The sequence below is a fragment of the Pelobates fuscus genome, chromosome 5 (assembly GCF_036172605.1).
Source record: "Pelobates fuscus isolate aPelFus1 chromosome 5, aPelFus1.pri, whole genome shotgun sequence".
Classification (NCBI taxonomy): domain Eukaryota; kingdom Metazoa; phylum Chordata; class Amphibia; order Anura; family Pelobatidae; genus Pelobates; species Pelobates fuscus.
In genome coordinates, this window is record NC_086321.1 from 145,915,897 (window position 1) to 145,987,985 (window position 72,089).

At 45.3% G+C, this 72,089-nt stretch overlaps 1 pseudogene; it reads right to left on the minus strand.

Annotated features, from left to right (window-relative positions):
* Positions 1-40,292: 40,292 nt before the first annotated feature.
* LOC134613212 (5S ribosomal RNA) lies at positions 40,293-40,411 on the minus strand (annotated as a pseudogene).
* Positions 40,412-72,089: the final 31,678 nt, after the last annotated feature.

Below are 72,089 nucleotides of genomic sequence, written 5' to 3' on the forward strand. Positions count from 1 at the left end.
GGATCCCATGCACTTTGGGACCCATTCTTTCCAGATAGGGGCGGCGACAGAGGTGTCCCGCCTGGGTTTAAGTGAGGATCTGGTGAAATGTATAGGCAGGTGGGAGTCAGTACGGTTTAAGTCCTACTTACGGCCTGAATATTTGGTTTAATGGATATGGATTTATGGGCTTGTGTTTCGTGCTATGCCTTGTGTAATAAACGTTTAACTCGCAAGTTGGGCTAAACTTGGAATTAATAATATTAATAACTAAAAATAATAACTTAAAATAATAAATTAAAAAACGAGTGTAAAGTCAGAGTCCACACTCCTTGCTTTTGGCAAATCAATAATATTTATTAAGAGAGGCTAATTAAACAAATAAACAATACATATACATTTGAAATAGGCTAGTATATGTTGCTACTAAAACTAGTCATTGACTGAATGGAAAGTAGGCTAAATTAACATAGTAAAACAGACATAGACACGTGATACAGTTACCACTCCATTGATCGTCAGCTGAGAGTAAGAGAGAGAGGGTATGTATAGTGGGGAGAGGGGAGAGAGAGAGAGAAGGTGAAGAGAGGTAATTCAAAGAGAGAGGTAATGCAAAGAGACAGAAAATGTGCTATTCACAGGGCTTTAAACAGGATAGTCCCTCCTTATGCTGGACACACCTCCTTTAGTCAATCTCTTAGTATGTAACAGAACCAGAGTGCCTCCTGTGGGAAGGGGGATTGCATTGGAATGGAATGGAGGAGGAGTTTATCAACAACCCAACTGGTTTTGCCTGGTGAAAGGCCATGTGCTTCACAGAGGACTCCATTATTGCCTAAGGGTAGAATGGGGGCTTGAATCCCTGTATTTGTCAGGGTATTTATATCGGCAGACATTTTGTGCTATGATAGAAATTAAAATGTATATTGTCAGTCTACTCTGAACAGACCAGACTCCATTTTGCTATTTTCAAACTAACAAAAGACACAAAATTTCTATCCTTTCTCTAAAACTGAGCCAGGGCTAAGAATGTCTTGTATATACAAACCAAATAGATAAGACATGAAGACGGGGGATGGACAGACTGTCTAAAATGCTAATGGAATAGAATAAATTCTAAACCCAGACATAGGTGACAGAGAAGATTAAATAATTAATTTTACTTTCTATATGTACAAAGTCCCATTGTGAGTGGAAGTTGAAACTTAGTTCACAAACTGTCATATTAGGAATTACTACAGAATTTGGAGACAGATAGTCTGGACAAAATTAAGAAAGACCCTTTGAAGTGAAAGGATACTTGACATATAGCAACTATAAAGATAACGAAAATGACGTCAAAATAGCCACCAGGAAAAGTTAACTCTTTCCTGGATGGGTATGTTTAGTGGGACAAGACTGCCATCTAGAGTCCAAATACTAAAATGGTTATCTAGAAAGGAACCACACCCACAGTGTTGCTATTGGTTCATAAACCAGTGACGAACAAAGAAACTTTCCCTTTAAAGATTCAAGGATTCAGGAGATTCAGAGAGATTCAAGCATTCAGAGATGCAGGCATTGAGAGATCGATCAAGGCAGAGCCAGGAGGGGTAATGCAGAGAAAGAGACCCATGACAAACAAGTTCCTGAAGCTACCTGAGAATATATGATGAGAAAATATCTACTTAACTGGTAAATATACTGACTTCAATTAATTAATTAAAATTAATTAAAATTAATAGCATGATATATGACTGGATAAAATCACGATCAGATTTCCATATTCAGAAATATTAGTTAATTAAGAAATATATATTTATAACCATTTCATACTGCAGATGAAGTTGGGATAAGTGTTTATTTCTGTGACATATCACATGTTAGCATATCGTGACATTTATCCAGCTGTATTGATTTGCTCTAAAATAAGATAAAATATCTGTTAGACAAATTAATTAAAATATCAGCTTATATAACATAGTAAGATTTATTTTTATTGGATGGATCTAGGAAGTGATTAATGACTGATTAAATGTTATTTTATTAAAAATTACATAGGAATAGATCTTAAATCCCTAGAAGAGGTCTAGCCAGCATTGAAAGGGTTATTTCTAACTGCCAGCTAAGTTTTTATGGCCTTACACTGCATTCTCTTCTCTCTGTGAAACTTTCACATTTCTTCTCTGTGAAGAGAATCGTAAATCAGTCTTGACAGCTATGTAGTAGATTCTATACTGTATTAACCAGGAAACGTATTGCCACTTTGTATTGCATATCATGTTATACTGAATTTCCATTGATTATTGTTACACATGTTACTCATTATTATTATTTAAATTGTTAAAAATAAAAATCTATCTATTTTATAACAATTTGTGACTAATTGATATGGTATACATTTCACTTATAACGATAAATGTTCTTTGGGATCTGAGAATTAAAATAGTGGGTAATTCTCAATCTGTCTAATATTATTATCCCATAAATATCCCCACATATTAGAACACAATAACACTTCATTGGCATACAGTTTGGCTGTTAATCACATCCCCCCACTTATTACACCTTGTCACTAATTACATTTTCGTTTCAGGTTGGGTGGCTTGGTTGGTGGGCCACTCTTACATCTACTGGGCACAGAAGAGAGCCGCGGTTCGGAGACAAGGAGTGCAGCTGGGCTTTCCTCTGGAATTTGTGAAGCTGGAGTGGTTTGATTTTCGGGCTTTTGGTTGGCAAGGCATTAGTGGGGAAATTTTCCGGAAGGTGGCAAAGGGTATTGTTCCGGACATACTGGTAATCCAAGCTGGTGGGAATGATATGGGCATGGTCCCAAAAAAGGAATTGGTCAGGTGGATGAAGAGGGATGTGGACCGGCTACGGGAGCTGGCTCCAGGTGTGGTGGTGGTGTGGTCCCTGATGGTTCCTCGTTTCACTGGAGACATGCAAGAGACCTGGCCATTTATCAAATGATTGCTGTATTTATCAGACGTATGGGTGGTGTAACAGTGAGACACAGTGAATTGGAAGGTAGGCTTCCTTGGTACTTCAGGATGGATGGGGTACATTTTTCGGATGTAGGGTGTGATCTATTTAATTTGGGCCTTCAAGAGAGCTTTCAGCAGGCCTTATTCCGGTGTGGTGGGGGTCGCTCAGGAGCTGTAGGTGTAAAGTCCTGAGCTGTGGCGGGGAATGGCCAGGTTAAATCGGTGGGTAGATGGAGGGAAAAGTGGGCATCCTGAGGTTTAGTGTGGATTAGGCAGTGTTACACGTGGTTGGTAGGTTCAAACCAGTCGGTGGCTCCGAACCTCGGGGTGTAGCGGTGTCTGGGTACACCCTACACTGGAACTTGGGGGTAACGGTGTCTTGGTACACCCCTACAATCGATATGGTGGGTAGCGGAACGGTGTCTCGGTACACCCTTACAATTTATCTGGTGAAAATATGGTCATATTGGACGGACAATACGGACAGTATTGTTATTATTGTGGGGTCATTGCTAGGGGTATGTTATGTATATGGGGGGAAGTTGACTTTAATAAGATTTGTTGGCAATGACCCCATTTGTTATTCCTTAATTATTTAATTAATAATTAATAAAGCTGTGGACTAATATTTCCAACAGTTTAACCTGTGTCCGTGTCTTAATGGGGGTTTGGGTAAGGTTAGCGCATATGCCGGCAAATCCGACTGTGCGCCTGTCATGTAATTACATAGTAGTGAAGCAAAGTAGTGAATCTGAAGTCACAGTCATGAACAAGAATTTTCAACTTCTGTAACAAGAATGTGCGGTGTGCTGTATACAAAACACAGACAACCTGAAGAAGAAAATCAATAGAAGAAAGAAAAAAGAGGAAAGGGAGTTCCCATGGGGCTAAGAAGCATTCCTGCCGTGTGAACCGTAGGGTACAGTATTTCTCCTCTTCCAGTGCATTTGTTAAATGGTGACAAATCAATGCTTAATAAGAAACTTTTTCATTTTCTCTGGAGAAGATCAGCAGCCCGCCCAAGTCTAATAAAACTCCAACAATAACGTTTTCAGGAGGCCTCAATTTGCTTAAAGTTAAAGAGTATAATTTAGCTGCCCAGGCAAGACATGCACTGGATTGGATAGCAGGAACTGATCGTTATTTAATAATAAAATAGAAGCTAATTTAGCATACCCTTTTCCTTAATCAGTCCACAGTCCACATTCTCCCTTACATCCTCAAATTGTAACCAATCCATTATTCATGGCACCATTCAAAGCTTGGAAGCTTCAGTAAGAAATTAGGGGCACATCCAACTCAAACTTTATTTTTATTTTTAACACAGAAGCCCAATGAAACTGATGGAGCGGAATAGTAATTTAATCAGTTTAAATGTTTATCTTTTGAGGCGTGGCTAGCTGAGCTGCAGAGCGGTCGAGGTTTTACTGAGCTCCCGCTCCAGAAGACTAAATATTACACATTTTGCCTCCAAAAATGCAAATTAAAAGGTTGTTGATACCTGAGAGACCCCCACAAGCAAAGAGATGGGGCGCAGACACCGAAAACTGGGCCAAACTGAGAGCAACAGTCACGCTGATATCAGACTGTCCTTCACCAGGCCGCAGCCACAGGCCCGATTAAATATGGCGCCCGCGGAAACGCACAGCTCCAGCGACTCGGAGCGCTCACTGGAGGACGAGACGTCCCAAACACTCCAACCCAGCAGCGGGATCTACCAAAGGTCTGACTCAGACTCCGACAAATCCCCCTCCACTAAGGGAGATATCAAAAACCTCCTGCGGGACCTGAGAGAGGTGTGGAAGGCCGACCTCGCTGGAGTACAGGCGGAGGTCGGAGGCCTGAACCGCCGTATGGGAGAAGTGGAGTCCAGGGAAGCGGAGAGGGGTAAGATACTGGACGATACCAGCTCCCGCCTAACCGCACTCACCCAACAAGTGCAGCGCCTCTCCCGCACGGTTACCTCCCTAGAGACACGGCACCGCCGAAAAAACATCAGGATCCGTGGGGCCCCAGAGACAATAGGCCAAGATGCCCTGATGAGTTACACCCACGAGGTCCTGAGAGAACTCGGAGTGCAGACGGATGGGGACCGACCACCGATAATGACAGCCTTCAGGGTCCGGAAGGCCCCCACAGCATCTGCGGACGCTCCTCGGGACATCATAGCCATCACAAGAGACACCAACGTGAAGGCCTCTATAATGGCGAGATCCAGGCAACGACCAAGCTTACTAATAGCCAACACGAAAATCACAGTGTACGATGACCTGCCCTTTGCAGTTTTACTTGAGCGACGTAGGTTCGCACCCACCACCCGGATCCTCCGAGGAAAAGGTATAAAATACCGATGGGGACTGTCGGGGACACTGGTGGTGCCACACGGGGATACTGTACATGTGCTATCGGCTTCCGAGGATCACACAGAATTCCTGAGAGCCCTTGATCAGCCAGCACCGCTCCCAACGGAACAACAAATGGCGGCAGCCCAGGCGACCGTGAACCCCACGGAGAAAACGAAACAAGGGCCCAGACCACCCAGGGACGTGCAACCGCTAGGCCGGAAAAACCCTCCATGGGACTCTTAATCCCAGAGGCCACCCAGCCATGATGGCAGGGCAGAATGGACAGTTCTCACCCATGATAGCACATTTGGGACTGACTTGAGGGACCTCCATTGGGCGGACCCTTACCCGCACTAACTCCATAAAGGGCCGTCACGTAAACCCCAATGTGAACATTGATGCACGTTATTCCAGAATGCTGTTTTTTTTTTTTTGGTTTTTTTTTTTTATTCTTTGTTTGTTTTACTTCACTTGAATGGCCAACACATACTAACACACTGCTTATGTTATTTCCACATGCTTAGATCTGCGCCATCGATTGGTTTAGCCTAACCCCAAGAGGGCTGCTTACACGCTTTGCTAGGGTGTTCATGTCCGCCCCACTAGAGGGGCTTACAAGAGCTAGCAGGGTATAAGCGCTAACCCCGCAAAAGATGTACGGGTGTTCCACCACAGTAGACATGTAAACTACATGAGACTCTACCAGGCCCCACTTGCGAGTATTTCTCAACCCCACAAGAGTCGCTAACCCCGGCGCTCAGTCTAGTCTAATCCCATAGGGGCGACCAGCGGGCCATAACTCCAAAGGAGCCTCTGGTATGGCACAACATGCAGCCCGTCCTAGACCCGCTCACGCGGCTGTTCAGCTGAGCCAACTCATTACCCCTGCTGTCAGCGCAATAACCACGGAATACAGTGCAAGCTCACTAACCCACCCAAACTCGCCACGCCAAGTCATAAATCTTAAGCCCCCACCTTGTGCCCATTTGAGCCACCGCCACCCCACACGAATGTCATCAGAATGACCCCATATGAACCGTCAGACTACCACAGCATATGGTAAACTTTAAGCCTAAGATAGCGTAAGGAGGGGGCTAGAACTATTCGTACACTCCTCTGCTAGGACGCTCTCCCAAGAAAGGCTTGAGCACCTTGTACATTAACGACATTCCTTGTATATCAATGTTTTGTTTAACCTTTAGTTATCTACGTTGAATGCATGCTAGCAAACTGTCTTCGATGTTTGTTTTGCGGGTGACAGCCCCTCTATAAAACTCCAAAATTATGGCCCTTCTCAGCTTTCCCATAGTAGAAGTCTCTTACACATGAGGGACATTAGATGAGGACACCAAGAAGCAGCGGTAGATCAGGAGTTCTTTTGCAGAATAGTAAGGTATGGGGAGCTTACAAGCGACTTACAACTTTAGTCTGAAATGACTGTAAAAATTAGAGATTTACTTTTCTTATAGCTGAACTGCCAATACCTACTAGCATGAAGTTTGACACTGGTGACCCCATGGGAGGCCCACATTGCAAGCACTTGCCAGACTCAAAGGAGTTAACATCAGGAGGTATGTGATGCTTCATGCTTCCTCTATATTTTATTTATTTATTTATAAAATATTTTACCAGGAAAGATACATTGAGATTTCTCTCGTTTTCAAGTATGTCCTGGGTCCACAAATCATTGCATTGTTACAGTTAGTGTACAATAAAATACAAAATTAAAATTAATATACTATATATATATATATGTTAATGGAGAATACAGACCTATAACATAGTGTACACAATTATAGGTACGCGTCATTTAGAATAGTAGGTTCTTCAATGAACACCCGAGTGCATTTCACAAATTAATTGATTGATTAATTAATTAATTACGTAGTTGACTTAAAGGGCAGCTAGTTGGACACTTAGACAGAATGCTAGACCACAGGTCACACATTCCACATTCCATAGACTTGAGTTAGAACAACAAAAACCCTTTCAATACTGAAAATGTATCAAAACGTAGTTAGCCATGTAGAATGAGGGGTCCTCACTGGCCTAATAGACCTTTTAACGGTACCTCCCCAAACTTAAATCTTGCCATAACGAGAAAGGAAAAACTAGTTCTTCGAATCATAATTTGTACACTCTACTTGTATGCGATGTTAGTCTTGTTAAAAATTTTGATAGAATACTTTAAGATGAACATTGTATTTGTTATACCAGATCATCCTATGTTTCATGACCGGCTGGCTGTAGCTATCGTGGCGCAGCTGGCCAGATTGTAATTTCATGTAAAAGCAAAAATAAAGAATAAAAAAAAAAAAAATATTTTTTTATCTTTTTATGTCCCATCTTCTTACGATAACCTGTGTGCAGTTTTCAAATCGCGGAACGTCACTTCCGGTTATTTGTGTGACATCACTTCCTCTCGCGTCTAGGTGGAACGCAATGAAACGCAACGTATGGAACGCGACGTTCAATGTAATTAACAGTCCCGCCGGAACACAGCATTAGTTCAATAGTTTCAGTATTGTATATGTTCCTCCACAAGGTTTTACTTGTATCTCAACATAGAAAACCGAACAATTTGTTTAAAAAAACATATATGCAGGTTAATGGATTAAAAATCTATGGTTTATATAAACCAATAGAGATAATTACATGCATAATATATAAGGATAAAAACTGACAAAAAATACATTGGCCAAAGAAGTAAAAATAAATACATAATTAAAGAGACTGATATAAAATAAAACCTATGTATATCACAGTAATTAAAACATATTAAAAACAGTAAGTAAAATTGAATCAGTAAATAAGATTGAATCACAATATAAAAGTCCATAGAAGAAAATGTGTAGTTGGCAAAAGGGAGAGGAATGTATGAACCCAAAAACGAATTTTAAGCAAATATAAAATGTATAAAAATATATCATATTATACATAAAAAATCTATTAACCAAAAAATATAAAGGAAAACTCTAAAAATATCTCTCTATTTAGTAAGTTTCTACAAAAAATAGATACATTCCAAATCATGATTTAATCCATTAAATAAAGTTCATTTTTAAATTATACAGCTGAAGTCCCATCTTCTGCTATTTTATCGGTGGAATCAGGGCCGGATTAACATAGGGGCTGATGGAGCTCCAGCTCCAGGCCCAGGCCCATGGAATAGGCCCATTGGTTTAAAAAAAAAAAAAAAATGTTTTTACTTTTTTTTTTTTTTTTTTACACACTACTCTTAGGGTTGCCAGGTATTTATCATGTATTTCTTAGGGTTGCCAGGTATTTCTCAGAAGTATTTCTCAGGTATTTGAGGCTGCCTAGCCGGTGCCGGTATTGCAGTAATACCGGCAATACAAATGTCTGTCTCAGTATAAACATAGATTATTCTGCAATACCAGCGCCGGCCAGTAGGGGTCGCTGTTTGTGTGGAGAGAGGCAGCAATAAGAAGTTACGGCATCTCCCTCCCTGCCTCTCTCTCTACTCACTGATCTGCGGGGGAGCAGCTCTGCACAGAGAGTCCAGACAGCAGCTCCGAGACATGGGGACGCTGAGACATTGGGACACTGGGGAACATGGGGACCCTGAGCATGGATGTCCGCAGGAATTTTTCAGTGGGGGGGGTAAGGGGGGGAGCATAATTGTAATGACATCCATGCTTGGCCCCTTTTTGACAGTGTCATGAAAGGGAAGGAGCATAGTCATTTTCACATAAAGCAAGGATGAATAGCGTTTTCACAACTATGGTGTCAGGAATATATGTTTGTATTCCTGACACTATAGTGTTCCTTTCATCAAATTACAGGAACATTCTGGTCACCATAACAACTTTATCTAAATGAAAATGCTGTGATGCAAGGAGGCCCCTGGGTGCTCTTTCTTTGAAGGGGTGAAACCGCTCTCAAATGGTTTACCCCCAAAGGCTTCCTTCAGCTCCAGATCTCCAGGTCGCTCAGTGGTATTCGACTTCTGAAACAGAGTGTCAGGAAGTGCAGATTGACGTTGGGCATGGGTGCCGCTGATTGGCTAGAGTGGTCAGCTGACACTCTAAGCCAATCGCTAGTTCCCGATTCATAAAAATGTTTTACGTTTTTATGAATGGGGAGCTACTGATTGGCTTAGAGTGCTAGCTGACCCATCTAGCCAATCAGCGGCACCCCTACCCAGCGGCCCTCTGTGTTTCCTGACATTCAGTAAATAAAAGTGAACACATTAACACTGATATTGTTTGTTTTTACCTGGGGAGATGAGAAGGTCCAAAGTTTCCCTGCCAGGCCCAGGTACCAATGCCTTATGATGTGGTGTCCAGAATGAAGTGCTCCAATCTCATTTTCTTCTCCTTCATTTGACACAGTCTTCTTTGTCTTCTTTGGCTCCTTCTGCTCCTTTACCTTTCTGCTACTTTCTGCTTATTTTGCGCCCTTCTGCTCCTTTCTCTTTCTGATCCCTTTCTGCTCCTTGATGGCTCTTCCTGCTCCTTGATGGCCCTTCCTGCTTCTTGCAGACCCTTCCTGCTTCTTACTGCCTTCCTGCTTCTTTCTGTCCCTTCCAGCTTCTTGCAGCCCCTTGCTGATCCTTTCTGTTCCTTCTGATTCTTCCTGCCCCTTGCAGACCCTTCCTGCTCCTTGCAGACCCTTCCTGCTCCTTGCAGACTCTTCCTGCTTTTTTGCAGACCCTTCCTACTCCTTTCTGCCCCTTCTTTCTCCTTGCAGACCCTTACTACTCCTTGCTGCCCCCTCCTGCCCCTTGCAGACCCTTTCTACTCCTTGCTGACCCCGCCTGCTCCTTGCTGCCTCTTCGTACTCCATGCTGCCCCTTCCTACTCCATGCTGCCCCTTCCTGCTCCTTGCAGACCCTTCCTGCTCCTTGCAGACCCTTCCTGCTCCCTCTTCCTACTCCTTGCTGCCTCTTCCTACTCCTTGATGCCCCTTCCTACTCCTTGATGCCCCTTCCTGCTCCTTGGTGCCTCTTCCTACTCCTTGCTGACCCCTCTTGCTCCTTGCAGACCCTCCCAACTCCTTGGTGACCCCTCCTGCTCCTTGCAGACCATCCATACCCCTTCCTGCTGCCCCTTCCTCTTCCTTGCTGACCCCTCCTGCCTCTTGCAGACCCTTTCTACTCCTTGCTGACCCCTCCTGCTCCTTGCTGACCCCTCCTGCTCCTTGCTGCTCCTTCTACTTTACCCTCCTGCTCCTTGAAAACCTTTCGACCCCTTCCTGCTTCTTGCTGCCCCTTTCTATTCCTTGCTGACCCCTCCTGCCCCTTGCAGAACCTTTCTGCTCCTCTACTTTACCTTCCTCTATGCGGTCTCCCCCACCCCCCATCCCTCACTTACCTGCTCTGTAGGCTGCCTCTGTGCTGCTCCCCTGCGGTTTCAGTCATGAGAGAGAGGCAGGGATAAGCTGTAGCTTCCTGTCTTTCTCCATTCACAGCGCCACCTACTGGCCAGCGCTGGTATTGCACTGTATTCTCACACTAAAACGAAAAATAGGAGCACAAGCTGAAAAATCCGGGGGGGGGGAGGAAGGGCCAAATACCCCCCTTTACCCCCCCATTCGGACGCCCATGACCCTGAGACACTAGTGGCTCAGTGGCCCCATGTCTCCCAGTGTCCCCATGTCTCTAAGTGTCCCCTAGTGTCCTAGTGACATCAGGACACTGGGAGACATGAGGACACAGACTCTAAGGGACACTGGGAGACATGGGGATACAAACACTAGGGGACACTGGGCGACATGGGGACACTGAGAGGCATGGAGACACAGGGAGACATGGGGACACTGGGTGACTTTGAGACATAGGAGACATGGCAGTGTCCCCATGTCTCCCAGCCAGTGTCCCTAGTATCTCAGAATCCCCATGTGTCCCTGGTGTCTCTCAGTGTCTGTAGTGTGCCAGTGTCCCTAGTGTCTCAGTGTTCCCTAGACTCCCAAAGTCCCCTAGTCTCCCAATGTCTCTGTGTCCCCATGTCTCCTAGTGTCTCAGTGTCCCCTAGTATAAAAGAAAAAATCTCAGGCACTCACTGTGATAGATTTAGGCAGGTTTATTGGACACCGCAACGTTTCGACCTGTACCCAGGTCTTTATCAAGTCTCCAATGTCCCCTATGTATCAGTGTCCCCTATGTATCAGTGTCTCAGTGCCCCATGTCTCTCAGTGCCCCATGTCTCTCTGTGCCCGTAGTGTCTCTGTGCCCGTAGTGTCTCTGTGCCCGTAGTGTCAATGTGCCTGTAGTGTCTCTGTGCCCGTAGTGTCCCTGTCCCCTAGTATAAAAGAAAAAAATCTCAGGCACTCACTGTGATAGCTTTAAGCAGGTGTATTGGACACCGCAACATTTTGACCTGTACACAGGTTTTTATCAAGTCTCCAGTGTCCCCTATATATCACAGTGTCTCAGTGCCCCATGTCTCCCTGTGTCCCCTCGTGTCTGTCACCCAGTGTCCCCAAGAGTCTCAGATTTCCCAGGTCTCCCAGTGTTCCCTAGTATCTGTGTCCCCATGTCTCCCAGTGTCCCAATGTCTCTCAATGTCCCCTAGTGACATGGGGACACTGGGAGACATGAGGACACAAACACTAAGGGACTGGGAGACATAGGGACACAGACATTCCCCCTTTTTGTGTATGTTCGCCCTTTCGGCCGTTATGTTATGTGTCAGTAGCCCACCCTTTTACCGCATCCATAGACTTCCTTCCTGGACACTGCTGTTAGGGGTTTACTTGAAAGATGAAAGCATGAGATTAGCAAAGGGTATGTGTTTTCTCATAGTTGCATCCTATGAGTTTCCCTACAGCATCATCTCCATCAAATACATGACGCTTAGGAGGTAGGACTGTTTTAGTGTTTTTGGTCAATAAGATTTTGTAATTAGGCCCATCATAATTATCAGCACCAGGCCCACTGGACTCTTAATCCGGCCCTGGGTGGAATCGAAAGCCAGTATTGGCACCCTTGAACCTACTATACCAAGCCTGGTACGGCTCTGAGCCATGTGAGTGGTAGTCCTATATATATTTTACACAAAGTGTTTTAAACAGTTCACACTATGTTGTTTTTTATATTTATATTTTAGGTGTATTTTACTACTACATCTACATATGGTTGTATAACTTACTATTATTCATCACATTGGGTTTTGTGTATACGCTGATATTTCACAGTTTTTTGGTATCCTATGTTTGAAGTGTTGGGGAGCACTATTATAACAGTCACACAACCCACTGATTTTTGGTCATGTACCGTATATACCCGAGTATAAGTCGAATTTTTCAGCACATTTTTTGTGCTGAAAAACCCCCACTCGACTTATACTCGAGTCAATTGTCTGTATTATGGCAACTTACATTGCCATAATACAGACAAGGACCGCCGGGCTCATTACAAGCCCGGCGGTCCTGTTGGGGTCTGGCAGGAAGCTGTTACTTACCTTTACAGCAACTCCTGTCAGCTCCCTTCTCTCTCCTCCGGTCCGGTCAGCTCCCTTCTCCTCCACTGCAAGTCTCGCGAGAGCCGCGGGGTGGAAACGCTCCGCGCGGCCACGAGACTTACAGTGGGAACTGACCGGAGGAGAGAGAAGGGAGCTGACAGGAGCTGCTGTAAAGGTAAGTAACAGCTTCCTGCCAGCCCCCTCCTACACAGCCCATCCACTGGAATGAGAGCCCCCCTCCCTGGCCATGTATGTAGCAGGGAGGGGGGACGGAAAAAAATATAAATAATAATAAAATAAAATAATAATATTAAAAAAATAATAATAAAATAAAAAATAATAATATAACAAAAAAATAATATTAAAATAATAATAATAAAAAAAATAAAAAAATGCCCAGCCCCCACCAAGGCTCTGCAACACATACACAAACACACTCTGCATCACACACACACACACACACACACTGCACTCATACACACACTGCATTCACACACACACACACTGCATTCTCACACACACTGCACTCACACACACACACACACACACACACACACACACACTGCACTCATACACACACACTGCACTCTCACACACACACACACTGCACTCATACACACACACACTGCACTCTCACACACACACACACTGCACTCATACACACACACACTGCACTCATACACACACACTGCACTCATACACACAAACACTGCACTCATACACACACTGCACTCATACACACACACTGCACTCATACACACACACTGCATTCACACACACACACACACACTGCATTCATTATATACACACACTGTAAATAAATATTCAATTAATATAATTTTTTGGGGATATAATTTTATTTAGAAATTTACCAGTAGCTGCTGCATTTCCCACCCTAGTCTTATACTCGAGTCAATACGTTTTCCCAGTTTTTTGGGGTAAAATTAGGGGTCTCGACTTGTATTCGGGTCGACTTATACTCGAGTATATACGGTATATTTATTCTATTCTGAAGCGCCTTACACACTGTTTCCTTATTTGTTTTATCTGTTTCTTTCCCTTTTAAAGTGTGGGCAGCTCATAACTTAAAGGACCACTCTAGGCACCCAGACCACTTCAGCTTAATGAAGTGGTCTGGGTGCCAGGTCCTGCTAGGGTTAACTAATTGTTTTATAAACATAGCAGTTTCAGAGAAACTGCTATGTTTATCAATTAGTTAAGCCTTCCCCTATTTCCTCTAGTGGCTGTCTCACTGACAGCCGCTAGAGGCGCTTGCGTGATTCTCACTGTGAAAATCACAGTGAGAGCACGCAAGCGTCCATAGGAAAGCATTATGAATGATTTCCTATGTGACCGGCTGAATGCGCGTGCAGCTCTTGCCGCGCGTGCGCATTCAGCCGACGGGGAGGAGAAGAGGCGGATCGGAGGAGGAGAGCAGGAGGAGAGCTCTCCGCCCACCGCTGGAAAAAGGTAAGTTTTTACCCCTTTCCCCTTTCCAGAGCCGGGCGGGAGGGGGTCCCTGAGGGTGGGGGCACCCTCAGGGCACTCTAGTGCCAGGAAAACGAGTATGCTTTCCTGGCACTAGAGTGGTCCTTTAAGATGGATTTATTTGAGAAAAGACAAAACTGGCAAGATAGTGGCCAATAGATTTGAATGTGAACAAGATCATTTCAAATTTAGAGATGAAAATCTTGATTTCACTTGTCAAACCCTACAAAAACTTTTAATAAAAGAAACTAAAATAAAATGGGAAGTATTCACAATGGAAAAATAATTAGAAAATAATATTACCCCAAGAGGTCTACTTTTTTTTTTTTTTAAGCCCTTAAGGACACATGACATGTGTGACATGTCATGATTTCCCTTTTATTCCAGAAGTTTGGTCCTTAAGGGGTTAAACACCCACATTCGATCGAGATAATTCATAATTGATTGATTTATGGAACTCAGTCTTAGAATCCTTCTCTGTTAGAATTATAAAATTTGCATTAAACAGAGAGAATTCTCATAAAATTAGACAGATTTACAAGATTAAAGAGACGCTGCGGGCCGAAATGACCCAAATATGCCCGCCTACGAGACCTGGAGACCGCGATGCAGGGCGCAGCAGACCGAATGGCCGCAACAAACCTGGCCATTACGCGGCAGGGCACCACGCTGCTAGAAATGAGGCGACAAGTTGAAGACTTAGATAATCATGGCCACAGAGGTAACATAAGGATACGCGGAGTACCGGATCCTGGAGGAGAAGAGGAGGTGGTGAGGGTGCTCACCAGTTTTTTCCCCACACTTTCCTGAGGAATGAAGCCCCAACTGAATTAACCTTCTTTCGAGTACACTGTGCCCCCAGACCGAGACCAGACAACACATTACCACGAGACATCATATGCGGCCTGAGCTCACAACACCTTAAAGATACCATCATGAGGGCAGCCAGGAGCAGCAGAACCTGGTAATTCCAGGGAGCGCAAGTTGCATTCTATAACGACCTCTCTCCACTCACATTGGAGGCATGCAGAGGCCTGCGCTCAGTCACTGGAATGCTACAGGAGCGTCTCATCCCTTACCGGTGGGGCTTAACGTCTGTCCGACACCAGAACAAATGACTGTCTATCAGATGGCCTGCAGATGTGCTTGCGTTCCTGAACAGATTACGGCTCCTGATGCAGCATGTGGAGAATTGGGTACTGAGGCCCTTGGGCCCAAGGCCCCAACCGCAACAAGTACCGCTATGCTAACGAGGCGACCCCTCTGCCCCGACGGAAATCAGACCCACATGCAATGTAGGAGTAAAGATTCACAAAGTGGTCCCCGTGAGATATACCTGGGACATACCCACACTCCGAGACTCACAGATGTCCACCCACATGAGGCACGATATGCATGGGGGAGGGCATCATACTACGCTATGACCGCCCAGGAGTGCGTCGAGGAGCGACAACACAGGGTATTAATCTGGGGCCCGCATTACTCTTGCCACAAACCACATAATATGGGGAGAAATCTGGGGCTTTGGGTAGGAGAAAATCAGGAATGCATGAAATTAAATGAAAATTATCAAATACACTCAACATGAGTGAGACTTTGTCTTCAACTAATATGGTAACTCTCATTAGGAATTATGGAGCTGTGGGAGACAGCCAGACAGCATTCAGCCGACTCCGGTGCTTGGGAAATGCACAGACAGCATGAGGGTCCACGTGGGTAGAGGCATAGTGGGTGCGAGCGGGGACCTCCTTCCAGCCCCAGGCCCTTGTGGATGCAGGATATAAAGCACTGAACAACTCTAGCCCCTCTTATATCTCCTCACAGATCCATAGGTATGTCCCTTCTCGGTCTCTCCGCTCTGCCCGTGACCACCTCCTGTCCATTGTCCGCACTCGTACGGCCAAATCGCGCTTGCAGGACTTCTCGCGGGCGGCTCCCTTCCTATGGAATAGCCTGCCTACCGCCATCAGACTCTCCCCTAGTCTTGCATCTTTTAAGAAGTGCCTTAAAACCCATCTATTTAGGAAAGCTTATGGCCTCCAAGACTAACCAATACCTCACATACCTGTCTCTTGCCCTCTCCTAAAGGGCAGTCCACCTTATTTGATTGCAAATTCCTGTCCTAATGTGTTTTACACCCCACCTCCTATAGAATGTCAGCTCGATCGAGCAGGGTCCTCTTCAACCTATTGTTCCTGTAAGTTTATTTGTAATTGTCCTATTTATAGTTAAATCCCCTTCTTAATATTGTAAAGCGCTACGGAATCTGTTGGCGCTATATAAATTGCAATAATAATAATAATAATAATAATAAGGAATCTTTGAGCCTCGGACAGGCAGACTCATAGAGTCCCAGTCCTTCTCCTTTCGGGAGGTACAGAAAGCCGTAATAATCTTGTGCGGCAGACTCCATCGGTGCAGACGATGCTGTGGGGTCGTGTCCCTGATGGCTTTTGGCCCGGTTGGGCTAGTGTGAGTGTAAGTGGTAGCTGTAGTAAGGGCTCTGCCTGAAGGAGATTCGCCACCTCCTGGCGTACTTTCCACTGAACTCCCTTTTGAGGCTGCCGTGGGGCTGCTGCTCTAGTTTTATCCAGAATTGTGCGATAAGTACATCTAGCCGCTGTAGAGATCGCTCCTCAAGATTCTGGAGAGCCCCTTCAGGGCATGGAGTGGTGCTTGTGAGGGATTTGTGAGTCCGCCATCTTGGGAAGACTACGAGCAGCCCCACCGGCCCAGGGGGGGAGCACGGGGTCTGTAATGCAGGTTTGCTAGGCCCAGTTGGATGAAGCGCGGGAGATTAGCCACGTCTCCCACTCAAACACCAGGCAGCAAGTGGTGTTTCCTCTTTGTCACCACTGCCAACAACCAGGGCACAACAAAATGTGGTGGGAGCTGGGAGAGACCAACCAGCCCACGCTGCGGCACACTGTTACCACCAAGAGGCATTCGAGACACAAGGGCTTCATAAACTACCCACTGCTCGGGTACACCTCAACTGGGGTACAGGCGCCAAACGCTTGGAAGTTGGCATCATGCAGGAACTACCAGTTGAGGTGTTGTTGGGGAACGATTTTGGTCGTCTAAATTCTCAGCTTGCTCGACCTGATCCAGATCCCCCCCTTCCCCCGCCGGGGGTAGCCACGCACTCCGAGGAACCTCAGGTAGGACCCCTCATTCCATCCCTACCCAATATTCCTACCCCATTCTGCGGTACCCCCCAGGGTTTTGAACAGGATCTGAAAGTAGACCTCATGTTAGAAGGGTATAGAAAATAGGCAGCGTCTTCCCAAGGAGATATTTCCCAAGAGAGGTTTGCGTGGGAGAAGGCGCTGCTATACAGGGGGTGTTGGGAGTGGGGCTGCACAGATTCCTAAAAAGCAATTGGTGGTACCCTGTAAATATAGGGCAGAACTACTTAGACTCAGCCATGACATACCCTTAGCAGGACATCTGGGTGTTCGGAAGACCAAGGACCGACTCACCCAGACCTTCTTTTGGATTAATGCAGGACGTGTGACACCTGCCAAAGGATAGGCAAGAGGAGTTATAATGCCAAAGCCAAATTGCACTCATTGCCTATAATAGACGAACCATTCCACCGGGTAGCGGTGAATCAGATAGGCCCCCTTAGCAAACCTAGTACCTCGGGAAAGAGCTACATCCTCACGGTGGTGGATTATGCCACTAGGTATCCGGAGGCTGTGGCCCTTCCCAATATCGAGGCAGAAACCGTGGCCGATGCCCTAGTAAAAAATTTCTCTGGGGTAGGTTTTCCCCGAGAGATCCTATCAGACCAGGGGACCCAGTTCACCGCAGCTGTGACCCAACAGTTATGGCAGAGCTGCAGAGTCAAGCCCTTGCTCAGCTCTCCCTACCATCCCCAGACCAACGGCTTCTGTGAACGTTTTAACGGCACTCTCAAACAGATGCTTAAGGCGTTCAGAGTCCAATGGACACTGGGAAAGGTTTCTTCCCCATCTCCTGTTTGCCTACCAAGAAGTGCCTCATGCGTCCACTGGGTTCTCCCCCTTCGAACTCCTTTACGGGAACCCCTGGACAAACAAGGCTGGTGAAACCTGTATTTCATTTAAGTTTAACACTTGATAGATAGGGACATGAATGTTAGTAATAGCTCAGCTAGGATTTTGTTTGCAGGGATTTGTTATATTGTTTTTCATATTGCTGCTGTCTCCTACGCGGCTTTCAACAATAAAGTACCTGAATTTATGTTAATTCAAAAGACTGCGCATGTTTATACCCTAGAGGACCGTACTACGGTATTTGCAATACAGGATCACAGCTTCTTGCCTGCAATTATTCTAGCTGCCAAACTCTGAGGCCTAGTCAGCTCTCCTGGTGGGGGAGGCAGCTGAAAAAGTATCATCCGCAGTCTATTGCAACAGTTTATTTTGCCCATTTCCCTGTTGTACCCTATGGACTGGTAGGGTATATCCCAGCCCCCTTTGCTGAGACCTTTTAGACCTTTGAGCTTATCCCGGATAACCAAAAAGCTATACCAGATCTATGGAGCACCAAATATGGCTGTTGCACACCATGAAACAGAGTTAGGGAGTTGTGGATTCTCTAAAAGGACTCTCAAAGAAAGCTTTAGGACTTCGACACAATCTGCGCACAATTTCGGCCAAGATTCTACAGAAGGAGTGCTTTGTACCACATAGGAGCTTAATTACTCATTCAGTTTTTGAGCCTATTCTGGAGCAGTGTCAACTTTTAGTCGGGTCCGGTCAGAAGCAACACATTTTGGGTGCCCTTCGATTCTGTTTGTGGGCAAAACCTTCTTCATATTGCCATGGGCTGATTTGGGGATTCACAGCACACCACACCACAGCACAGCCCGGTATAAATGTTATCAATGGGTGCCTTCGTGGTCAGGGCCAGATTAAGAGCCCAGTGGGCCTGGTGCTGACAATTATGACGGGCCTAATTACAGGATCATATCGACCAAAAACAGTAAAACACTCCCAAGCGTCATGTATCTGATGGAGATGGTGCTGGAGAGAAAGAAAACAGCAGCTATAAGAAAACACATACCCTAGGCTAATCTCTCACTAATTTATGTTTTCATCTTTCAAGTAAATCCATAACCCCTAACAGCAGTGTCCAGTCAAGCAGGAAGTCAATGGGCACGGTAAAAGGGTGTGCAATACACAAATCACGTAACCTGCCAAAAGTGCGAACATGCCCAAAAAGAGGACATGTCTGCCCAAAGAATTAGGCCAGCCTGGCATGAATGCATGTCAGGCTGCCTGCCAATCATGCAGCTGGCCAACTAAGGGCATACTATGCAGACAGCATCCTGAGCTTGGCATAAATGCATCTAATGATGCGCTCGCTCAACGCATTCTAAGGACTGTCCCCTAGCACTCGCTGGTCCACATGTCTCCTTACCTTCTTACTAGCAGGCAGAAGCTCCTGGTATATAGCCTGGGACAGAGAAAAGCTGTATGTAGCGAGTGTAGAAGAAAGGGAACATGCCACAGTGACCAAAGTCAGCATTAACTTAACCCCTTAAGGACACATGACAGGTGTGACATGTCACGATTCCCTTTTATTCCAGAAGTTTGGTCCTTAAGGGGTTAAAGGATCACTATAGGGTCAGGAACACAAACATGAATTCATGACCCTATAGTGTTAACACCACCATCTAGCCCCCATGGGCCCCTCATGCCTCCATTAATATAGCAAAATCTTACTGTATTCAAGCCTGAAGCTGTAACTCTGCATGCTGTTAGACTCAGAAAAACAAGCTGACATCATTAGAAGTGGTGCTTCCCCATAGGATTGGCTGAGACTGACAAAGAGGCAGATCAGGGGCAGAGCCAGCATGATTCAAACACAGCCCTGGCCAATTAGCATCTCCTCATAGAGATGAATTGAATCAATGAATCTCTATGAGGAAAGTTCAGTGTCTGCATGCAGAGGGAGGAGACACTGAATGTTTGGATGCATTTTAGGCAGCCATGACCCAGGAAGGATCTCTAACAGCCATCTGAGGAGTGGCCAGTGAAGTTATCACTAGGCTGTAATGTAAAGACTGCATTTTCTCTGAAAAGACAGTGTTTACAGCAAAAAGTCTGACGGTAATGATTCTACTCACCAGAACAAATTCAATAAACTGTAGTTGTTCTGGTGACTAAAGTGTCCCTTTAACTATATTCATTGTCAGCCAGTCCACACAAGTTGTGTTCCCATACATCCCTCTTAAGTTTCCATACTTAAGTAAGAGTATGTGAAAAGTAGTTAGGGTTGCCACCTTTCTTGGAAAAACATACCGGCCTTACTAATTTGCATAATTAAATATGTATGGGTGACATCACATGATGTAAATCACAAGGAGTGACATAAGAGAAAATGCTGTAAAATCATCAAAAAACGACTTAGTTTGATTCTGCTGTATAAATGGATTCCTCCCAGTGCCCCCATATCTCCCAGTACCCCCATGTGTCGATTACTCCAGGTCTCAGTGTTCCTGTGTATCAGTGTCTCAGTGCCCCATGTCTCCCAGTGTCCCCTAGTGTCGTGTCCCCAGGTCTCCCAGTGATCCTATGTATCACAGTGTCTCAATGCCCCATGTCTCCCTGTGTCCCCATGTATCCCAGGGTCCCCATGTCACTAGGACACTAGGAAGACGGGGAGACCTGGGGACACGGGGAGACCTAGGGACACGGAGACACCAGTGACACTGGGAGACTAGGGGACTCTGGCTGGGACACATGGGGACACTGGGAAAATAGGAGACACTTGAAGACATGGGGACACAGACACCAGGGACACAGACACTAGAGACACTGGCTGGGGGGCATGGGGACATTGAGACATGGGGGCACTGGGAGACATGGGGACACTGAGACACCAGGGCCACAGACACAAGGGACACTAGCTTGGAGACATGGGGACATTGAGACACTTGAGGCACTGGGAGACATGGAGGTACTAGGAGACATGGGGACAGTGAGACACTGGCAGGCTGGGGGCACTGGGAGACTAGGGGTCACTGAGACACCAGGGACACTGGTTGGGAGACATGGGGACACTGAGAGACATGGAGACTCTGTGTCCCCATGTGTCTCTGTGTCATAATGTCTCCCAATGTCCCTTAGTGTCTCAGTGTATGTCTCCTTGCAGCCTTTCCCCCCATCCCTTACTTCCCTGAGCTGTAGGCTGTCTCTGCAGGGTGGGAGTTGCTGTCTGGACTCTCTGTAGCTGCACCCCTGCAGATCAGTGAGTATAGATAGGCAGGGAGGGATATGCTGGAACTTCCTATCCCTGCCTGTCTCCACACACAGCGACCCCTACTGGCCAGTGCTGGTATTGCATAGTAATCTCTTGTTTATACTGAGAAAAATACCAGCATTTGTATTGCCAGTATCACTGTAATATTGGAACCAGCCAGGCAGCCTCAAATACTGGCTGTGCCAATAAAATAAAAGCCAGGTGGAATCCCTAAGAGTAGTGTGTAAAAAAAAATGTAAAAAAAAAAAAAATGTAAAAAAAAAACATTTTAAATCAATGGGCCTATTCCATGGGCCTGGGCCTGGAACTGCAGCTCCATCAGCCCCTATGTTAATCCGGCCCTGTTCGTGGTACTACAGTGCACAGAGGATCTCTATCCGTGGTAATCTGTATTTCCTGATCAAAGAGTGTGTTGTGCCGGCTGCGGATATAGTCATCTGATGTCCTGGCAGAGTGATTATGCATTTCTTGCATTTATTTCTACCTAACAAGCACTCCTAGAATTGGTGCGGGCTGAAGTGGCCCCTGCTATCTTCCTTGGCTGTGTGAGGTGCTCCAGGACAATTGTTTCATCACTTTAATTAACCTCTATATTTATATGTATATAAATATATATATATTTATATTTTTATGCAGGATGATACAATTATTATGTGCTTGCTAAGCTTTATTACAGTTTGTATGGCAAGTGTCCTTTATTGTTTCACTTGTGTGCCTTGGCAAGGACTTTATGTTTCCGTTTACCTTCCTCAGCCGATTATGCCTTCCTCTTATTTTTCTAAAACAAAGTATTGTGCATTGTAATGCAACTGAGAATTTTCCAATGTTAAAAAAATATTATTTTAACTTGTATTGCAATGTCTTATCTGTGTTTTTGTGCACTTACCTCAATAAAAAATTATTGTAAAAAAAAACAAAAACTATCTCACATTCATGGAATCAACCAGATACTCTTTCATTGTCCACTTTTAAAAAAATAAACTTCATAATTTTTTAAAAATGGATTGGATATAAACTTTATGAAATAAGTAATGAATGGGGAGGCCGAGCCAAGACCTTGAGCTGAGCGGACGCATACTGCGTGAGCTCCCGCACGACTCACTAATCTTTGGGGGATCCCCCCTCAACCAGCAATCTGCTCACAACAAAACCACGCTACACTGGTTGGGGGTATGGAGCTGAATCCATAGACCCCTCACTCGAGCACACAGGCGAGCGGGTTGCCGCGGACGAGCGCTGCGGCCTGCAGGCAACAGATCTGGGGGAAGGCGGCCGATTTCCCATCTCTAAAAGTGCTGCGCAGACAAGCTCCACTCCTACCCCCCCCCCCTCTGGACCGGTGGGGGATATCCCGGTCCCCACAGGCTGACCCTCGGCTGCCATTACTGCACTCACCTCTGGATTAATCCTGGTGGCTCCCTGCACCCTCAAGATGGCGGCAGTCTCTGGGACAGCCACACAGAAACTATGTACATCACACGACAGCCACAGGGACACAGTCCTGCAACGGCTAAACAATATATTCGAGGAATTTTGGCTAAAGATACAGCAACGCATGCAGTCTGACCTCCAGAAACAGAAGGAGGAAACAAAAAGGACCCAGCGGATGCGGCGCTGTGGGCCTCCCCTGAGCGATTCTGAAACCCGAGCGCCCGACCAAGCGGCTAAACGCCTCCCTAGGCTGAGAGCCCATCAAGGGGCTGCCATTCTAAAACCAGCTTGCAAGCCGAGGAGAGTCCGCCGCCCGCAACGAAGACCGCCTAAATCAATCCGCCCTGGGAAGGGAAGAGATACAGGCACCAAAGCCCGCGGACTAGTGCTGCAGGCCCAGCAGAGACGGAGGAGAGCCCTACCATACAGAGGCTTTTCAAATAATCGCAAGGACTATCCAACAACCCTGCTCCCATGCAACCTCCACCAAATAGCTGTACCCACACGCTTTCCAACTACAGGGGTCGGCTGACTGTGGACTGGTCCATCAGGACAGCTATGCTGCCTCCATTTCACCACTCTACTCCAAAGAAAACAAAACGCCCTCTTACAAAGCAACTGACCCTCTCAGATGAGACTCAATGTCATGTATATTTTTATTAGTTGGTTGTATTTTGGCTAATTTTATGATTTATGTGGGGCAGGGGGGTGCCAGGCTCAGGGGGAACATATCGCATTGTTTAGCTGATATATAGCTATGTAAGAGTTTCCATGTCTGGAAGGTCTCATGCATATTAATCAAGTTTGTACCTGGAGCTTAGACACAGCTGTTATGCCGGACCATGCTACTCTGCTACCTTGCAAGCATGTCCAGAATGCACTCATAATATCCATCCCACACTTGCATTATGCATCACGGTACTCATAGGCCATGCTCCCAGATAGCCGGTCACCTGTTAACATAACAATGATCTGCCTGCCTGGCTACCTGCATGTTTAAATCTTTCGTATGTTTTTTCTTCTCCTCTCATATATGCATAATCTGTGATTCCCACAGACTAGTTTAAACACTGTTCTAGCCTAATTAACGTGTAACACTACTCTCACAAACTGAAAGTATAAGCTAACAATAATATAAAAATGTGCCTTGTAACCAAATGTCCCGCATGTTTTGCGAGAAAAAGCTTGAGTACTGCTCTCGTGGCACCTCATGCCTGCTTGTAACGTTTTCTGTGCACTGCAAAAAATAAATAAAAATAAGTAATGAATTATGTAAAAATTGATAGCAGGATGGAAACATTTTATTCTAATGTTAGACATATATTTACAATCTACAATACACCCGGAAATATATTGCATGTTATTCAGCTGAAATTGTGCTGTCCATAACCCACTGTAAATTTAACATTTAAAACAACAGAGAAGTATCCCAATTCCCTTATTAACGGGACACTACAGGGAGTGCAGAATTATTAGGCAAGTTGTATTTTTGAGGATTAATTTTATTATTGAACAACAACCATGTTCTCAATGAACCCAAAAAACTCATTAATATCAAAGCTGAATATTTTTGGAAGTAGTTTTTAGTTTGTTTTTAGTTATAGCTATTTTAGGGGGATATCTGTGTGTGCAGGTGACTATTACTGTGCATAAATATTAGGCAACTTAACAAAAAACAAATATATACCCATTTCAATTATTTATTTTTACCAGTGAAACCAATATAACATCTCAACATTCACAAATATACATTTCTGACATTCAAAAACATAACAAAAACAAATCAGTGACCAATATAGCCACCTTTCTTTGCAAGGACACTCAAAAGCCTGCCATCCATGGATTCTGTCAGTGTTTTGATCTGTTCACCATCAACATTGCGTGCAGCAGCAATAACAGCCTCCCAGACACTGTTCAGAGAGGTGTACTGTTTTCCCTCCTTGTAAATCTCACATTTGATGATGGACCACAGGTTCTCAATGGGGTTCAGATCAGGTGAACAAGGAGGCCATGTCATTAGATTTTCTTCTTTTATACCCTTTCTTGCCAGCCACGCTGTGGAGTACTTGGACGCGTGTGATGGAGCATTGTCCTGCATGAAAATCATGTTTTTCTTGAAGGATGCAGACTTCTTCCTGTACCACTGCTTGAAGAAGGTGTCTTCCAGAAACTCGCAGTAGGACTGGGAGTTGAGCTTGACTCCATCCTCAACCCGAAAAGGCCCCACAAGCTCATCTTTGATGATACCAGCCCAAACCAGTACTCCACCTCCACCTTGCTGGCGTCTGAGTCGGACTGGAGCTCTCTGCCCTTTACCAATCTAGCCACGGGCCCATCCATCTGGCCCATCAAGACTCACTCATTTCATCAGTCCATAAAACCTTAGAAAAATCAGTCTTGAGATATTTCTTGGCCCAGTCTTGACGTTTCCGCTTGTGTGTCTTGTTCAGTGGTGGTCGTCTTTCAGCCTTTCTTACCTTGGCCATGTCTCTGAGTATTGCACACCTTGTGCTTTTGGGCACTCCAGTGATGTTGCAGCTCTGAAATATGGCCAAACTGGTGGCAAGTGGCATCTTGGCAGCTGCACGCTTGACTTTTCTCAGTTCATGGGCAGTTATTTTGCGCCTTGGTTTCTCCACACGCTTCTTGCGACCCTGTTGACTATTTTGAATGAAACGCTTGATTGTTCGATGATCACGCTTCAGAAGCTTTGCAATTTTAAGAGTGCTGCATCCCTCTGCAAGATATCTCTTTTTTTCTGAGCCTGTCAAGTCCTTCTTTTGACCCATTTTGCCAAAGGAAAGGAAGTTGCCTAATAATTATGCACACCTGATATAGGGTGTTGATGTCATTAGACCACACCTCTTCTCATTACAGAGATGCACATCACCTAATATGCTTAATTGGTAGTAGGCTTTCGAGCCTATACAGCTTGGAGTAAGACAACATGCATAAAGAGGATGATGTGGTCAAAATACTCATTTGCCTAATAATTCTGCACTCCCTGTATAGTCACCAAAACAACTTTAGCTTGATGAAGCAGTATTGATGCATAGATCTTGGCCCTGCAGTCTCACTGCTCAATTCTCTGCCATTTAGATTTTATCACTTTGTTGAAGCAGTCCTATCATACCTCCCTGCATGAGGCTTACTAAACACTTCCTGTAAAGAGAGATCTAATGTTTACACTTGCTTTATTGGCAGTCTGATTAATTTAGAATTTCTTATCTCCTGTACTGTTAATAAACTGCCTGCTGCATGAGCCTCCTGTGTATGATTAAAGTTCAGTTTACATAGCAGACGATAAAAACGTCAAGTTAACATCTCATTGAAAATTAAATTTAGAAATTAAATTTTTTTTTTCATGCAGGCTGTGTGAGTTACAGATAGTATTCTCCTGGAATAAAGCTAGCCTTTTGACTTCACTAAAGCATAAATTCGTTCTAGAACACCTTAAAAAGCTTTGCCCACCGGTCACAGTATTGTGAGAAGTTGGTTCATTATAATAGATTGTGGAAGTGTATTAAAACACAGATTATTTCTAAGGCTACAACTTTTCAAGAGCTTCGATTTTATCTTGGTAGTTTTAATTGAGTATATTGCTTTTGGAGATTAGTTTGCAAGGCATAAATGTCCTCTTGAGTACTGTGATTTGTTCCATTTTTCTTAGTCTGGCCTAGCAGCATTTGTTGTTACTTGAGCAAGGATGTTAGTTATGATGAATAAGCACTGCGCCAATCACATGGTGCTCCGACCTCCCCAAGTTGGCACCACACAAACTTCTCTGGTGTTTATGAAACCAGATGCTATCTCTGCCACTTTTTATGACGCAGTGTCAGTGCGCCACCATCATGACATCCCAACACAGAATTGCGGACCTTTACATACTTGGCTTTTGCATCCGTTTAGTGCTCTGTTGGTTTTTTTTTGTGAGCACAATAGTGCTTTCCTGGTTTCCAGATTTGTCTTGTCTGACTACTTTGTTATCCATATTCCTTGACCTAGCTTGGCTTATAGTGATGGTGTGCTTCTGGAATCCCAGAACGTGCTTTGTTTCTTTACTTTGCTATTTAGCGCATACTATAGGCATTGCATTAAAGCCAAAGTGTATGCTCCTCATAGGGAAAAGTAGTCCCTATTTTATTTTATATATAAAAAATGTGAGAGATAAAAATGAGGGGAAATAGTGGGATATAACAATACTTTTAAAAAATAAAGCTCACAGACAGACTATCACAGGCAAATTATAAATAAATAGACTTATGTAACATAAGTGAATCTGATTCAACCCCAGGAGGGAGCTTCCGCCAGCGATTAACACCCAGCCGTAAACAGTAAAAACCCGAGACGATACGTACGCTTAGACGCAACAACTGGAAACACACCAGACATAGGGCAAGGGAACGGAGACAAGCTCGACACGAGACATATCCCAGAGACCCAAACGCAACAGACCCCAAACGACCAAGCAGGCTATCCGGCTCCACATAACACAAACCCACTCACGACTTCATAGATATTTGCCAAGCAGGGCCGGTGCAAGGATTTTTGCCGCCCTAGGCAAAAAAATTTTGCCGCCCCCCCATATGTCCAGCCCACCATGTGACATCACAATGCCCCGCCCATATGCTCTGCCATATGGGCCAACGCCAGTCTTCACAAAGTGTCTTATCTGAAAAGACAGTGTGTTTACATTAAAAAGCCTACAGGCACAGGCTATAGACACCAGAACCACTACATTATGCTGTAGTGCTTCTGGTGACTATAGTATCCATTTAATGTGAGGTAAATTAGAGATTAGTGCCACTAATAATATATTGGATTGCCTACTTACCACCAGATGAGGACAAGAGGCTGATGATGGGCTCAGTCTGGCTCCACAGGTCTGGTGTAGAAGAGGCTCTCTGGAGACTGTTTTTAACAGTGCTCACAACAATTAACGAACAGGAAGCAGCTCCATTTTTTAGGGCCCCTTACACAGCTCAAGATCTGGGCCCCCAGGGGGCATACGCCTACAATGCCCACCCATAAATCCACCTACATGGCCCATCCATGAGTTGGGGATGTTTTATGTGTGCACTTTGTGTAAGGGATGTAGTGTGTTTATAGGGGATGTAGTGTGTGTTTGCGTGTAAGGAATGCATTGTATGTTTCTGTGTGTGTGTGTGTGTGTGTGTGTGTAAGGGGTGCAAGGTTTGTTTCTGTGTATGTAATTGAATGCAGTGTGTGTCTGTAAGGGGTGCATTAATTATGTAAGAGAACGTAAGGGATGAATTGTGTGTTTCGGGTGTGTCTGTGTGTGAGTAGGAATGCATTGTATGTTTGTGTGTGTGGGGGGGATGCATTGTGTATGTGTGTAGTGTAAAAGAGAGGGTTTGTGGGGTAGGATAGAGACTGAGATGGGAACAGCTTTCTTTTTTTTAAAAAAAAAATCATAGTGCTCTCCCCTCAATTATTGATTTCCCCTTCCCTTCTGTCCCTCCGTGTTCTCCCCTTCTGTCACTTAGTGCTCTCCCTTGGCCCCCTGTCCCTCTGCAGTCCCCCTTGGTGGTCTTCTCACTCCCCCCTCCCCCTTAGTGGTCCTCCCTCTCCCAAACCCCTTAGTGGTCCTCCCTCTCCCAAACCCCTTAGTAGACCTTCCCCTACTCCCCCCACCCCCTTAGTGGTAATCACCCTCCTCCCCTCTCCTTAGTAGTCCTCCCTCCTTACCCCCCTTTGGTGGTCCTTCCCCCCCTTAGTGGTCCTTCCCCCCCTTAGTGGTCCTTATCCCCCCTCCCCTAGTGGTCCTTATCCCCCCTCCCCTAGTGGTCCTTATCCCCCCCCAACCTCCCATAGTGGTCCTTATCCCCCCTCCCTCCCCTAGTAGCCCTTATCCCCCTCCCCTAGTGGTCCTTATCCCCCCTCCCCTAGTGGTCCTTATCTCCCCTCCCCTAGTGGTCCTTATCCCCCCTCCCCTAGTGGTCCTTATCCCCCCCCCAACCTCCCATAGTGGTCCTTACCCCCCCTCCCTCCCATAGTGATCCTTATCCCCCCCTCCCTCCCATAGTGGTCCTTATCCCCCCCTCCCTCCCATAGTGGTCCTTATCCCCCCTCCCTCCCATAGTGCTCCTTATCCCCCCTCCCATAGTGCTCCTTATCCCCCCTCCCATAGTGCTCCTTATCCCCCCCCTCCCATAGTGGACCTTATCCCCCCATCCCTCCCCTAGTGGTCCTTATACCCCCCTCCCTTAGTGGTCCTTATACCCCCCTTAGTGGTCCTTATACCCCCCTCCCTTAGTGGTCCTTATACCCCCCTCACTTAGTGGTCCTTATACCCCCCTCCCTTAGTGGTCCTTATACCCCCCTTAGTGGTCCTTATACCTCCCCTCCCTTAGTGGTCCTTATACCCCCCCCTTAGTGGTCCTTATACCCCCCCCTTAGTGGTCCTTATACCCCCCCTCCCTTAGTGGTCCTTATACCCCCCCTCCCTTAGTGGTCCTTATACCCCTTCCCTCCCTTAGTGGTCCTTATACCCCCCTCCCTTAGTGGTCCTTATACCCCCCCCCTTAGTGGTCCTTATACCCCCCCCTCCCTTAGTGGTCCTTAAAACCCCCCTCCCTTAGTGATCCTTATACACCCCCTCCCTTAGTGGTCCTTATACACCCCCTCCCTTAGTGGTCCTTATACACCCCCTCCCTTAGTGGTCCTTATACCCCCCCTTAGTGGTCCTTATACCCCCCTCCCTTAGTGGTCCTTATACCCCCCTCCCTTAGTGGTCCTTATACCACCCCCCCCCTTTAGTGGTCCTTATACCACCCCCCCCCCTTTAGTGGTCCTTATACCCCCCCTCCCTTAGTGGTCCTTATACCCCCCCCCTCCCTTAGTGGTCCTTATACCCCCCCTCCTCCCTTAGTGGTCCTTATACCCCCCCTCCTCCCTTAGTGGTCCTTATACCCCCCCCTCTCCCTTAGTGGTCCTTATACCCCCCCCTCTCCCTTAGTGGTCCTTATACCCCCCTCTCCCTTAGTGGTCCTTAAACCCCCCCCCCCTTAGTGGTCCTTACCCTCCCCTCCTGCCCATGTAGCGTGGCCGGGCGGCGCGGATGCGGGACAGGAACCTTTGTTTCCTGTACCCGGCCGACGGCGGAATGACAGGAAATGCTCAGCATTTCCTGTCATTCCGCCGGCGGCCGGGTACAGGAAACAAAGGTTCCTGTCCCGCGTTCCGCGCCGCCCGGCCACGCTACATGGAGAGACCGGCAGGAGGGAGTGCTCTGCGCTTCCCTCCTGCCGGTCATAAACCCGGCCGCCCTCCATGCAGCAGTGCTGCGCCGCCTGGGGCTTGCTAAAGCGCTCAGGCGGCGCAGCATGAGGAGGCGCAGCGGAGACAGGGATCTGGCGCCCCCTGGTAAGTTGCGCCCTAGGCAGCTGCCTAGGTCGCCTTACAGGTGGCGCCGGCCCTGTTGCCAAGTTACTCCCACGGGCGGGGACAAAGGATAGATTGTAGGGCAAAGTACGAACACTGAGGGACCTACCTCAAGCAGATACACGCACGACGCAAAGTACTAACGCGTTCCACACTCACAGGCTCCAAAAACACTAGAACACACAACTCTAGCAAAACGGGGAACAGTCAGTTACGTAAATATTTGGCTAAACTCATCTTCCAGGAGAAATGTCTTTACAAAAGTTAAATTAACTTACGATACTTAGGACCTGTGTGCCCGTCAACATTGTGGGCCTGTGAGCCCGTATAACTATTTGCATTAACATAGGGAAGGGAGAAAGGAGGGAGGGGAAAAGGAGAGAAGGGAAGAAAGAGAGAAGAGGGAAAGAAGAGAGAGAGGGGATAGAAAAAGAGAGAAAGGGGGAAAAACTACTCCTGCACAGGTGAATTGGGTGGTATAGGAGAAATGAAGCTTTGATAGAAATGAGAGTCTTGAAGCTGCCCATCCCTGACAAAGGGCGCACTCACTAAATGCACATATGGCAATTACAAATGTTACAAGACCATCATGAATCAGACTAAGCAAAGGTCATGCAAGCTCGGACATACACTCAATATTGCATAACTTTGTTTCCGCACAGGTTGTACATGTTATATGATATGTATTACGCTGATGGGGACCTGCGAATCCCGTGGTTATTGCTCAACCTTGTTATCACGAATAAAAATCGTATTTACAAAAAATAAAATAAAGCTTGCATAGGGACAGTGCCGCTGACTTTGGGGGCGTTACCAGCTGATGGTTTCTGAAATGTGTTCACATGCATGTAGAACGATTCCTTTTCAGCAGCAAGCAATAACATGTCAACATGTATGGCAGATCAACAATCATCATGCCGTAGTGAATAGTGATTCCCTTATGAAGAGAAAATAATAAGACGTATCTTGGCATGAAAAGAATGTATTCCCCCTCTGTTCTGATTAATGCAAATTAGTATACAGTATTACTGTATACTGTACCAGCAGTTTAACGTTGTCTAGGAAGTAAATGATTATTCTTACTGCGATCATATGATACATGATCACAGTGATTCAATGTTTTTAGAAAATAGTAATTATGCTCTTTACTGATTGAAACCTACATTCACAAGGTAAGGTTTTACTAGTATCAGACACACATCTTCCTGTTAAGAGTCTCTCTGTATGGATTTTAATGCTGTAGTAGTTACACAGAACCTAGCCTGGGGATGCACAAATGACACACACCTTTTAGTGTTAGACAGCAACTGAACATCACTTATTTAAATACAGAGGGTCATTCTTGAAACCAGTCATTTTAGAAAATTGAGAAGGGAATTTCAAATTATAGGCCGAAATAATTCCCCAGCTCTGCTATTTTTACATCTTGGCTAGTTTTTCCTAACATTTGCAGTTCCCTTCTCGTGTGTTCATATTTCCAGGTTAGTAAATACCCATGAAAGTTATTTACTGAACTAAGTGTTGCAGATCTACATCTCTGTTCAGTAAATACACTACCTACAGTTTTCGACAGCATAGGTAGGTATTTATTGAGCAACAACTTTCCAAAATTCTGACATTTTAACTCGTAGAAATGTTTTGCACGTATTTCAATACAATTCTAAACACGCAGGTGAATTCAAAGTGAATTTCAAATTTAAAGGAACACTATAGCGCCAGGAATACAAAACACTATTCCTAATATTATAATGTCCCTCTGCTTATACGGCCCTCCCACCCTGTGATTGAAGGGTTAACAGTTTTTTTTTTTAACTTACCTCTTAAAGCACCGATGTCCCTTGGCACTGGATCGGTCTATTCCTCCAGCGACGTCACAGCAATGAAGGAACAAATGCACATTAGAACTTTCCCACAGGGAAGCACTGTATCCATGCTTTCCTATAAGGATTTTGAAAATGCAGGATGTTCTCATGCAAAGCATGAGGGCGTCCAACGTCGTTTCATGGAGTAAACCCAATGAAAAGACAACCACTAGAGGTTCTCTTGGCCCTGTTTTACATGGCAGGATTAAAGAGACAGGAGTACTTCAATTAGATGAAGTAGTTTGGGTGCCTATAGCATTCCTTAAGGTTAGTGTAGCCGAACTGAAAGCATAGCTGACTCAGAGAATTTTTTGTCAATTAGGCTACTTTAAATTAAACCTGAAATTTAGTTTGAATCCACCTTGAATTCTCACATTGGTGAAATATCCTGAAATAGTAGAATAAAATAGGATACTGAAAAATGATTTAAAAGATCTTTTCATACACATAACACATTATTACACCAATAGGGTATACAAATAAACTTGGATATAGTTAATACTAGCTTATTTACTGTGCTAATCCTGAAAGTAATTTATTACAAAACAGTGGAATGTGGTGAAGTTGTAGCTAGGTTGCAATACTAAGACTGATGTAGCAGAATTGAAAAAATATCTCCAACTAATTTTCGAACTTGACTAGTCTGTCATATTAAATGTCAATTCTACCACATGACAGGAGGCTTCATATTTTGCATAATCTTTCTTTACTAACTCCACTGCAGCAAAGAAAAGTAATGAGAATACCGAGAACCAGAGAACCAATCACAAGCAAGCATAGGTTATAAGAGGCATGTGTCACTGCAGCGATTCCACTTTATTTGCTGTTCCATCACAAGATAAGTACAGAGTTGTGGTTATCCTCTCTCTGTCTTCTATTCACTTTAGTTTCTCTCACATTGGACTGTTTAGACTATTGTATCTATACACTTAATTCTTCCTGTGTTTCCCACCTACGGGTGGCTACTGCTGCCTCACTTCTGAGGCCTTCCCTCTTCCTACCTTGTTTTCCTTGGGTTCCCCTCTTCCTTCTGGGGTCTCTAGGACTTTTCTGTTGGCCCTGGGCTTCCATATGTGGAGGACCCTGCTTTTACAGGTTCCCGGTATCGTTAGCGGGGTTTTTCTCCCCTTCCCATTCGACAGTCTCGCCTCCGAACTTACCAGTTCGGGACCCAAATGCCCACTCACGTACGAAGGTCTGTTTCCAGGCGTTTGTGCACGGGAGTTCGTTCGGTAGGCAAACGCTCCAGGCCTTCGGCTAGTTGGCCGGGTTCATGTTCGTATATGAATGCCAGGCATTTGTAGGCATTCGCGCATGTTCAGTGGTTTTTGTTTTGTCCTGCTTCTCAGGTTCGGCTCATGAATGCCCTCCCCTCACATAGTTCAGGGAGGTGCTTACCTTCCCGTGATTTTCTGGGCGGGCTATCGGTGGCCATCTTGGTTTTTGCCAGTTGAACAAAACACTGCTGAAACTCATCCTGCTATTCTGTCAGACGTTACTCCTCATTCCAGACAGTACTTCTACACTCCCTTCAGTGGATATCAGTGGGACCAGGTTCAGGTTAGTGCTTTGCACTTGAGGTTGGATCAGTCCAGTTGGGTCTATCCCTTATTCTGGCCGGGGTGAGCCCCCACTTCCGTGCTGCTGAACGGACCTGTTTATGCAGGATTCCAACCTCCTGGGTGAGCCCCAGTGATTTCAAGAACCTTCTCCATCTGCTTATACCGGCCGTTAATATACAGGTTAACCTACACCTGTCTCGATGCCTTTCCTACCCTCCGTGCCAACACACTACCTGCCCTCACACTCTAGTCCACCGGGTGAGCCACGAGTGAGTTTAGCAAGTGACCATGGAAGAGACACAGACTCCATCAGACTTGCAGGCCATGATCGCTGCAGCGGTAGCTGCCTCTATGGAGAAGGTTTTTTTCCAAAACATTATCTACGGAACATGATGCTGCCAAGCCCTTGTCCAAAAGGGTCCATTACGTGCAAACTCAGAGGACTCTGATTCCTCCAGGGACCGCTCACGTCCACCTTAACGCCACTGGAAAGGTGAGCCAAAGCCAAAGAAGGCAAAGCCCCTACCAAGTGCAACCAGACTCCGACCCGTACTGCCCACAGGCCTGCACAGGTTTCCTCCTTGGAAGAGGACGTAGCTGGATGAATGGAAGGCAGCTCTGAGCCCAAATCTGACCCGTTCCTGACAGGGGACACATACCTGGGTGAGCCCCATATATGACGTCACTACAGCTCCCGGCAGCGCGCGAGGGAGCTGAGCAGGGAGAGCTTACACTCAGCGCTCCCTCACTGCCTGTCTGCCCCCATGCCTGCCCAGCAGCCCCACTAGACCCCAGGTAAGAAACCAACCCAGTCTGTGTATGGGTGTATAGGTGTATGGCTGTCTGTGTGTGTGTATACGTGTATGGCTGTCTGTTTGTATAGGTGTCTGTGTGTATGGCTGTCTGTGTGTATAGGTGTATGGCTGTCTGTGTGTATAGCTGGCTGTGTGTCTTGCTGTCTGTGTGCATGGCTGTGTGTGTCAGTGAATGTGTATGTGTGTTTCGGATTGATTCTGTGTGTCTGTCAGTGTGTGTGTCTCTGTGAGTGTGTGTGAGGGTTTCATTGAGTAACGGGAGGATCCACTTTTTTAAGGTGCGGATGGGGCGATTGGGGGTATGCCAGAGGCCGGACTCCGGACACTGCTTGTTGGCTTTTTTTGTTGGTTTGTTTTAAACAGGAGAAAGGGTTTAGTAGACGAGGGGGGACTAGGATTTAATAGACAGGGGGGGGGGGGGGCTGGGGTTTAGTAGAGGGGGTGAAAATTGATGTGTGTTTTTTTGCGGCCCACATAAACTTAAACTTTGTTTATTTGGCCCTTGCTAGCCTTTGAGTTTGATGTGTTTGACCTACACTAATGTTGTTTTTTTCCAATTGGGACTTTGTCGCTGGCCTTGTACGAGTTGTCTGTTTTAGCTAGTTACACTAGGTGGGGAGGACTGGTTTGCTCTATAATTATTATACTTTGCATAGACAGTCAGGGTATACGTTTTATTCAACCCTTTCTGGAGACTTTATATTCTTTATATTCTCTTTTCAGTTTAATTTGAATCTACCAGGATGTTTCTTCAATGGGACCTTCTTCATCATTCTACTTGGTACCTATAATTGAACCCAAGACGTTTCTTCAATGGAACCTTATTCATCGTGTTCGTGTTTAAAGTTTATCACATCATGTTTCTTCTACTGTTTCATTTTTTAATGGACTTGTGTTATCGCAGTGTTAAAGAGGAATCGCTGCAGTGAGACATGCCTCTTATAACCTATGCTTGTTTGTTATTGGTTCTCAGTCTTCTCATTACTTTTCTCATTTACCTTGCTGTTATGGAGTTAGTAAAGAAAGGTTATGCAAAATACTCGCCTCCTGTCATTATTAAGATTATTAGTACGCTAAAGCTAAATCTCCAATTTATTGATTAGTGAATAAGGGATCCATGCAGTAACAAAGGCCAACAGAAAGTGATGTGTGGAGGGTGTAACATTCTTGAACCAATTGAAGGGATAGACAAAATTCAGTTAAAATGACTGGATTACAACTGGATTAGCAATTCTTATATCTACCGGGTCTGGGCAAAATTATTATTATTGCATTTATAAAATGCCAACATATTCAGCAGCTCTGTATAATTAGGGGAGAATGTACAATATACACAGACCGATACAAAATGTACAGAGGGTCCTGCCCGTGCGCTGAGGCCTATTGAAGCTCTTTTATACAAAGTGCCTAGTTATATAGCACATGAGCTTACAATCTAAAATAACGACTGTGTCTTTAGGCAAACCCCCAAACATGTCACTTTTTCCTGGTCTTTACTACTGCATGGATAACTCATTCACTAACCAGTGAAATAACATTTATTTCAGGCAAAACTATTATTTGAAGGCCGTTATGCACAGCCAATGTTATATGAAAGAACTTCACAATCTAGTTCAGTCCAGGAACAAGAAACACACTTTGTTATCCTCTGAAGAATTAAATAGCAGATGCCTGGGCCCTGTTCCAGCATGTTAATTATGTTTTGTTAGAATACATTGTTTGCTTGTTTACCTATGGTACAACACTACAGAATAGGTTGGCACTATATAATTTTATTGTAATTGAATGTCCCTTAACCCTTTAAGGACACATGACATGTGTGACATGTCATGATTCCCTTTTATTCCAGAAGTTTGGTCCTTAAGGGTTAAAGGAACACTGCAAGCACCATAACCATTAAAGCTCACTGTAGTGGTAATGGTTACCTTGAGAAAGGCCAAAATGTTGGGAGGGATATTCTGCTGCCTGTATTACAGTTTGAGGTAAAGTTTATTGAACAAGCTACATATAAACGTGTCACATTGTTAAGTACTTTTTACTCATGTCTTTGTGTCTAATGGATGTTTTTTTTTTTTTTTATAGCTTTCTTTGTTTACATATACCAGGATATATATTTTTCGATAAAATTAAATGAAAGATTCTTTGCAATTTATTTGTAGTGTATTTAACTTGTGATTTACTTCCTTGCCACTAGAGGGAGTGGTTACCAAGTAAGCTGCACCACTATTCTGTTTAAAGGGACACTCCAGAATCCAGACCACTAAAGCACTTTAGCTTGCTGAAAAGCTTAATGTCTGAATAGTGTGTCCTATTTTTTTTTTCCATTTTGCAAAAAGTGCAGATTTCAATAGAAATTTACACTTTTATAAATTATACTGGTTACACACTCCTGGCTTTTCAAGCAGACATCATTGCCTGTTACTTCCTGGTTTGGTTAGCACAGTTGCACTAAACCCAAGAGGCAGCAGTTGCCCAGAGCACATACCTTGCAAAGACGTCTTATTGAGCTGCATTGGTAAGTCTGATTGGACAGTCTCATAAAGTCTGGGCAGGGTTAGAAGAGGAGTACTTGCCAACGTAGCAGTCAAGAGAACTGCAGTTTTTGCAAGCACTTTTCAGATATATCCCTAATGAAAAAATGCATAATTAAATACATGCAAGTTTTCATTTGGGGTAAAACTACTAAACAGGGATTTTGCTATTTGGGCAGTGAAGTGTCCATTTAAGCCTAGTTCTTTGCTTTGTGTACACCTAATAGATCTACCAAGCTGCACTCCAAGAGTAATTAGCCAAACCATTTAAGAATGGATTGACAATTTACCTGTGGTACACAGGGTATTCGTCAACCCCTCCCCTGTTGCTGGAGGCTCCTGAATATAGAAAATTTTCTCCATACTTACCGTAATTTTCTTTTCCTGGCTATAATTCATGGCAGCATCACTAATGGGTTAGCTCCGCCCCTAACAAGAACAGGACAGGAAACAATTAATCAATTAATCACCCAGACTATAGGTATAAAAGGTCCCTCCTCCTTCTAACCCACAGTCTAGTATAAAGCTAAAAAAAACTATTTGGGAGGGTTGCTGATGCTGCCATGAATTATAGCCAGGAAAAGAAAATTACGGTAAGTATGGAGAAAATTTTCTATATTCCTGGCCATTCATGGCAGCATCACTAATGGGTAATACCCAAGCTCCGTAATTAAGGGAGGGTGAATAAAAAAACGAGACTCCAATATTATGCTGCAAGGAGATGTAATCACAAGAGTGTCACTGAGGACAAAACCCCTCTACCTGAAGGCTGATGAGGAAGAGACCACCTCCAGTTTGTAATGTTTGATGAAGGTTATAGGTGACGACCAGATGGCTGCCCTGCACATGTCGTCAGCAGGAACCTCTGCCCAATTAGCCCAGGCGGTGGTCAATGCTCTCGCATAACGGGTCTTTATCTTTTCCGGAGTAGATAGATTTGAGTTTATATGCCATTTTTATGGTATTAAAAAACCCAACGCCTGAAAGTAGCCGTAGAGGCCACCTCCACTAGTCTGTATCCTGACGGGATAATAAACAATAGCTGCGATTTTCTAATTCTGATTGAGACCTCTATATATTTCATTACACATTCTCACACATCCAACTGATGGAGTTTAACTTCTTCCGCAGAGGAGGGGTTTTGGTAAAAAGATGGTAGAACCACTTCTAGAGCCAAGCGAAAACTAGAAACCACCTTAGGTAGGAATTCCATTCTAGGTCTTAGGATAATTCTATCATTGAAAACCCGAACGTGATTTGGATCACTGGAGAAGGCTTGAATTTCAGATATTCTTTTGCTGTAGTGATCGCCACCAAGAACAAGGTCTTGTATGTCAGATTAATAATACCCAACTCATCCAACGGAGCAAAGGGGGTTTCTGACAAAACATCCAGTACTACAGGAAGATCCCAAGGAGGAGCTTAGTTTCTAGATGGAGGTCTTATGTGTATAGCTGCCTTAAAGAACCTCGCAATGATAGGGTCTAATGCCCAGGAGGTGTTCACACAGGGCCGATAGAGCTGATGACTGCACTTTCAGAGTGCTCCAGCTTAGGCCTTTTTCTAGACCTTCGTTTAGAGATTCCAGAATATCTATTTCCGAAGGCTGTAGGAAATTCTTGGATTTCCTTTCTGCGCATAATTGAAACAAATCCCATATCCTGTGGTAACATGCAGAGGTGGAATTTATCCTGTATTTTAGCAGTGTATTCTCCACCGGCTCTGGTACTCCTTGCTCTAAAAGTCTCTGCTTTTCAAGAGCCAAGCCGCCAATTTCCATTGGCTTGGATTGGGATGCATCGCTGGACCTTGTATTAACAGATCCATTCTTGGAGGAAGAGGCCATGGAGGACCCAAACACATTTTGTTCAAGAGTGTGAACCACTGTCTTCTCGGCCAACTCGGAAGTATAGCGATCACCGTCTTTATTCCCTTCCGAATTTTTCTCAACAATCTGTGAATCATAGGCAGGGGAGGGAATGCATACCCCAGATCGAAGTCCCAAGGACAGGAAAAGGCATCTTGTCCTGCTGATTGATATTCTGCCTTGAGAAAAAAATAATAAAAAAATTTCAGGACTTGAGCATTCCGATATGAAGCCATCAAATCGACCTGGGGTGTGCCCCACCTTGACGCTCTCTTCTGAAATACCTCTGGGTTTAATTGCCATTCTCCTGATAGAACTTTCTTTCTGCTCAGATAGTCTGCCAGAACACTTTCTTTCCCTGGAAGATATACTGCTTTCAGGCCCTGTAGCATGTCTTGAGCAAATTCCATCAATGGAAATATTTCTCATAATAGAGCCTTGCTTTTTGTTCCGCCTTGTTTGTTTACATGTGAGGCCACTGCCTTGTTGTCTGTTTGGATTCTCACCCAATTCGTTATTGCTTGCCGAAAGCTTTGTAGGGCATATAATATTGCTCTAATTTCTTTAGGTTTTAGTGCAACTTGCTTCTCTCTGTGTCCATGAACCTTGAATCCCATCATTTTCCTTGTAGACTTGCGTCTGTAGAACTATTATCCATGTTGGATCCTCCAGGGGAAATCCCATGGATAGGTTCCTGGTTTTCTCCCACCAAGTCAGGTCGTCAATTGTGTTTTGAGAAATAGGAATATTTCGATCACATTCGTCCTCATGTATTGAATTCTTTTAGAAACTGCAACTGGATGGGACGCATCTTCCACTGGGCCCATTTCTTAATTTCTTCATCCACAGACAAATTCACTTGACCGATTACCGTATCTATGGCAGTCCCCAGGAATATAATATTCTGAGAGGGAACCATCATACTTTTCTCCATGTTCAGATTCCAACCATGGTTCACGAGGCTATTTATGACCCTCTGGTTGTGGAGTGCTACCGTCTGGTTGGATGTACCTATAATCAGAAATTCGATTGACGTCATCCGATCCACCACACTGGTGTTTGGCAATTTCTTCAAGTTCAGGATAAGTCTCCACTTCTTTTGTGGTATTGGGGCTAAAAAAAAAAAAACTGAATAATTGTGCCCCCTCTTCTGTTCTCTTTTTGGAACGTATTCTATTACATGATCTTTTAGGAGTTTTGCGATGCAATCCTTCATAGCTTCTCTTTTTCTCCTTGCTACCCGAGACTAGGTAAACACATCCTTTATTGGAATGGTCTCGAATTCTAACCTGTATCCTTCTTTTAAAGTATAAGCATACTTACAAAGTAAGACTAGATTGAGATAGAATGGCGCCAAGCAAGCTAGCTTACGGTACCTGAGGTTCCTAGTTGGTCTCCCATACAAGTACTAACCAGGCCCGAGTCTGGATGGCTTACGAGATTTGACGAGATCAGGCATTTTCAGACTGGTATGGCCGTAAGTACTGGTATGGCCATAGGCTCCTTAGTGGTGTCACGGTTCTCACCGTGACATCCAGACGCCCAGATGAGGTCACCCCAAGAGTGCCCAGCAGGGGATTGAACCTGGTTACTTTGTAGTCCTGGGGCTGCTATATGCCTCTGAGCCACCATACAGCTCTTGCCAATATTGAAAGGACCCCGGCGCCTGTCACACTTCTGACCTGGACAGGATAAAATAGATGCAGTCTTCCTCCTGTAATTCCTGGCTGGGCCGGCACACGTTCAGAAGTTTACACCCTGTCTTGCTACTCTTCCTCTGGAAGATTGTTGCTGAGTGTTTCTCCAATTTGGTCTGGCATATTCTTTCCCAGGATTATATCTCCTGCTTTCTTGAAAGGCACGGTTTTATATCGCCTATCTTCCCATGTTGTAGAACCGTATTTTCTGACTTTAGGAAGAAAGCTTTTCTCCCATCTTTAGCCTTATGTATAGCTTCATCCAACACCTTCCCAAATAGGAGATCACCTTGAAACGGAAGGCACACAGGGACGCTTTTGAGGTGTAGTATGCTCTCCAGGAGTGTAGCCATAATGCTCTCCTTGCTGTTATAGAGAGGCCCATGCTTTTAGCCACCATTCTGGTAACATCCAGAGATGCTACAGAGCAAAAATCAGTTGCTAACTTCAAATATCTCAGTCCTTCCAGCAGATGATCTCTCCGAACTCCTTTAGTGATATCCTCTTCTAAGTTGTCTAGCCATACTTTGAAGGCTCTAGTGAACGTTTGTTAACGCTACTGCTAGATGTAGTGCTGATCCTAAGGCCAGGTATGACTTTATCAGGCTGGCATCTAGCCTTTTCTCCATCGGTTTCTCAAATAAGCCATGGAGTCAATAGGAAGGGCTGTCTTCTTTGCCATATGAATGACTGCGGCATCAATCTTGGGGACAAAATTCCCGGTTTTTCAGAGTCGCTTTCTTGTGAAATTATCTCCTCTATTGTAGAGTATACTGGAAAGGTAGGTCTATTGGTTCTCAAATCCTCAAACTATCTATCGGATTCCTTCATTTCCTTTCTTTTTCTGGGAATCTCAGGGTCTCTCTGCTTATGTTGATCAACTTATCAACTGATTTGAATCCTCTTCTCAGGCGTTTAGATGAGGACATCTTGCTTGTGGATTTGAACCCTTCTGCAATCGCCTCTGCAATCCATTTCTTTATTCTGTTTGTGGAGACTTCTTCTCTCCCTTACTTCAGCAGCTTCTGTCAGACAATCCTGACATAAGTTTATTTCACTGGTTGCCATTTGTCTTAGTGAATCCTCATTAGGACTATTCGGGCTGTCAAGAAAGGCCATATTAACAATAATATATTTTTGGCCCATAGTGGCACTCTTTTAACCCCCCCCCCCTTTAAGGGATAAGCGTATATGAGGCTCACCTATGTTTTCTAGAAACAGATCTTGAGGCAGAGTGAGAAGCCATCTATTTAAACAAAAAAATATTTTTGTTATCCTATTACTTTGAAAAAACTAAACAGAAGAAAAACAATATAACCAAGAAAGAAAAATTTCTTTACCTTATATATCCAGAATCAGTCTAGTGCAGCCTTAAACACACCAAAACTGTTCCAAACTTCAGCCAAAACATTGGAAAACCCACAAAAAACGCTTTTTTATATGATTTTCGGATTGTAATTTTTTTGCGCGATATCTCTTTAAGAGTCCGGCGGTTCGCGCATGCGCAATAGCAACTCCCCGACGCCGATGCTACTGCACATGCCCCGCCCTCCGAACCCGGAAGTAGCACCCAGCCGGTGCAAACAAGCAGGCTTTCATTCTCCAGAATGAGAAAACACAAGAGAACACAATTAAAACACTATACTGTCGACAGCTCCGACGGCGCTCTGCACAATCCACCGAATATCACAAAATATCCAGCCCATCCAATCAAGCCAACATAAACATCCACACACTGACGTCCTCCGGTGTCGGCACATGCTGTTCTTTGCAAACCCCGGACAAAACCGGCGACGGAAAAAGACTGTGGCCTACCATCTCCCTGCACGCCTGGAAGACCTGTTGGGGCGCATCCCCCTCCAGAGAGAGTGGGACTGGAGCACGGAACACCCCTCACCAGCACATCAACCCTCAGCCATGGGGAGACGCTCCCAGAAACCTCAGCAAGGTACAACAAGCGATTCCCAAGACATTGGGGCTCTTTTGCAACGCCAGGCCCAGCCCAAAATGGCGGCCCCAGTATCCCAGGAGGTCCCTGTCGACCCTCATACCCAAACACCTGACCCCCCCCAAGCTCACACCCCACCACAAACTGCAGAGATAACAGCTGCAGGCTTCCCTGATCTGACAGCCCTGGCTACCAAGCAGGACATTAAAAACTACCTCACCGAATTTCGCCAGACACTAGCCACGGACATAGCAGTCATCCAGGCTGACCTACAGGTGGTTACAGACAGGGTCAGAGCCACTGAAGAGGACATCATGGATGTAAGGCAGGAAGTGTCCAATGTGAAGGACTCACTGCAAAAGGTCCAAAAGACGCAACAAGCTTTCACCGCGCACCTTGCCACGATGGAGGACCGCTCCAGACGTAACAACCTGAAGATAAGGGGGGTGCCTGAGTCTGTCACCATGGCAGAATTGCCCCACTACATAAGACGACTAACAGCCTCACTACTGCCACCACAACAAGCCAAAAAGCTCGCATTTGATAGCATGTTTCGCCTACCAAAATCACCAAGGGCCCCAACAACTGCAGTAAGTGACATCATAGTCCGCTGCGCTTTAGCCCAAGACAAACAGGCACTCTTCTCAGCCCTACGTAACCAAACACCTTACACATTTGAAGGTGCTGAATTGTCCTTCTACCAGGACCTATCCAGGTCCACCCTGCAATGGCGCAGAACACTCCTCCAAACTACGAGCCAACTGAGAAACGCGGGAATACTATACCAATGGACCACACCACAAGCTCTTACGGTGAGCCACAATGGGACCAGTCACAAGATCACCTCAGCTGAAGAGGCACCGGCATTGCTGCGGACACTGGGACTGTCCGCCCCTGGAGAGGAGTCAAGAAACCGGAGGGGAACACCAACCTGGGACCCAGCCACAGTAATCGCCTTCACCCCACGAGACCGCACGACTACAGGAACTGGGACATGACTGGGCTCAGAACCCAACAGGCAAAGGGCAGCTATGGACTGCACCCATTCCATTATGTTTTTTCCTTGTTTTATTAGCTCTTTCTGCTTTTTGTTCAGCCTCTGGCTAGCCATGGCTACCAAACCCAAAAAACCCTCCTTGCTTAACAACTGGCAAAGGTCTGTCCTCCATATGAGACCCTACAAAGAGGGATAACAACACACAAGATAGACATAGGGCAAGATACCCACCATGACTCCCCCCCCCCCCCCCCCCCCCCCCCCGCAGCCCCCTTGGTTAGGGGCACTAATAGCTAAAAAAGACCCAACCTCCATTAGCCGCAACTATTATATACACTAAACCAGAACACCTGCTCAGCACCTGAGGCACAAGCTGACACTCACACTCATGTACTTCAGCTCACGGCAAATTACACAACACCTGAATGCCAGTAGCAATTCCAATTGTTCTAGCATAGAGTTGCTCAACTCAGCTCTCAGACACGCCTGCCTAGCTCCCATACAGGCAGCACACACCCACAAGCACAGGTCGCAGGGTCTGGATAGTGACGCTCTTGCAGCACCCACTAGATTGAAACACAAATCCCAGGGTGGTACCTAAACCTAATCTAACATGCTATAGCATACTATATCACAGCACGGGTTACCCTCGATAAAAGCTAAACGTTTACTATTGTTATATTTGTGAAATGTATGGTTCAAGCCAGGATTCCTGGCCTACTGTTTTAGAAAAAAAAAATGGTGCAAATTTTTCAACATGCTCTGGACACGCAAACTACTTTTATTGCATTATCTGTCAATGCCACGTCTTTACCTGCATATGTTCTTTTCCTTGCACCACAAAAATAAAGAATTACAAAAAAAAAAAAAACACTATACTGTCTACATGAATTACAGCAAGCACATTCAGGGTAAGACCAAGATTTTCAGTCACTTACCCAGCTTCTCTTCTGCCACAATTCTGAGGGGGTTATTGATGCATAAAGGGGAATTTTTAAGGATACACCGACCCCACATCCTTTAAGTTTTTAACAGTCCTGTTATTCTATTAAAGAGGTACATATACTATAATGTACCTTAACTCAGTTAGTCCTGCTCTTGCAGGCTGATTACTGAGTTCTTCAGATAAAGAGAGGCTGAACTTTATCTGGAAGGAACCCATGGTACACATGGGAAGGTGGCCTCAAAAGAAAAATATGAAAGGTATAATTCCTGTTTGTCCTGCTAAGGACAGAAAAAAAGACTGTGGGTTAGAAGGAGGAGGGACCTTTTATACCTATAGTCTGGGTGATTAATTGATTAATTGTTTCCTGTCCTGTTCTTGTTAGGGGCGGAGCTAACCCATTAGTGATGCTGCCATGAATGGCCAGGAAAGGACCTTTTCTATGTTTTACTAAACTAAGCCCTGTCATGCAGGGATGTTTCATTGGCTGAAAGTATCAGTCTTCCTAAAACGTTTGCATACTTACACTGGGAGGGCTCCAGGGCATCCCTGGCCCCATAAACACTACAGTGAACATTTATAATGGCGCCTGCTGTCTAGGGCTGCAGTTGTAGTATATATGATTGTGGTTTTGTATTTTTATGTTTTAAGTGTGTTTGAGTGCATTTATTTTCTCTTGGACTTTCCTGTGCTCCCCAATTCCTATACCTCTAACCTCTTTCAATCTCACTCCTGCCCATTTCCCACACTCGTTCTTTCTTTGTATATAGTGTTTCCTTGATATGAATTAATTATGTTTTCTTTCATCAGAAATGCATTGAGATTATTCACAAGGCTATACCGGTTTTAAAATAATTGAACTCAATACATAACTCAGATTTCTTTCTCATGACACCATCTTTCCCTCCTATTTATCTCTCTCAGGCCTACCCAATTGCATAATTTTCCATCTACTATCACTCATGTGTCCAATCTCCCTCTATTCATGTTACTATCTTTATCATGCTGCGCATGTATAACTCTCCTCCACCTTTCTCTAATCCTAATATGAACTGTAAAGGTGTATAAATTATAATGCAAAAACAATACAAGTTATACAAGTGATACTTAGTAATGTATCACTAATAACTGTAGCAAAGTCACTAAGTATCACTTGTATAACTTGTATTGTTTTTGCATTATAATTTATACACCTATACAGTTCATATTAGTAGCCACTGAGCTTTACACGCTACATTGTCTCCAATTTCTCCTGTTGCTTTTATAATTTTTTCTTTTCTATATTTGTTTTAGATTTATTTATTAAAAGTTACTTTTTAAAGCTTACAATTCTTTCAGTAAACTATACACAGGTAGAATGGCCCTTTTTTCCCTTTTTTTTTTGTTTATGTCCTATGATATTCACCATGTAGGGGTTACCCCCTTTTTGTGCATTCTACCTTGAGTTATATAAAATTAGGCTCGAGGTTGACTTTTTTTTTTGCTGTCTAATTTAACATAAATTTAGTGTTTTTTTTACATTGGCTTGTATCCAGTGAGCTTTACAAATTAAAGGAACACTATAGTCACCTAAATTACTTTAGCTCTACATACCCTCGAGCAAGGTACCCATGCCCCCTTAAGGACATGCAGTGCAACCCCAACATGCCAGTACTTAAATAGCGGCCAAAAACACTCTATCCTATTGCTGTATGTTATTGTGTTCCCTTAATCACACCAACCTAGCTAAACTATCTGCTTGATAACAATGTTTGTACATAATTCTGTTTCCCACGTAATGCCACTGGTTACACTCCCAGCCTCGGACTCCAGGCCATTCCCAGGTTAGTTAGGATGATCGTACAACTCAGCAGGCTGATAACGTGTGTTAGTCAAGTCGAGGGTAATGATGACATATACTCTTAAATGTGGCCAGCTTATGTTATGCAGCCGTCAGACAAGGGTCCTAGAATGTATTTAGATATCTCCATTAAGTGTCCATGCCATGCTAATGTCGATTTTTAACCGGCCTGATGGTGCTTCTTGTTACACTCACTTGCCTCACGTAAATAATAGCCTCTGACTGCCGCTTTTCTGACTAAAACACACTCCCTTAGACGACCCACGAAACATAACACTAAGGCACCAAGAAACTGGAAATGTACTCGACAATGCTACTACTTGGTAACCTATGCTGAACCACTCATGTACCTACCACACTTTCTCTTGTACTCTGCATAGTAGCCTTGATAAAAGAAACACATTTGAGCAAGCGTACATGCCTGGTGACACAAACCTTATACCTTTATGCGCCTCACCACCTTAGTCACAAAAACGCAGCCTGCACACCCCCTAGTTACTTAACACGTAGCCTGACTAAGCTGATATAATGTACACGTGACAATACTGTTAACTATTCCTCGCAGACACACTACATGAAACATGCTTGTATCCTTGACTTTTACCTCAGCTTGTTAACAACACGCTATTGTTCATCAACATAAAAATATAAAAATTAGGCATTCATGTTCAGGAAATGTATACGACCACTGTTAGCACTGTTTTAACCCTACTTTGTAAACCATATATGCATCTCCCACTCTTTATTCTGTACCCCTCAAATATGCCTTAATAAAAGAAAGATTGACAAAAAAAAAAAAAAATTACTTTAGCTAAATAAAGCAGTTTTAGTGTATAGATCATTCCCCTGCAATTTCACTGCTCAATTCACTGTCATTTAGGAGTTAAATCACTTTGTTTCTGTTTATGCAGCTTTAGGCACACCTCCCCTGGCTATGATTGACAGAGCCTGCAAGAAAAACAAAAACTGGTTTCACTTTCAAACAGATTTAATTTACCTTAAATAATTGTATCTCAATCTCTAAATTGAAATTTAATCACATACAGGAGGCTCTTGCAGGGTCTAGCAAGCTATTAACATAGCAGGGGATAAGAAAATCTTAATTAAACAGAACTTGCAATAAAGAAAGCCTAAATAGGGCTCTCTTTACAGGAAGTGTTTATGGAAGGCTGTGCAAGTCACATGCAGGGAGGTGTGACTAGGGTTCATAAACAAAGGGATTTAACTTCTAAATGGCAGAGGATTGAGCAGTGAGGCTGCAGGGGCATGTTCTATACACCAAAACTGCTTCATTAAGCTAAAGTTGTTCAGGTGACTATAGTGTCCCTTTAAAGGGACACTCCAGGCACCCAGACCACTTCTGCTCATTGGAGTGGTCTGGGTGCCAACTCCCACTACCCTTAACCCTGCAACTGTAATTATTGCAGTTTTTCATAAACTGCAATATTTAAATTGCAGGGTTAACTCCACCTCTAGTGGCTGTCTATTAGACAGCCACTAGAGGTCACTTCCTGGGTTCTAGCACAGGTTTCCTGTGCTAGAGCGTCGCTGGACGTCCTCACGCTGTGTGAGGACCTCCAGCGTCGCTCAAAACCCCATAGGAAAGCATTGAAATGATTTTTCAATGCTTTCCTATGGGGAGACGTAATGCGCATGCGCGGAATTTCCGCGCATGCGCATTAGGTCTCCTCGGCCGGTGAGCGAGATTAGTCTCGCCCACCGGCCGACGTAATCACTAGGAGGAGCGTCGCGGAGGCGGAGACAGCGGCGAGGGACATCGCCGCTGTCCCAGGTAAGTCACTGAAGGGGTTTTCACCCCTTCAGTAACCGGGGATTGGTGGGTGGGAGGGAGAGGGACCCTCCAGTGCCAGAAAAACGGATCGTTTTTCTGGCACTGGAGTTTCCCTTTAAGCAAAAATAACAGGTTTAGAGACAAAGGATATACAATTGTGCAGAGGATATAATAATAATTTGACTGCAGCATAGATGCTCCATGTTCTCAGGTAAAAATTGACTAAGTTGTACAGTTTATAAAAACAAAAAAAAGAAAGAATTAGGTTTTCAGGAATATCCCGGTAAAATATTGCACCCAAGGGAAAGAATACCAAACAACTTCATTGGTTTGTTACCATGGTAAATGACAGTGATTCACATCAATGTCGGGACACCAGCATGAGTGTACAGATATTTCATGTCAAACAGGCTAAGCCTGACCTTGTTTGAAAATGTATATTTGTACAGCTGAACTTCCTACAGGCTTTAGATGTTAGTCATATATTAATAATAAATATTATAGTGCTGGTTCTGATAACTCAAAATGTGAAGTCTAATCATGTGATGAATGTAAGTCCTTCCAGTGCATACACACAAGTTGTTTAATGATCTATTTTCCGTATGGGTTAATAATACATTATCATAAAAATAAATAAATAATCATTTGTAAAAAATATAAATATTGAACTGAAGTAATGCATGAATCTAAAGCAATGCAAATATAGCAATAAACTCTAACTATGCATGTATTCAAGGTAATGCATGGATCCGCGGTGAATACAAATCTCGGTGACAGGAGAGAGTATCACAATGCAATAACCAGAGCCGGATTTACCATATTTACCATTAGGCAGAGTCGGCATTGCTGATAGAGGTGGTGTGTGGCAGGTGCCTGCTCTGACCATTTAAACGTGCAGGCTTTTTTTAAAGACTTGCCAGCTGTGAGGGATTAGGGAGCTTTCTATGCACATGTTGCACAATAATTTAAGCAGCCCCAGCTCCCTGTTATAATGCTGGGATGTTATGTTACTACAGCCCTGACATTAGTACAGAGCAGCAAGGTGATCAGGGAGCTGATGAATTCTGTGTAACATGCACATAAAGTGATAAATATTTAGTGTCTCCTTCAGTGATATATTTAGTGTCTCCTTTTCCAAGGATACCTCCTCCCCTCGCCCTGTCTCGGTTGGAGTTCCCCAAGGCTCTGTCCTTGGTCCCCTTCTATTTTCTCTTTACACTGCCTCTCTTGGAAAACTTATTGCCTCTTTTGGATTCAACTACCACCTGTACGCTGATGACACTCAGATATACCTCTCCTCACCGGACCTCTCCCCGGCCGTCCTGCAACGTGTCACTGCTTGCCTCTCTTCCATCTCTGACTGGATGTCGTCACGCTTTCTCAAACTTAACCTCTCTAAAACTGAACTCCTTGTCTTTCCTCCTCCTAATACTGATCCTCCTCTCTCACTCTCCCTTCAAGTCAGTGATATCCACATAAGTCCATCCCTACAAGCGCGCTGTCTTGGCGTCATACTTGACTCTGGTCTCACCTTTGAGTCTCACATCCAGTTTGTTGCCAAGTCCTGAAGGTTCCAACTCAAAAACATAGCCCGCATCCGCCCCTTTCTTACGCAAGATGCTACCAAGGAGCTTGTCCATGCTCTAGTAATTTCCCGCATGGATTACTGTAACCCTCTCCTGATTGGTCTCCCCAAAAGCCGTACTGCCCTGCTACAGTCTGTAATGAATGCTGCAGCTAGACTGATTTTCCTATCCAGTCGGTCCTCTCACACCTCGCCCCTCTGTCAGTCCTTACATTGGCTCCCTGTATCCTATAGGAGTCAATTCAAAGTGCTAACCCATACATTTAAAGCACTGAACAATTCCAGCCCCTCTTATATCTCTTCACTGATCCAGAGGTATGCCCCTCCTCGTACCCTCCGCTCTGCCCGCGACCACCTCCTGACCGCTGCTCGCACCCGTACGGCCAACTCGCGCTTGCAGGACCTCTCACGGGCGGCTCCTCTCCTTTGGAATAACTTGCCTACTGCCATCAGACTCTCCCCTAGTCTTCAATCATTTAAGAAGGGCCTTAAAACCCATCTCTTCAGGAAAGCGTATGGCCTCCCAGAGTAATCTCTCCCTTACATACCTGTCTCTTGCTCTCTCCTATGGGATAGTGCTTTGCTCTCTCCTCCAGCTCTGCTTCACTCCTACTTGATATTTCCTATCCTAATGTTTCTAATACCCCACCTCCTATAGACTGTAAGCTCATTTGAGCAGGGTCCTCTTCAACCTATTGTTCCTGTAAGTTTTCTTGTAATTGTCTTATTTATTGTTACATCCCCCCTCTCAAAATATTGTAAAGCGCTACGGAATCTGTTGGCGCTATATAAATGGCAATAATAATAATAATAATAATAATAATAATAATAATAATAAACAGGGATAAGGCTCTGCTCCCTGGCAAATGTAGGAAAATGGAGCATGGGTGTTATAAAAATCAAGTTTGTCTATTTTTGTCAATCTTTCTTTTATTGAGGCATGCTTTAAAATGGGTACAGAACAAAGAAGAGGGGATGTACGTTTTTGATACAGGTTGGTAGCATAATAACATAATGCAACATCTCCTATGAGTGTCAGCCTCATTTTATATTAATTAAGCATTCCGGAAGATTAATAACAAGCTTAGCGTAATAGTAGTAAAGGTAACTAGTCATAAGCGATGTCCGAAAGCTTTTGAGCCTGAGTGACTCCTATGCGAGTCCCCCATTTTATCCAGAGGATGCGCAGTTTTAAAATAGGCATGACCTCCATCACAACAGGCAAAAGTGTTATAAAATATAATGATACAGTGAGATAATGTGAATACGTTCACTTGAATTAGCGTTCACAACAAGGTTTTAACAATATCCTGCATGTTTCTGACTATTTAATAGATTGCACCGTATTAAACTCGAGGGAGGCCCGTTTGGGTACCCTATGCCTTGGTCCTGCGTTACCCCCGGCTACTGGTTATGGCTGGTACTTAGCGGGCTCGACCTCCAGCTCATCACTACTTTTATTGTGACTTGCGTGCTAGAATGTGTATGTCAGCCGTTAAGGTACATAATGGGTGGGTTCTATGTGTAGCAATCCTAGAGGTCTAGCTAGTCAGGCGTTGATAGAGCAGGGTAGGTACGTAAAATGTGCAACATTAGGTTGTGAGCAATTTAAAACGTATTTGAGATATATGAGCTTATGTAGAACTCGTTATTGGTGCTGCATTTGGAGTTAGGAGAACAGAGTTGGTACTATATGCTATTAGTTACAGCAGGGTAGTACAGGCAAAGTAATACATTTAAGAGTGATAGGGGTGAAACATGTTAAGCCAGTATTTAACAGATTATAACCATCAATAAGACCGTTAGGCCGCCTGGCAGCCGCTGGGGCCTAGGTCAATCATAACAAGGTAATAAACTGGTGTCCCGCAATAGCATTGGAGACTCAGATGTTAGGTGCTTAGTCCGATGCAGGGACAGAGTATGTTATGAGTAGGACCATGTCCATGGGTGTTGGCTTGTTACATTTGTCCGTCAGGTTAAGTGGGTTCTGCTGGGTCGTCTGCGTCGATTTCATCACCGGAGCTGGCCATCAGGCAGACCGGGTCTTACCTCCCTTTCATCCGATGCCCAGTCTGTGGGGAGGAGTGCGGTCATGCTGCCGTGGGTTTACTGTGTTCAGGCAACATAAGGAAACCCTCTGGCTTCTGTCATGCTGCAGGAGTAATACCTCGCTGTCCAGCGTTCGGCGTCTGCTGAAGGCCATTGATAGTCCAAGCTGGTGTCTCTCACTTTTACCCCGTTTCATTTGTCTGTCGCTGGTAGGGTGCTGTGATGCATTGCGGTGAGCCACTCGGCCGGGAGTGTGAGGTGTGCTTCGTTGGTCGGATGATTCCGACACCGCTGATTGGTGAGCAGGTCGGGCAGGCTTGGTGGTCTCGCTCTGGTGTGTGTGAGGGCGAGTGCTGGAGTCTGGGGGGCATGCCGCCATTTCCCGCTGTTCCAGTCTGCAGCTTTTTCTCTGTTTGGAGGCTCGTGGTGGGTATCTGCTTAGGAGGCGTTGGGTAGCCGGGCGAACCCATGCCGCCATTTCCTTCAGTACCAGGTGGTAGTGCAGACCCTGGGTGTGGAATTTTGTCCCCGCGTTGGCACAGAGCCTGTGAAAGAACTCCAGGGTGTGCTTGGGTGGTGTGGTGAGGGTGCGATTTGGCGCCAGGCGCGTCCGCACCGCCATCTTGCTTGGGCCCCCACATTCCCGCTCGGCTGCAGGTTCAGTCGCTTGTTCGGGCTGCTTTGCTGGGGACAAATGCTAGCAGAATGCTTGGTTGTATAGGGAGAGGTATTAGCAGTAGAAAGAGGGAAGTGCTCATGCCATTGTACAGAACACTGGTGAGACCTCACTTGGAGTACTGTACACAGTACTGGAGACCCTATCTTCAGAAGGATATTGATACCTTAGAGAGAGTTCAAAGAAGGGCTACTAAACTGGTTCATGGATTGCAGGATAAAACTTACCAGGAAAGATTGAAGGATCTTAACATGTATAGCTTGGAGGAAAGACGAGACAGGGGGGATATGATAGAAACATTTAAATACATAAAGGGAATCAACACAGTAAAGGAGGAGACTATATTTAAAAGAAGAAAAACTACCACAACAAGAGGACATAGTCTTAAATTAGAGGGACAAAGGTTTAAAAATAATACCAGGAAGTATTACTTTACTGAGAGGGTAGTGGATGCATGGAATAGCCTTCCAGCTGAAGTGGTAGAGGTTAACACAGTAAAGGAGTTTAAGCATGCGTGGGATAGGCATAAGGCTATCCTAACTATAAGATAAGGCCAGGGACTAATGAAAGTATTTAGAAAACTGGGCAGACTAGATGGGCCGAATGGTTCTTATCTGCCGTCACATTCTATGTTTCTATGTTTCTATGTTAATCGACCCCCGCGAGGACCGGGATAACCCCCGCCGGTCCAGGGGGGGGGCAGCAGGGCAGTGTTCGATTGCCTTGTCTGAGCTGGTCCCGTGCCGGGAGGTCAGCCGCTTCCCCCAGGCCTCAGGCCCCGCTCTGGTGTAGGCCACATGGCTGGTGCAGGTGCTGGTTTCATGTTTCGATGCAGGACGAGTACCTTTCTATTCCCCGTGTGTCCATTTTCTGGGTGTCTCGTGTAGTTGGCAGCGTTTGGGTAGTCAGGATAGTCGTTTTTGTGCCTGCTGGTGCAAGAGCCCTCAGTAAGCATGTCTGGCCATCTTGGCTGTCAAGTTTGTCTATTTTTGAATGTGTGGTAATGTGTCTGTGTATGTTAGTGTGTGTTTATTTAAGGGTGAAAGGTTTCCATTAGCCACTGACAAGTGAACATTTAGCCTTGGTGAGTAGAAATTAATCCCTGGCGAGTATACGATGGCTTGCAGTGGCCATAAACATTTAAGGCCTAGCTGGTAGCATACGACTACACTACAAATATTAAGAATATATACAGGGCTCGAGTCCTGCAGGAACATGTGGGAACGGCGTTCTTGCAATTTTTCAATGGCAGAAATGCCGTTCCTGTTAGTACTCCTGCAGGCAGGGCCGGCGCGTCGAAAAGGCGGCACAAGCATCAGCCTTATGGCGCACCGGCCCGGTGGCGCTAGATTGGAGTGACCAGCAGGATGTGTGCGCACAGCGCTCCCTTCGACCAGTCACACTGTGTAGTGTGGCCGAGCAGAGCAGTGCGCACCACGGTCTGCAGTACAGGAACTTCTGTTTCTTGAACCTGGCCGGACTGAAAGGAAGTGCTCACTGAGAGAGCACTTCCTGCCACTCCGGCCGGGTACAGTAAACGGAAGCTCCTCTACTGCAACAAAGAGAGGTAGGAGACACACCAGGGACCAAGGGGGGGGGGGGGTTAGAGAGGGGCACTAAGGGACGAGGAGTGGGGGTGGTGGTAAGGAAGAACACTATGGGATGGGGGAGAAGAACACTATGGCACAGGGGAGGGAGTAAAAACACTATGGGACAGGGGAGGGGGTGAAAAAACACTATGGGCCAGGGGAGGGGGTGAAAAAACACTATGGGCCAGGGGAGGGAGAAGAACACTATGGGACGAGGGGGTGGAAGAACACTGTGGCAGCAGTGTAGTTACTGCGAGGCTGACAAGGCATTTGCCTTGGGTGGCACTTTCAGGGTACGGCAAAAAAAGCCACCCCCCAAACGCCATTGTCCCAGAGGCTGGCATTACCTTATGTGGTTGGCGGGCGGCGAGGGAGCACTGTCCCCTGAGCCCTCCCGGCTCAGCTCGCGTGCACCGCAGTGATTCCAGAGCCAAGATATTATGTCACTCCGGCTCCAGGATCAATGAGAGGCCCTCGAGGGAGCTGAGCAGGGAGATCAGAGCTCCCTCGCTGCCTTGATTGACCACACACCTGTCCCTCTGGCAATTAAAGGATCCCCACTGGACCCCAGGGAAATGGAGGATCCATTCCAGCAAAGGTATGGAGGCGGGGTGGATTGAAATTTTACACATTTTTTAAAAAAATTGTTAGTGTGTCTGTTGGTGAGTGAGTTAGTGTGTGTGTGTCCCCACCCACCGCTCAGGGGTGGGGGCCAGGGGGGAGGACATTAGGTCCCCCCCTTATTAGTATTTAGGGCCCCCACCCACCGCTCAGGGGTGGGGGCCAGGGGGAGGACATTAGGTCCCCCTCCCCTCTTATTAGTATTTAGGGCCCCCACCCGCCGCTCAGGGGTGGGGGCCAGGGGGAGGACAATAGGTCCCCCCCCCCCCATCATTTTACGTTAGGGCTCCCACCCGCCGCTCAGGGGTGGGGGCCGGGGGGTACTATTTTTTTTTTGTTTTTCAACAGTGAGCAGTCACAGGCTGCTCACTGTTTACTAGACATGCCCATACTCACCATATAGCGAGTAGGGGCAAAATTTCCTAATACTAAGTAATTTTTACTTAGTATTAGTAAATTTGGCTGAAAGACCAATTTAGGTCTTTCAGCCTTTTGGTAGATAACTCCCTAATACCGTTTAAATTAGGGAGTTATCTACCAGGCAGCTGCAAGAGAAGTCCCGAGGTGCTGAAGTCCTGAAATTCCGAAATGCCGAAGTTCCAAAATTCCGAAGTGTCAAAGTGCCGAAGTTGCCGAATTTCCGAAGTGTCGAAGTGCCGAAGTTCTGAAGTTGCCGAAGTTCCGAAGTCTTGAAGTGACGAATTGCCGAAGTCCCGAATTGCGAAAATCACGAATTTCAGAATGCCGTACTGAACCGAAAATTTTCCCCATGCACATGCCTAATCCTCAGCATGCTGGAGATGTGGGACCTCGCAGGGTACATTGAAACATATATTCTGGGACTGTCAACAGTTTACACCCCTATGGGCAAATATGCAACGACTTATTCACTCAATCACATCTCTCTCACTCCCATTAACACCTGAAGGATACCTATTACACCTGTTGCCCGACATGAACCATAACCCGCATACCACACTAATTGTAAATATGCTAACTGCTGCTAAAACAGCCATATAATCCCTTCCATGGAAGAGATCTCAAAGAGGTTGGAGAATATATGCCTTTATGAGCGGATGTCCCTGAGGGTGAGGGTGCAGCAACATGATAAACTGTGGCTTAGCTGGTTAAATCCCCGATTAACAACAGGACCAATTACATAATTTTACGATAGGAGACAACAGCATTCCCACGCCGTGAAGAAAAGAGCACAGGTGCACACGTAAAACATGACACAAGATAGCATTAACCCGACTATTTCCCCTGTTTTCTATCACCTATTAACCCAAGTTATATGTTTAGCATACCCCTACCCTATCATGATGCCCTCATACATACATGGTGGGAAAACAATAACTTCCGATCTAATGTATGTGAACGATGTCAAAAGTATAATATACGGAATGTTACTACTCCTAAGAATCCACCAAGATGTATATGTAAATATGTCATACTCCAGGTTACAAATGTTTACAAACCATACAACTGGATGCGAGATACTTGTAACAATGTCAATCTGGAAGTATAACATGCAACGTAAATTCTGTACCACTGTCATGCCATGGAAGGTATGTGCACTATTCTTGAAACAATAAAAATCATATATGAGAAAAAACATTGGTTCGGTAGCTGTAACTACCGAACACCGACCACCGACCACCCCCCCTGGCTCATTATCTCCAAAGAGAACTGTCGATTGAGCGCTCTCTCTGTGTGGCCGCCGTTCGTATAGCCGAACACCACGTGCGAGAGAAAACAGTGGCCATCTTGTTTTCACGAAAGGAGGCAGCGGGACTTAGTCGTCAAGTGTCTGCAACTAAAATCGGACACTCAACTTCCCAAACACCGGTCAAAACATACGAACGCCTGCTACTGTTCGGTAGTTTTGTTCCTTCAAACCAGGGGAACAATCGCTTCTATGAGCCAGGGTGCTCCGTTTGTGTACTTGTTCATTTTTATAACTTTTTGAAATAGACCGACCGCACAGCCTTAAATTCATGGAACTGTTTTGGGCAGGAGACTTGTGTGCAGTCAGTCAAATGAGACTTCCATAGAATTCGAAAACCCCTGAACTGATCTGGGTGATTTTTGGATATGTTGGTCACCCAGATCAGGGCTATCAGGGGATGTGACTTTTATGGGGATACTATGTGTTTTAGGGTACTTTCCAAGTTTGGGGGAAAATATGTTTTTCTGCCTGGAGATAATTGAGTTACCAAGTTAGCTGACTCAACTATCAACAGGTAGAGAGGAGGGGATTGTCTGTTTGCATTGGGTGTGTTCACCTGTGTCACTGTAATGTTATTGGCTGTAACCTTTGTGTCCCTGTCCCCCACAAGGTCCATGCGGGAGTGCCCCTTGCATAGGGACTTGCGTAAAAGCCAGTGTGGCACCATTAAAATCTCATTCCTGTTGTACACTTCTTAAAGTCTATAGTGATGTCCCGAACAGTTCGCCAGGAACCGTTCGCCGGCGAACATAGCGTGTTCGCGAACACGCGCGATGTTCGGTCCGCCCCCTATCCGTCATCATTGAGTAAACTTTGACCCTGTACCTCACAGTCAGCAGACATATTCCAGCCAATCAGCAGCAGACCCTCCCTCCCAGACCCTCCCACCTCCATGACGAATAGGGGGCGGACCGAACATCGCGCAGGTTCGTGACCGCGAACACGCTATGTTCACCAGCAAACGGTTCCCGACGGACTGTTCGGGACATCACTAGAAGTCTAGGCTCATGTTTGGGTAACCATCTACTTTCTGGGGAGAAACTACTTGGAAGCTGCATTCGTCTGAAACTATTCGTATCTACACCCGAACTGCAGCTATAATAACTCGAGCTCAACAGTTCGGGAGGAATAGGCGAACAGGGTATATATTATACCAGCGTTCATAATACTATGTATACAGTATTACTTTAGCTACGTAATAAGTAATATAGAAGCGGAAAGCAGGACATGAGACTGACACCCTTTAAAATAAAAATATACATAGCTCTGTATGTCTAGGGGAATATTCACTAAGCATTGCATAGGTAAAACTGTTCATTTTCCATCAACCATTTTCTTTCATTTATTTATTGTTGGCGTCTGTTGTGTCCCCCAGAGATACCCTTTGTTATGCTGAGCTACCAGCACTTTTGTAATTACCTGTGCCTATTGTCCCACCTTTCTAGTTCAGTCTAGTTTCTTTCCTACTGTCCCTTGCCCCAAATGCTTCATATTATAAGCTGCGTATTTACATTTACTGTGCTGTCTGCTTGTTTTCTTAACAACCTGCCTGCTGTTATGCTCCCAATGTACTGTATTTGTACTGTAGTGATAAACCAGTATTCTCTCTGTTTAAATGCATCGTAACAAAAACACATACACCACCAAACAACAGAGTAGCCGCAGTGTGGTGGAAGGGTCGTCAGAATGAGCTGGATCTCAAATGCGTTCCACTCAGAGTCTCTGTCCGTCTTCCATCGTCTAAGTTCATTAGAATGCCAGTCTCAGTACATCATTCATAAAAATCACACATGAAACTTAGGATTTTTTTTTTAATATTATAAGATCTAAGTGATACCCTAAGATTTCAATTTTCAAAATACAGAGAAAATTTGTAGTATAATGATAAATGTATGTAGAAAATACCACACAATAAAATCCTATAAGATACATAAACTGTTACACACAATATACAAAATGAAATATAAAATCTGATTGTTGGAGGGGAAAGGGATATACATGTGAGAAGCCAAAGAAGAAAGAGGACACACAAAAAGCAAACTAAATCAAAATTGACATTCTGCCCTTTAGGCTGTAATCTCTGTCATTTGTGCACCAAAAATCTTCCCTCCTCCCCTGGTTCATCATCAAATCCCCTCCCCTATCATGCAACTTTACCTGTTCAATAACCACCAATGAAAAAATCTCAAAACTAAATTGAAGCCATTTATTACAATAACTTGGTCCAGAATTAGTTTTCAATTTTTTTTTAATATTATTCAAATGTTCTAAAAATCTAACGTTGGCTTGTCTACCAGTCCATCCACAACATGTGTGGAGGAACAGGTAACTAGGCCCCTAATTTTAAAAGTTAGGAATGGAATGGCAGGCTTTACATCTGCCACATATGAAAAAAACATCTACATTAGGTTCAGTTGTGGGCTGGATTCTTAAGTGCTAGGTGCTAAAATCTCTTTAAAATTCACCCCTTTCCTGGGGGGCGGGGCCTGACCGCCGACCGGATCAGACGCATGTCGTCTGAGCTCCTGCACCAGAACCAGAATATCGGTGCTAACGGCGATCCGATCACAGCTACAGCCCTAACTTTGGACCCACAGTACTCACGAGCTGACGCTGAACACGGGGATACCCCTCAAGTTCCGATCCGGATTCAAAGTAACCTGATCGAGGTCTGCGGCCTAGGAAGGCTTGAGCTGGGGTGAGACGGCCGCTCTCCCAGTTCTCCGGTCGGCGCTCCACTGCCCCGTCCCCCCCCCTTGGACCGGTGAGGGTCATCCCGGTCCCCATGGCAAACCACCGCTACATTACCACCCAGCCTCGTGGCTCAAACGCCTCACCTAAAATGGCGACTGACGGCAGCACAGAGGCCAGAGGGAGGGCATACCTTCTCTCCGAGCCAGAAGGGGGCCATGCGACCTCCGGGAACCAGCTGGTCTGCAATCTGCTGTGGCAAGCAACAAGCCTCCACTACAGCTACCAAGCACAGGAAGGCTCATCACTCACAGCCACCCCTGGTGGGAATGCACCGCCAACTAACGTCATACCTACAACTGGGCTGCAATACACCCACAGGGGGCACCCGAAAATGCAGAGACCCATGTGATCCACAAACGGCAAAGATGCCTTACCCTTTTATCGGCACTGAGACCCACAGCACCAATACCCACCAAGCTGCAAAGCGGAACGGGCGGACAACATCCACAAGGCTGCAAGCGAATGGGCACATCAAAGATCCACAACCCACTGGATAACCCGGCGCCCCACTACTACTACTCCTACCAGAGCAAACGGTGGAATAAGATCATGACTGCAGCAAGGACTACGGCAAGCATATAACACTGTCCACATAAAAGAGACTGCCAGCAATAAAGGGGGTGCTTTGTACCTCGTTATTTACCAGCTACTAGTCGGGAAGGTGGGGATTTGTACTTCACTAGATAGTACTGTAGGGTCTTTATCTCGGGTAGTGGGAGGCATTGCAAGCTGATCTGGACCCAGGGAAGCGCTAGTAACTTACTAACTACATAACAACTGAAGAATTTGCAATATACATGCTTGTACTAGCGTAATAAGAGTGAAAATATGCTCCAACACGATGATATTCACAAATGTTTAGTTTTGTTTTTACCAGCATTATAACTGTATTGAAGCGAGAGATAACAGTATTAAAACGGGAGATAACAGTATTAAAGCGAGAAATAACAGTATTAAAGCGAGAAATAACAGTATTACAGCGAGAAATAACAGTATTACAGCGAGAAATAACAGTATTACAGCGAGAAATAACAGTATTAAAGCGAGAGATAACAATATTAAAGCGAGAGATAACAGTATTTAGCCATAGCATGTTACTATATATAAAATGAGGTTGATAATCATAGGAGACTTTGACAATATGTTATGACGACCCTATCCTGTACAACTCTTGAAAGTCCCCCTCTCTTTTTTCTGTACCCCTATAATCACATGCCTCAACAAAAATAAAGAATTAAAAAAAAAAAAAATTCACCCCTTTCCTAAAAATGACCTTTGGTTGAGAAGGTAGTTCACGGCCAAGCATCTCATCTTCTAATAAGATAGGCCTATGCCTATTTAACATTTTATTTATGTGAGCAGCTTTACAGTTATGTTTAGTATTAAAAGTGTATTCATAAGGGCTTGCATTAGTAGTTAGATTTGAACTGATATTTTTTTCTATCCTGTAAAAAACAACAGCCCTATCCATGTTTGATACATTTTCCATTTCCAATTTTAAATGATCTTCCAAATATCATTTTCTTTCTTATCCATTAAAAAAGTTGCTTGTTTGACCAATTATCTTTTGTCAGTACAATTCCTGTGAATCCTAATATATTGGCTTCTCGGAACCCTCATCAACCAATTGGGATGGTGTCCACTTTTTGTCTATGAAGCTATTTGTATCAGTGGGTTTTCATTCATCTCTGCTGTGTTGTCTATGGCTCTCGCTTGGGAACTGGTGCCCGGTTGAGAACTTTCTAAGTTGGAATTCAAAACTCCATGCAGTTCAGCTATTCCTCTGCGTCTCAGTTTGGTCGAAAGTCTGGGACTGGTCCAAGACCACAGGGAACTAGGACTAGCAGCATACAGTTTATGTCGGGAGTACTTGTCAAGAACGAAGTGGAGGGCCTAGCGGGAGTGGACTGGATTGACAGGTCCTCAACTTGTTCTGATGTATGTGACATTCTATGGATATAGATGCATGGTATTTGTAAAAGCATAAAGGTTAAGTGGCTCTGTATCGACTGGCTAATAGCTAACTGCCAAGAGCGGCAAAGAATTTAGCTTAAAATTGTCTTTCATGATGAGGCCCTGATAAGCCAAGTGGCGGGAGAGGCTCTATCTATGATTTGGGCAATTTTTTTGGCCATGAATGAGGTGGCTGGGAAGTATGCTTCTTTGACGGAACAAGTCCTTAAGTGATTGGATAGTGATGGAAGGTCCCTAACTACTCACTTCAAAAGGTGAGTGTGAGACCATTTATTATTGAGCTAATAGGCCCTGAAGCCAGTCGATCCGTCTCTATGTAGCAGGAGTATACAGAGGTTGACGTGACAAATTGTTGAGGGAAGACCTACCTTGCTCAATCTTTGCCAAAAGCTGTTTTGAGCTTAATCAGGATGGGCGTTGGGGTGAGATCTAAATGTGTGAGATTGATGGTCAGGGGAACGGCAAGATATAACTGTATGGAATTTATAAAAATAAAGTGCTTACTTGAGATAGTAAGGGGGTATGTCCTATGATAGTTTTGGGCAGATACCGCTGTAAAATGCAGATCTAAATTGGCCTGTTGGTCGAAACAAATCTGCTGAATCTATACCTGTTATCATGTGTCTTGAGTCACACCTGTAAGACTTTGAAGAAACACTGTCCTCAAAGTTGGACCAACAAATGGAAAGAGTAGGAAAGTATTGAACGTGGCTAAAATGAAAATGCACAATAATCAACTGAAATTGAAACCTAACTCCATATATCATTACGTTGTGTGGGGTACAGGAGATTGGTGGGCTCGTATGTGTCCATGTTGGATATGTGAAAAAAGGAACCTTGCTCATGGACATGAATAAATTGTACGACATATATTACTTATTGAAACATCTAATCTGTGTAATCCATGAAAACTATATGCTCCCTATTTAGCAAAGATTAAACGACGAAGAAGCCACTGTATATCACAAGAAGTGGGGCTGCAACCTGTAAAATTAAGTTGGACGGCATAAACTGAAGTGACAACCAGTGATGTACCTATTACATGATCTAGAATACGGAATTTGTAGAGCATAGGAATCAAAGAATGTAGTAGAACGACTAATGGCATTGAAGTGAACTGAAAATGTTAACATACAAGTAGAAGGAAGTGGCCTAATCTTATGAGATATATGGACAGAATATGTGACTCTTGTAGGAAATATTTATTTAAATCAGACTGAAGATTGTGCCCACTAACCAAGCCTGGCTGTGCCCAACAAACCCCAAGGGGGTCTTCTAACAGACGTGAAGCCCTGGCATATTTATGTGGTTGCCAAATGCAGCTGAATACGCTCGGAAGTCGTTTTATATCATATGCTGTAATACAACAGTAGTGGTGTCTGCTGAAATAACAGTTGCACTGAATATGATTAACTACGTGACGTATGACAACAGTTAGGGCCCAATGTGGGTCTAGTGTCATGTGAGCCTAATGCCATAATATCCTAACACAATCACCCAGTGCTTATAACATCGAAATGAATCTGATACTGGTAGTACCAACATTTGACCACAAGGGGTCGTCTGTGTACAATCTACTAGTGCAACAGCAAATTTTAATGTGACCTGAACCCACACTGTACCGAGTTCCTTTGGCCGAAAAGAAGGCCTAATTAAAACAAACCGGGTGTGTGCAATAAGGATTACATTGGGGTGCAGGACGTGATTAGGAGTGCGACGTGACCTGGAGCAAATAGTCAGAATTTCTCACAGTTCTGTTATCTGGGAACGAGGGAAGGGTTAGTTGGTGCACCATGAGGGGAGGTAAGTTCTCAGAAATTCCAGAAGCCACCTAAGACGTGTCCGGAGCCCTGCGAGAAGGCTGGCGGTATGGAGCGTCTGTACCCCAGTATCTGGAGGCCCGTGGGGAGCAGGCTGGAGAGTTGGACGCATGAGTGGAGCTGCTGTCTCAGCGAACTTGCGTTCTGGATGTCCAAGGTGAGTAAAACCGGAAGTCAGCTGGTATTACTGACTGGGCATTGTTGGCCCAGTATGAAGGGTGGCCTGAATATTTAAAGGCCGGGTAACCCCTCCCACAATTTCAGGCTCTGCCTTCCAATATGTGTGATGTCTTGCATCTCTCGTGGGAACTTAATAATTTCACCTTAAATGAAGACTAACCAATATATCCATTACTGAGCATCAAACATAGATCCGAGGGTGGGCCTTTAAAGTCTGTGAGTTACTTGCCATTGTCTAGAAACTGTATTTCGATTGTGCATATATACATTTCCTTTTTTTTTTTTTTTTTTTAAATGTAATGTTTGTTTTCTTTTCCTTCCACATTTATGCATGTATATTTGAGTTTGACGTGGAGATATCAGTAAGTATACATATTGTTTTCATAGTGTTTAGCACACCCTCCACTTTCCTCTGATAGTGGAGACCAAATGAGGGCCCAACATAACTATACCTAGATGCAGGGTGGCCAAATTAGAGCTTAATGAGAAGTTACAGGTGCATAATGATACAATTAAATAGGGTTTAATTATTGTTGAAAATATTTGAGTAGACCGGTTGCAATGTAGTATATTATTTGTGACACCCAAGTGGTGGACCTGGTTCGTGGCAAGTCTTGATTTGAAGTGTTTAAATAACAAATTTAGATGAGAGCTGTGAATATGTCGGTATAAACATGGAAGAGACATAATTATGACGAACATTATATTACAGTACACTTGACTAGGCCTGTGCAGAGCTCAGAAAGGGCTTAAAACAGTAATTAGTGGGGGGGGGGGGGGCGGCGGAACCTAACCAGGGAGCCGACAAGACGTGTTCTGTTGGAGCTCCCACCAAGTGGACAAAAACCTGGGGATTTACCGGGCTGCAAGGTCGCACACCGCCGACGGAATAGCCCACGGCACTGCAGGAAGCAGCTGTAACTCACCGATGCCAAACATGGCACCCGGGGAGACCGGGCACCGCGAAGGCAAAATGGGGCCTACCAACGGAGGCGGCAAGGAAAGGCGGTTGCTTTCCCGCGAACAGCCAGCCACGGGTACGGCACACTCTTTGGACTGGCAGGGGATATGCCGGTCCCTGCCAGACGGAGGATGCCATGCCCCAACCCCCTCGACTATGCCTACGACTCACTTAAGCAAGATGGGACATGGGGCCTCCAAGATGGCGGATGCAGCAGGCTCAGCAATACTGAACGTGAGTTCCAATCAATATAATATTTGACAAGTTTTGGACTAAACTACTGGCACGTTTACAGCCAACTGGACCAATGCATATAGAGGGTATAAATTGCACGGAACAGGCACCTCGGGCGAAAGTGCACACCCGACCATATAAAGTCAAGCTGATCAGTGAACACGAGAAGCAGAGACAGACTCCCCCAAAACACATGAAAGTGAAAAAGCAGCCAATGTACAAAACGGAGCTGGGAGTGAGGGGAGAAGGCGTCCTATTCTGGGCAAAACAACCATCCTCCTGATAGCCACACAAGCAGGCAGCCCACCTAGGCTGAGGGCCACAAGGAGATTGCCTCCACAGCATCAATCACCCCGCAGGAAGAATGCCCGCCGTCAGCGGCGACAGAACATCGGCACCTTCAACTGCGCCCGATGCGGGAATGCCTCAAACTCACGGAACCCTTGAGTCAGTGATCCAAAGATGCCACCCTCTACACAGGCCTGGGGCTGGAGGGGGCCCTTGCCCCGCACTTGCCGCACCAACACCCTCTGCCTTCCCACCCCTGCTGCCGATACGCCAAGAACAGGCATGGGTTGAAAAGGACTGATTTGTGGACTCACAGTGTTCTTTAAATTTCCCTCTCTTTGAATTTTATTTTATTTTCTCGCTCCTACAATATGCTCTTCACTATGCATCGCACCCCTAGAACTCTCTCTGATAGCTAGGTCTAACAAAACAGCCTATGACTCTAGCTTAACTTGCTTTCTATTAATGTACTCCAAGACAGCTTACCTAGCTAAGATATGAATCACCTATCGTAAAAACTGCAGAGAACTATTAACTTGCTTTATCGTAATAATTTCACTCCTGATGTTCACCATTATACCAAATGTATAACCTATACCTACTCGCTTAGTTCAAGCCACTGTTTAGCCTGAAGGCATCATACCATAACAATAGGGAGATAACCAAGAAGCCGGTTAGCACTTAAGCTGACTTACCTATTGATTGTTATACCGTATTATATGATATAGATTGTTATTACTCATTAGACTAGCATGTTTACTATAAAATGAGGCCAACAGTTACTCTGGGATGATATACATTGCATTGTGTTATACCCGTTATGTATGAAACCTTATCGTCTCCCCTTTCTCATTCTGTACCCCATACAATTTTATGCCTCAATAAAAAAGTGATTGACAAAAAACAACAACCCAGTAAGTAGTGATGGACAGTGAAATAAGACAGATGATTAACAGGCAGTACCATAAATGCTTACCACATGTAAATTTAGACCATCAGTTGCAACACCTAACCATATAATTATTAAACAATGTAGGCCCAATGAGTGCATGAATGGCCAGATGGCAGACATCTAGAATACATATAGGTACTGAGGCTGGAAGAGGCCTGGTGAACATAAGTAAATGGTGATCTGCTCAAAGCTGACAAATATAACCTAGGCTGTGTGAGGTCAGGGCCAGATTAAGAGCCCAGTGGGCCTGGTGCTGACAATTATGATGGGCCTAATTACAGAATCATATTGACCAAAAACAGTAAAACGCTCCCAAGCGTCATGTATCTGATGGAGATGGTGCTGGAGAGAAAGAAAACAGCAGCTATAAGAATACACATACCCTATGCTAATCTCTCACTAATTTATGTTTTCATCTTTCAAGTAAATCCATAACCCCTAACAGCAGTGTCCAGTCAAGCAGGAAGTCAATGTGCGCGGTAAAAGGGTGTGCCACTGACACAAATCATGTAACCTGCCAAAAGGGGCGAACATGCCCAAAAAGAGGACATGTCTGCCCAAAGAATTAGAAGGCCAGCCTGGCATGAATGCATGGTAGGCTGCCTGCCAATCATTCAGCAGGCCAATTAAGGGCATACTATGCAGACAGCACCCTGAGCTTGGCATAAATGCATCTAATGATGCGCTCGCTCAACGCTTTCTAACAACTGTCCCCTACCACTCGCTGGTCCACTTGTCTCCTTACCTTCTTACTAGCAGGCAGAAGCTCCTGGTATATAGTCTGGGACAGAGAAAAGCTGTATGTAGTGAGTGTAGAAGAAAGGGAACATGCCACAGTGTTAGAGAGACCAAAGTCAGCAATCAGCATTACCTTAAAGGATCACTATAGGGTCAGGAACAAAAACATGAACTCATGATCGTATAGTGTTAACACCACCATCTAGCCCCCCTGGGCCCCTCATGCCTCCATAAATATAGCAAAATCTTACTGTATTCAAGCCTGAAGCTGTAACTCTGCATGCTGTTAGACTCAGAAAAACAAGCAGTCTGCTGACATCATTAGAAGTGGTGGCCTGATCCAATCACAGTGCTTCCCCATAGGATTGGCTGAGACTGACAAAGAGGCAAGTCAGGGGCAGAACCAGCATGATTCAAACGCAGCCCTGGCCAATCAGCATCTCCTCATAGAGATGAATTGAATCAATGAATCTCTTTGAGGAATGTTCAGTGTCAGCATGCAGAGGGAGGAGATACGGAATGTTTGGATGCATTTTAGGTAGCCATGACCCAGGAAGAATATCTAACAGCCATCTGAGGAGTGGCCAGTGAAGTTATCACTAGGCTGTAATGTAAACACTGCATTTTCTCTGAAAAGACAGTGTTTACAGCAAAAAGCCTGACGGTAATGATTCTACTCACCAGAACAAACTCAAAAAGCTGCAGTTGTTCTGGTGACTATAGTGTCCCTTTAACCATATTCATTGTCAGCCAGTTCACACAAGTTTTGTTCCCATACATCCCTCTTAAGTTCCCATACTTAAGTAAGAGTATGTGAAAAGTAGTTAGGGTTGCAACCTTTCTTGGAAAAACATACCGGCCTTGCTAATTTGCATAATTAAATATGTATGGGTGACATCACATGATGTAAATCACAAGGAGTGACATAAGAGAAAATGCTGTAAAATCACAAAAAAACTACTTAGTTTGATTCTGCTGTATAGATGGATTCCTGTGTCCCCATGTGTCTGTGTCATAATGTCTCCCAATGTCCCTTAGTGTATGTCTCCTTGCAGCCTTTCCCCCCATCCCTTACTTCCCTGAGCTGTATGCTGTCTCTGCAGGGTGGGAGCTGCTGTCTGTACTCTCTGTAGCAGCACCCCTGCAGATCAGTGAGTAAAGATAGGCAGGGAGGGATATGAAGGAACTTCCTATCCATGCCTGTCTCCATACACAGTACTACTGGCCAGTGCTGGTATTGCATAGTATTCTCTTGTTTATACTGAGAAAAATACCAGCATTTGTATTGCCAGTATCACTGCAATATTGGCACCAGCCAGGCAGCTTCAAACACTGGCTGTGCCAATAGAATAAAAGCCAGGTGGAATCCCTAAGAGTAGTGTGTGGGGAAAAAAAAAATGTAAAAAAAAAAATATATAAATTTTTTTTTTTTTTTTTTTTTTTTTATCAATGGGCCTATTCCATGGGCCTTGGCCTGGAGCTGCAGCTCCATCAGCCCCTATGTTAATCCGGCCCTGTGTGAGGTGACAATAATAAGCTGTAAATATGAAAAACTGAATATGGCATAGCATTTATTATACATTAAAGTGCAGGGTGGCTTAATGAATTGAACATGATAAAATTGACATGGTCGAATGAGAACCGAATACAGTAAGCAGAATACATGAACTGAATCGAGGTACCACAGTGATGCTATGTATGATTGAAATAGACTGAATATGCGTTAGTAGTGAAACTCACCATATCTGAATTAGGGCAGAATGCGGACTGAACTGCGAATGCCACCCTAATTAGTGAGAGGCGGAATGTGGAGCAAATACAGGTTGAATGTTCCAATGCAGGCCGCACTAACAAACTTACAGTTTTGTTGTAATAAATGAGTGAAAAGCAACAGAAAAAGCCACAGTGGTGCCCCATGAGCTTCGAGTAAAGCTGTTTTTTTTACTAGAGTGAGTTCAAATTAATACTTGCGTAGGGCGCACAAGGGCAAGGCCAACTTGTTTAGAGTTTTGGAGCCCATGGAACAACGCAGTGAGAGGAGTGGGCCTTGACATGGAAAGAGATTAGGCAGGTGTAATGTGGTTAGGGGTTGGTTTAGGATAATATCGTGGGGGGGGGGGGAGTATGGTTAGTTTAAATAACGGCCATCTAAGAGAGTGGCCATTTTAATTGGAGCCTCACTTACCTGTTAATTGTGAAAGGTCGGCGAGGTTCTTCTTTTTTCTCTTTTCTGCAGGTCCATGGCGTCTTTGGAGGAGATCCTGACTGGAGTCCCACCAACGCTGAAGGACAACGGCCTGGCTTGTCTTCACGAGCAGCTGGGGACAGCTGCGCCTCCTCTCGCGGCGCAGGAACGAAGACCGGCGCGGAGGACGAGACTGCCCCAGTGGCTGAGCCCAGGCATTGTGCCTGCAACTCGTCGGAGGAGGAGTCCATCAGCACGTGGCAGAATGGCAGCATGTCCGGGTGATGGAAGGTCGGAGGAACCAGGAGTCTGGACGGTGCCGTCAAGCGGGATTGGCGGTCAGGCGAGGACGGCCGCAAAACTGAAGCCGTCGGCGAAGAGGGCGCCCCGCAGCTTGGCGGCAGGCAGGAGGTTGCGTCTGGAGGCGGCTCATCGTGCGGCCGGGACGGCGGCCGGGTCGGTGGGTGATCACGCAGTCAGGAGTCTGCAGGACAGACGTCCCGGTGAGTCTGCCACCAAGGGAGCTGCTGAGGGACAGGGGGATGGCAGGGCTGCTGGCTCCTCAGCACAAGCGGTCCCCCTGATGGCAAAGAGGGGCCTGGATGGCACAGGTAGCAAGGAGGCGGCCCGGGTGGAGGCCAGGACCGGGTCCAGTACAGAAGGGAGGGAGGAGCGCAGCAGGGGCATCCAAAGGACACAGAGGATGGCTGGAGGGAACACAGAGGACAGCGGCTCAGTGCTAGCGTCAGGCACAGCAGTGATAGGAGCACAGAGGGGAGGCAAGGAAGCAGGAACAGGAGCCCAGTTGTAGGGAGGGGTTGAGGAGGTCCGGTTCCAGGGAAATGAGGAAGAGAAGCCGGCGCAGTGGCTCTGGTTCAACTGACAGGAGTTTCCATGGCCGGCAACGCGGAGCTTACGTCAGGGAAGGAAGGGCGGCAAAGAGGAGCGGAGCCTGGGATGAAGGACAGGAACGTAGGAAAGGGAAGGGCAGGTTGTCTTCTCCTTACAGGTCGTGGAGTACCACACCTGTGGGCCCGAGGCGGGACCAGGTGGGCAGGAGTCGGCGGCAACTGGATGCTCCGGTACCTGGCAAGGTGGACGGAAGGACAGCAACCCCGCGGCCAGAAGAGGCCGGGGGCACCAGCGGTGAGTCCATAACTGCACTACAGTCGGGGACATTCTTAGGCTGCTTAAAATCGTTTTTAGAATCTTGGTCGGTGGAGGGGGAGGCACATAGGTTCAGCAGGGTGTGGACCCCAGAGGGTGGCAGGGAGGTGGAAATCAGGAAGGCAGGGACGACAGCTCACGTGTCGGGGAGTCGGGATGCGCGGTTTCATCGGTGGGGCTGCCGGAAGGTGAAGGTGAACAGGCAGGGCCGGTGCTACCATAAGGCGGCACAAGCGACCGCCTTAGGGCGCACAGACCCGAGGGGCGCAAAAATGTCCAAGTGACCAGCGGGAGCACAGAGAACTCCCGCCGGTCAATTTCTGCAGCAATCTGCTCAGATGGCTGGGAAACGTGCAGCCACTGAGGGAGGGGGGCCGAGCAGCGAAGAGCGACCGCGGCAAATCTCTTACTGAGCTACAGGCCGCTGGGATATGTGACATCATATCCTTGCGGCCAATTGCTGTGGAGAGAGGAGGAAAGCTACTACAGTGCAGCGGGACCTCTGTTTAGCAACTATAAGAAACAGTAAGTGTGTATGTGTGTGTAAGAGTTAGTGTGTGTAAGAGTAAGTGTGTGTGTGTTAGAGCCAGTGTGTGTGTGTGTGTAAGAGTTAGTGTGTGTGTGTGTAAGAGTTAGTGTGTGTGTGTGTAAGAGTAAGTGTGTGTGTGTGTAAGAGTAAGTGTGTGTGTGTTAGAGCCAGTGTGTGTGTATAAGAGTTAGTGTGTGTGTGTAAGAGTTAGTGTGTGTGTTAGAGCCAGGGCTGGCGCTACCATAAGGCGGCACAAGCGGCCGCCTTAGGGCGCATGGACCCGAGGGGCGCAAAAATGTCCAAATGACCTGCGGGAGCACAGAGAACTCCGCTCCCGCCGGTCAATTTCTGCAGCAATCTGCTCAGCTGGCTGGGAAATGTGTAGCCACTGAGGGAGGAGGAGCGACCGCGGAGCAAATCTCGGAGCAGCGAGGAGCGACCGCGGCAAATCTCTTCCTGAGCTACAGGCCGCTGGGATATGTGACATCATATCCCGGTGGCCAATTGCTGTGGAGAGAGGAGGAAGGCTACTACAGCTCAGCGGGACCTCTGTTTAGCAACTATTAGAAACAGTAAGTGTGTATGTGTGTGTAAGAGTTAGTGTGTGTAAGAGTTAGTATGTGTGTGTTTTAGAGCCAGTGTGTGTGTGTAAGAGTTAGTGTGCGTGTGTAAGAGTAAGTGTATGTGTGTTAGAGCCACTGTGTGTGTGTTAGAGCCAGTGTGTGTGTGTAAGAGTTAGTGTGTGTTAGAGCCAGTGTGTGTATGTGTAAGAGTTAGTGTGTGTGTGTGTTAGAGCCAGTGTGTGTGTAAGAGTTAGTGTGTGCGTGTGTTAGAGCCAGTGTGTGTGTGTGTAAGAGTTAGTGTGTGTGTAAGAGTTAGTGTGTGTGTTAGAGCCAGTGTGTGTGTGTGTGTGTGTAAGAGTTAGTGTGTGTGTTAGAACCAGTGTGTGTGTGTAAGAGTTAGTGTGTGTGTGTTAGAGCCAGTGTGTGTGTGTAAGAGTTAGTGTGTGTGTGTGTGTAAGAGTTAGTGTGTGTGTGTTAGAGCCAGTGTGTGTGTGTGTGTTAGAGCCAGTGTGTGTGTGTGTGTAAGAGTTAGTGTGTGTGTTAGAGCCAGTGTGTGTGTTCAAGAGTAAGTGTGTGTGTGTGTTAGAGCCAGTGTGTGTAAGAGTTAGTGTGTGTGTGTTAGAGCCAGTGTGTGTGTGTAAGAGTTAGTGTGTGTGTGTGTGTGTTAGAGCCAGTGTGTGTGTGTAAGAGTTAGTGTGTGTGTGTGTTAGAGCCAGTGTGTGTGTGTGTAAGAGTTAGTGTGTGTGTGTGTGTGTGTGTGTAAGAGTTAGTGTGTGTGTTAGAGCCAGTGTGTGTAAGAGTTAGTGTGTGTGTTAGAGCCAGTGTGTGTGTGTAAGAGTTAGTGTGCATGTGTGTTAGAGCCAGTGTGTGTAAGAGTTAGTGTGTGTGTGTGTGTGTGTTAGAGCCAGTGTGTGTGTGTGTGTGTGTGTGTGTGTGTGTGTAAGAGTTAGTGTGTGTGTTAGAGCCAGTGTGTGTCACGGCTAGTAATGTGGTCCAGCACGCAGAAACTATGTAAACATATACATAATGGGGACCAGGTTCGCGCCCAGCTACGCCAATCTATTTATGGCGCATTGGGAGAACCCGTTCCTAACGGAGGAAGGCAGCTGGGCGCGTAACCTGGTCCTTTATCGTCGTTTTATAGACAACATCTTTTTTATTTGGCGCGGTGATGCAGAATCACTGCGGCCATTCTTAGAATTCTTGAACCTTCAACATCCAGACATTAAATTGACAAGCGAGTACAGTACATCTAATATCAACTTCCTAGACTTAAATATCTATGTAGACAATGAAGCCATTAAGACCAAGACTTTCTTTAAGAAGGTCGACGTAAATGGGTACATAGAA